Source organism: Manis pentadactyla, chromosome 10 (assembly GCF_030020395.1).
Source record: "Manis pentadactyla isolate mManPen7 chromosome 10, mManPen7.hap1, whole genome shotgun sequence".
Taxonomy (NCBI): Eukaryota; Metazoa; Chordata; class Mammalia; order Pholidota; family Manidae; genus Manis; species Manis pentadactyla.
In genome coordinates this window covers 83,692,826-83,753,773 of record NC_080028.1, presented here as the reverse complement: position 1 = coordinate 83,753,773, position 60,948 = coordinate 83,692,826, and the positions used below count along the sequence as shown (strand labels likewise).

Here is a 60,948-nt window from a genome sequence, read left to right as displayed (position 1 = left end):
TCCTCCCAGCTCAGCATTGTTTATCACAGGAAAGAATGGGATTCAACCTAAATAATGATCATCTATAAAAATAATTAGATATCTATTATCATAAAAAGATATACAGAACATATGAAGTGACAAAAGCAGGTTTGCAAATGAAGTTATAGTATGATCCTAGTTTTGTAAATATATATTTAGTCATATGTATAGGGATAGGAGGAAATCTAGGAGGGTAAAAATCAAAATGGGGTTATCATTTTGTGATACAGTAGTGATACTGGATGTAAATTTTTCTAAACATTTGCATTTTCTAATTTTTCTATGAGAATATATGTTGGTTATACAATAAATAAATGAACATACCTGTTATTTTCTTAAGGCTGTTGACTAACTCAGTGAAGAGTTGATCTGAGAGTCTGAACCCAGGGGTAAGGGGTAGAGGATGTAGAAAGAAAGGGACCGATTTTTTTTCTGACAGGAAGGACTTGGAAACCAATTGGATATACTTGTGGAGAGGGAAGGAGGAAGAAGCTCAGAGTTTTAACGAACACTGGAGGGCTGCTTAGCCTGATGGGAAAGGCAGGAAGGAAGGGTTGTGGTGGAGTGGGGAGTGGTATATTTGTCCCTTCCCTGGGCTTCTTGAAGTACTCTGTTTATTCCCTTATTACATTGCATTTCTAAGCACCAGTGCTGTGTGCCACACTTACTCGTGGCTGTCTCTTTCTCCCCAAAGTGCTGCAACCCTTACGGATTCACTCTGGATCCAATTAATTAATACAGAAGAGCAGTCACTAGATTTGAGCTGGTGGCACTTTCAAACCCCTCAGCTCATTAAATAGCAATAACTAGCATTCTGTGTCAGCTCATCTCATATGCCAGGCACTGTAAGAGCTTTATGTAGATTAGATCATAAAATCCTCATCGTGATCCTATGAGGTAGAATTATAATGGCACCATTTAACAGGAAAAGAAACTAAGTCACGAAGAGGTTAAAGTAAGATGCCCATGGTCACACAGTAAGATCACATAGCTCTTAATCACTATATGTTTCTATAATCATATGAACCTTGCACAACTTCTGTGAATTCAGTGTGGTAGGATCATCCAAACTTATCTGACAGATGAGGAAAGTAAGTCCCAGAGGTGATTTCCCAAGGTTTACATGGAGTGAACAGTACTAGAAAAGAGTTTGAAGTATGGATGAGATACATAGATTGCACCATGGATGAATCTTAAAAAATAGTGTTGAATGTAAAGTTAAACAGAAATGTGTGTTCATATAACCATTTGTGTAAACATGTACCATATACTGCATTAGACAGTTTTCAAAATGTATACGAAACCAAAAAATTACACATCTGACACATTAGAATTATTGCCTTAGGCTGAGGAGAGGGAAGGAGTGAGCTATGATGCTGTATTAGTTTGCTCAGGCTGCCGTAACAATACCAGACTAGAAATCTTATTAAACTACAGACATTTACTTTCTCTGTAGAAGTCTGGAGACTAGAAGTCCACAGTCAAGGTGCCAACAGGGTTAGTTGCTGGTGAGGCGTCTCTCCATGGGTCGCAAACAGCAACCCTCTCACTGTGTCCTCAATATGGCCTTTCCTCTGTGTTTGCACAGGGAGAGATCACCAATGTCTCTTATAAGGACACCAGATCTATTGGATCAGAACCCTTCCCTTATGACCTCATTTAATCTAAACCACCTCCTTACAGACCCTATCTTCAAATACAGTCACATAGGAGATTAGAGCTGCAACACATGAATTTTGGGGAGACAGTTCAGCCCACAACACGGTGAGAACGGAAATAATAAATAAAACCACAAGAAGTGGAGAAAGAAAGTGGTGTTGGAACAGGAGGCAGGATCCACATCAAGCAATGCCTTATAGGCCATACTAAGGACATTAGCTTTAAAGGCTGAGAGGGTCAGTCAGTTCATAATTGCTAAAGCCAGGGTTTGTATATATAACTTATTGACTCCAAAGTCTGTCTGATTTGAAAACATTCTGAGTCCTGAAAACAAAGTGATAATTGGAGTATTTCATTTTACTATGAAGAAAATGGAGTTCAGAGTGGTCAAATAACTTGCCCAAGATCACACAGTAAGTGGTATAGCTGAGATTTAGGGAATTCTTTCTGATTCCAAAGCAAGTCTCCTTTTATATGTTCTTGCAGCCTCTCAGCCTTTGGCTCCAACTAACTTCATTCACTCATTCTTTCATGCTTTCATTCATCTAGTATATTGTTTACTGGCACCTTTTTTTTGTGCCAGGCCCAGTGCAAGATACTGGGGCTATAGGAATGAAAAAGATGTACTCCATGCCATCAGAAGTAGAAGAAACATCCAGGTAAGCAAGTGTGGGCATTGAAGGGACCTCTGAAAGGTGTGAGGAGTCCACAGACATGAAAATGAGTCTGCCTGGGATGGTTGTGGAAGATTTCATAGAGGAGGAAAAAGAGCTTTTGAATCAAACCCTTGAAGGATGAAGAGGAGTCTACCTGGTGCAGAAGCAAAAGCTCAGTGTGGGCACAGCCAAGGATGTGGGCACTTGCCACAAGGATGAGTGAGGGACGGGGTGATGAGGTCAGACAGGGAAGGCTTTGGCTGCCAGGCCAGAACTCAGACTTGATAGGTCACTGGGAAGCCCCTGAAGGTTTTGAACAGGAAAGTGCCGTGGCCAGGATTCTGAAGGAAGGTCTGTCTGGTGGTGGTATCCAAAAACCTGAAATCCTTTTTAACAATCCACTGCATGAGCTGGCAAGGAAAATTATTGACCCCTTCCACCACTGATCCCATTATGGCTTTTGGTCCACTCAGGCTCTGGGAACCCTTTTTTTCTTTAAACCACTCTGTCAAAGCCTTTGTTTTACTTGCTAGAGAGACCAACCTGCTTCTCTGTCTACACCTCACCTCCCACCAGGATGACAGGGCTATAGTAGGGCTTGGAATAAAGGTGTGCATAGAATGGAGGAGCTGAAGCTTCCTCTAGGAGTGATGGGCAAAGGGATCCAGGAGGTGAGGACCCTGGGTATTCTTTATTGGTCCTGGCTTTCCCCACCTCTCTGGGCCAGTTTGAGCATCTCAGCTTCCTACATCACCCGCCCCCTTGTTTGCTGCACTCAACTTCCTGTCCCACCAGCGGAAGTGGGGCGAGACAGCAGGTGCAGCAACAGCTAGCAGGGCCATGGTGAGTCCTTATGCCCAGAAATCCAGGCATCTCAGCCCAACTTCCAACACCTAGGGTAGCCAGGCCCAGGTCAACCCCCAGGAGGCTGACTTCTAGCCCCCAGGATCAGCTTATGCTGGGGCCTCTGCCTGCCACTCCTAACAGCCTCATATTGTCCCCCCTCCACCGCCACAGGACAAGGAGTATGTGGGTTTCGCCACCCTCCCCAACCAGCTGCACCGCAAGTCTGTCAAGAAGGGGTTTGACTTCACACTCATGGTGGCAGGTCTGGGTTTTGGAGAAGGGGCTGGCAGGGGGTCCTCAGGAGACACTGTCTTCTCACCTGATCAGCTGAACTTGGCCTGTCCACAGGAGACTCAGGCCTAGGGAAATCCACCCTCATCAACAGCCTGTTTCTCACCAACTTCTATGAGGATCGGCAACTGCCGGAGGCCAGTGGTAAGACTCTTTCTGTCCTCTCCAGACACTCTGTCCCCTCCCATGTCCCCAGGCTGCACTCTATTCCTTTCCATCTGGGTCTCCCATGACTTTCTGGAGGACTTAGCCAGCTCACTAGGACTTTTCTCTAGGACCCAGTTGCCTCCCCTTAAAAATGGGTGGGGGCAACTGTGATACAAAGGAAGGAAAGTAGTACTGCCTCAGACTCCCACCCCGCTCCCTGACCTCTCCGTCCCCATAGCTCGCTTGACACAAACGCTGACCATCGAGCGCCGGGGTGTGGAGATTGAAGAAGGGGGTATTAAGGTGAAACTGACCGTGGTGGACACTCCTGGCTTTGGGGACTCAGTGGATTGCTCAGACTGGTGAGGAGTTGGGGGAGAGAATGGGGGGCTAAGCTTCCCAATGTGGCTGCTCTATGGAGACTGAAGGGTCAGTTATGGGGCTAGTCTATTCTGGCCCCCTACCCACCCTGACCCAAAAGATAGGGCCTGTTTCTGGTGGCCATGTGGCCCGAAGTGCCCTATGCTTTCTAACATCTTACCTACAGTCCTGCTAGCTTCCTTTGGTGTCTTTAGTTGGAGCCAAGGAAACTACCTCCCCACCTCAGTCCTGGCTAGCCTTGCCCCCATCCCTGCAGCACCTGATTTCTGACTGCCTGCTTTCTCCCCATCCCTCCGTGCAGCTGGCTGCCCGTAGTGCACTTCATTGAGGAGCAATTTGAGCAGTATCTTAGGGATGAGAGTGGCCTCAACCGGAAGAACATCCAGGATTCCCGTGTCCACTGCTGCCTCTACTTCATTTCACCCTTTGGCCGGGGGTCTGGAGGGCACCCTGGGGTTAGGGGGATTTGGGAAGGGGTAGGGGTGTCTCTATGCCCTAAGACAGCCCTGACCAATCCCTGGCTGCAGGCTCCGGCCCCTAGATGTGGCCTTCCTCCGGGCGGTGCATGAGAAGGTCAACATCATCCCTGTCATTGGCAAAGCAGATGCCCTGATGCCGAAGGAAACGCAGGCCCTCAAGCAGAAGGTGTGTGTGGCTACCTCTAACCTTTGGCCTCCTCACATGAAGCCTAAAGTCATGATGAAACCTGAACTCAGCTTTGACTTCTTTGATCTTGGGGTAGCCTTTTGGGCATGATGTGTCAGGCTAGACTGTGGGAGGTTTTTGAAGGTGGGTAGTAAACTGCCTGAAGGAGCCATGTTTCTATAGGCTTAGAATAGTTTCCCTGGGCTGGGTACTTGGCTAAGGCCTGTCTGAGGGCAGAGGCATAGACATGACTCCTGCTATCCCTCTGGCCCCAAGATGTTGAAGACTTCCCTCCAGTGTATTCAGAGCCCTCTTCCACTGTGCTTATGGTTCTCTTTGGTTTCTTACATTTTGGTGTCTGCCTCATGTTAGAATCTTTCCAGCTTCAGTCTTCCCTGTTAGGGTGTCTTTGTTTTTCACCATCTATGTCTTTGTCTCTCATTGTCTGAGATTTTGTTTTTGGTCATCCTGTATGTCTACCTCTCACCATCTCCCTTTCACATCTTCCTGTTTCAGACACACAGTATCTGTGTCTGTATCGCACTGTCTCTGGACATGCGGTACCTGTTGCTCACAGCCTCTGTTTCTCACTGTTTCTGCATCTGTCCCCTCAGATCCGGGACCAGCTGAAAGAGGAGGAGATCAGCATTTATCAGTTCCCCGATTGTGACTCTGATGAAGACGAAGACTTCAAGAGGCAGGATGTGGAAATGAAGGTGCAGAGGAAAAAGGAGGGAGGGGCAGAAAAAGCAGGGGAAACGGATGTAGAGGTGAAAGCTGAGGAAGAGGTTTCTCCCTGCGAGGGGCCAACGGCGATCCCTGACACCTGCCCTCTAGGAAAGCATCCCTTTCGCAGTTGTCGGTTCGTGCGAGGTAGTAAGGGACGGTGGGAACCTACCGGTGAGGGGACGCCGCTACTCCTGGGGTACCGTGGAGGGTAAGTAAGGTCGCGCACGCCTTCTGAGGTTAGCAGGGAGCCCAGGCCGCCTCCGAGTCAACCGCACCCAACATGTGAGGTGGAGGTGAGCTCTGGCCTCTCGGGTCCTAGGAGCCAGAAGAAGGGTCCTTGGGCTGCAGACTGCGAACCCTCCCCTAGAACGGTGGCGGGACTCTTGCCGGTACGGCTAGACCCTAAGCTTCGGGACTCTCCCGGTTCGCCCCCCAGTGGAGAACCCACATCACAGCGATTTCCTGAACCTACGACGGATGCTGGTGCAGACACACTTGCAGGACTTGAAGGAGGTAACGCACGACCTGCTCTACGAGGGCTACCGCGCCCGCTGCCTACAGAGCCTGGCCCGGCCTGGGGCGCGGGATCGACCCAGCCGTAGGTGAGAGCCAAAGCTGACTCCCAGGTGCTTCAAGGCCCCGCCCTCACCATCCAGACCTCCCCTCCACCACCCACATTTTTGACCACTCACTTTGCTTACGGCACTTCCAGGACACGGCCCCGCCTCCTAACCCCCAACCTTTCCCCAGGGCCTTGGTCATGTCTTTGACTCCTGGCCCTTTCCCCCACTTCCTAGTAAGCTCTCCCGCCAGAGCGCCACAGAGATCCCTCTGCCCTTGCTGCCTCTGGCCGAGACGGAGAAGTTGCTCCGCGAGAAAGACGAAGAGGTGAGCAAGCATCTCGCTTCCCCCGCGACCAAGGCCCTAAATCCTTTTAGAAGTCCCTTTCTGGTCTCCCTCGGTAACACCGCCCACAATCTTGTCCCGCACAGCTGCGCCGAATGCAAGAGATGCTGGAGAAAATGCAGGCCCAGATGCAGCAGAACCAGGTTCAGGGCGAACAGTCGGACGCTCTCTGAGGCCCCCGCCTGGCTGCTTTACCTCGGCTCCTCCTTCAGTCTGTCTCTTGTCCAATCCCCGAGTCCCAGGCTGCCCAGTGCCTTATCCCGGAGCCCCAAGGTCCGCCTTTGAGCGGGCTGCTCTGGCCAACAGGTTCCCCCAATCCCAGAGTTTGTGGCTCCGCCTCTAGCTCCGCCCCGACCCCACCTCGGTTACGCCCACCCCGCCCACTTCACCGGCTGTGAGCTTCCAACCCAGTCCTTGACCTCCCCCACCCCGCCCTTCTTCACCACGCTGTGACATCAATAAAGTGTTCCTTTAGGCCACGTGAGTCTTAACTTTACCAGCGGGAATAAGAGACTGGAGTGGCGGGTAGAACTACCCCACCAGGCCGCCGGGGCACTTTATTCATTCATTTGTTGGGCACTGGCTTTGTGCCAGGTAATGTTTTCAGCCCAGCCTCCCACCTGAAACATGCTGAAGGCGTCCGCCAAAAATAAACAAAGACCAGTTCAATTTTATTAGGAGTCGGTGTCGGGGTCGTACTGGCAGAGAACTGAAGGGTCCCCTACTCCTGGTCCTTGGCGTCGCCATGCGTGATGACGTAGCAGATGTTCTTGTAGTCTACGTTGCCGCCCACGTCGGGGGGGAAGGCCGCCCACATGTTTCTGATCTAGAAAAATACGCAGTGGCATCGCCTACCTGTTCCTTACTCTCCGCTCCCCCATCTCTCCCCCTCTACTGGCCCGCTCCCCCACTCACCTCTTCCTGGGAGAAGCGGTCACACTGCGTGGTAAGCAACTCCTCTAGGCTGGAGAGAGGTGACATGGGGAGTTGAAATAGGGCTTCATGATTCATTTCCATTTTTCCACCTCATCCTTGTTGACATTCCCAGACTTGCCTTGAAAACGGGTCACTCTAGATTCCTCATTGCTCTCCCAAACACTGCATGTGCTGTGAAAATTCAATCCTGTCGCCCGTTTCCCCAGTCCTAATCTCTCCCTTATCCCTAGCAGTGCCTAACCTTTGGTAGGAATTTAAGGAGGCTTTCTGTGCGTAAGGAGCTGGAGAGGTCACTTACAATTGCTTCTTGATGGTGCCCTTCCCCTCAGGGTCCAGGACCTTGAAGGCTCCAGTGATCACGTCCTCGGGGTCGGCACCTGGTGGGTCGGAGGGCATATGAAGCTTAAGGGTTCTGGGGGGACTTGAAGGGTCTGTTCATGAAAGGTCTGGGGAGGATCAGCTGGGGGCTTAGACCCAAGACCCTTCATTTACCTTTGAGCTTCTCCCCAAACATGGTCAGGAAGACTGTGAAGTTGATGGGACCGCTGGCTTCCTTCATCATGGCATCGAGCTCCTCATTCTTCACATTGAGGCGCCCTGGAGGTGGTGGTGGGGGACCATGGGCTGGAGTGGAGTCTTGGGGCTAGGGAATGATGTTTCCCATAAATTCAGATGATCTCACCCATTTTTCATCTGGGTAGACTGAGACCCAGCAGGGCTAGAACCCAAGGTTGCTGAACTGAATTTTTACAGGTGGAGTGGGGGCTTACCCATGGCTGCAAAGGTGTCCCGCAGGTCTTCCTTGTCGATAATGCCATCACGGTTCTGATCGATTACCGTGAAGGCCTGTGGAGGGCAGGGACAGGGAGGGTTTACAGGGCCATACTTTAGTATCCCTACCCCAAGCAGATCAGATTCTGGCCCCCTGCCAGTTGTCCTCTTACATTCTGAGCAGGGAGGGGAGGAAGGAACTCTAAACCCTTCCCCTCCCCCCCAAACAGGTGCACATTCCAGGGAGGGGGTGTGGGAAGGAGGGGCAGCAGGGGGTGCTTTTGGTCAGCCTTCAGTCTCCCTTCTGTCTTCACTCACCTCCTTGAACTCCTGGATCTGAGTCTGATCAAACATGGAGAAGACATTGGAGCTTCCACCCTCTGCCGCTGCCCTTCTCCTGGCCTTCTTGGGTGCCTGGGGGGTGAAGGTTGGGCAAAGGGGTCCATGGATCCATCTGTACTCTCTGGAGGCAGTGGATTAGATTCGGGGTTCTTTGAGTCCATTCTTCTAAAGGAACTCTTCTGGATCGAGGCTTCCCTCTCCTTATGACCTCTTTGTTGAGGGGACTTGTTTTGGTTGCATCCTCAAATTCCTTTCTGTAGTCCTTGAGTGTCCATCCCTCCAACCTCCCCAATGATGGGAGGGTCCTCCCTTTCTCAGTGCCCTAAGCCTGCCTCCTCTGAGTCCCAAACTTGCTGTGTGACCCTCATCTACTCATTCACTCTGTCTGAACCTCTACTTACTCATTTATACAATGGCAGTGAGAATCCTTGCCTGACTGGTCCCAGAGGGTTTCAGGAAGATGCAGGAAGGTATGGAGCATGCTTTGAGAGGGACTCCATGAATGGAGTGTCTGGGAAAATTATCATTAGGCCATCATTCTGTACTCATCCCATTAGTGATACCAAGAAAAGGAGGATTCATTGTTTTTCCTCTTGCTGGACTGGGAACCAGCTACTTTCTTTCAGAGGGTGAGGCTGTCCTGAGGTCTGAGGGATCTGGGCATGGGCTCAGGGATTCTCACTCACCATGTCTTTGGTCTCCTAGGGGCACAGCAGTGGCTCTGTCTAGAAAGGAGCAGAGTCAGTCTAGGGCTGTTCCTCTGGGGTTATATAGTCCTGCCCCAGGGAGCCCTTAACATACCAGGGTAACCTTAGCCCTATGAGTGCCCACCCCGGATACCAAAATAACCCTTCTCAGGGCCTCTCCTTTCTTGGAAGGCCAGCAACAGCTGGAGCTCAGGGAGGGAGGGAGTAGGGAGTGGATCTTGGGATGCATGTTTCTCTAGGACCTGGGCAGGAAGGGATGTTCTTTCTCCCAAAGAGGGGGCTGGAATGTGCCAGAGTTCAGAGAGGATCCAAGCTGAGGCACAGTACTGGGAGAGAGATGAACCAGGCCCCTGCACTTCTGAGTAGGGTGTGCCCAGATTTAAACCCAGTTGATTTGTTGAGCACCTATAGTGTGCCAGGTACTGGGCTGAGCTTTGTGGGGGCACTTTGGCAAGCACAGTCTCTGCACTCCTATTGTGGAGTTCAAGCCAAGTGTACATATGTGTTGTGGTAGTGGCAGAGTTGAAATTTGGGTGGGAGGGAGCCATCTGGGGAAGCTGAAGGTCAGGAAGGTCATCTACATTCCCTTCAAGGAGAGGGGGGATTTTCTGAGGAAAGATACAGGGCATGGAATCACTGGGTCTGAAGAGACTAGACAGTCTGGAGCAGAGAGCCTGCGCTATGATCTTAGGCTTTGTGCTTCAATTCCCTGGGCCTTGGTGTCCCCCTCTATAAAATGGTGATTAATTCCTATCCCACAGAACTTTCAAATGTGAACATTATTTGGAAACAGTTGTGAAGTATAATCATTATAATTAATATTTAATTATAATGGCCCTGCCTTGGTGGAACTTAGAGTCTAGCTGTGGAGACAGGATATATGCAGAAAATTACATACTAGCTGATCAGGAGTGCAGAAGTAGAGGCTGTAGCTGCTCTGGCTAAGAGTAAGGGCATGACTTTATGAAGGTCAGTAGGAATGAGTCAGGTGAAAGTGGAGGAGCAGGCATACTAAGCAGAGGGCATGGATGGGCATAGAACTGGAGAAGTGAAAGGTCACAAGTGTTCAGGTTGCTACAGCTGTGATCATGCTTGAGTATAGGATGCCAAGGGCTGGAGACCAGACATTGGAAGGCTTTCAATGCCAGGATGAGGGCTGTGAGACCTTCAAGCCTTGGAAAGGTTTGAGACAGGACATGGTCTAGTGTAAGTCTATAATAATTTCTTTAGATACTGGTGTGAAAGTGGAACCCAGAGCAGGTGAGTCAAAGATACCAAGAGGGAAGCTAATTGGTCACCTCCTCCTGGGTGGCTGGGATGGCCAGTAGCTTTTCACTCCATTCTGGGCAAGAACCAGCTTGGCTGACTGTGTGACTCTGAGGTTCCTTCTCCTAGGGGAAATAGTGGCTGAGGAAGCTGCAAGAGGCCAAAGTTGGCAAGGACACCCATCTCTCCTTCCTGCTCCCTCTAGGACCTGATGTTCTCAGGAAGGTCCCTCCTCTCCACTCCCTCCTCCAGTCTCATGCCAATGCCTCTAAGACATTTTCTTTTCTGGGCACTGGGGTCCAGCCACCTGTTGTCTCATAAGAAAAGAGAAGGAGCCACCCTGAACTTAGCAGCTGCCCTTGGCTTCCTGCACTGGCCCCTCCCTGTTTCAGCTGACAGCTGCCTCACCTTATATGGTTACCATGGGGGTCCAGGCCCAGGGAGGAGCCCACCTATTACTGGGTTCTGGGAGGGGAGGACAACTCTAAAGAGGGGAATGGGGGAAGTGCTCAGGAAGCTTGGGTCAAATGGAAAGTGGAGAAATTGAGAAGGAGGAGATCAGAAACCATGTATCTCAGACACTGAATGTAGTTCACAGGATCAGGTCTGCGCTAGGAGCAAGGAGCCTGAGAGAACTTAGGAACCAAGGACCTGGGAAGTTGGGAGCTAGGCCTGACTGAAATTTCAGGATGGTGGACTCAGTATGGAAATTACAGCCCTCTAAACTGGGGGCTGAGGGGAATGGGCATTATAAAGTGTAAGGTTCGTAAAGTCAGAGCTTTGTGTTTGTAGTCTACTTTAGCCTGGTGTGGCTCATGAGATTGGAGCCTGGTTTCTCAGCAGAAAATGAGGATCATAGAGAGGTGTGGCAATGAAGGGAGAGGAGTTGAAGGGATGGGTCCTGAACCCCCAAAAGAATAAGAACACAGATATGGGAGTTCATGGTATTGGGAATTCATGGTTTGTGGTTTGGGATCCCCACTAAATTAGAGTGGTTACTCAGGGTTAGGTAGAGAAATTGGAGCCTGGATTCTAAGTAAGAGTTCATATAAATGAGGGTTTGAGGAGAGGGGCTTGGGGCTTGGGATTCCCCCAGGAGATGGTGGATCCAGAAATATGAGTCCCTTAGAGCATTTGCGGGGTCTGGTTATAGTCGTCTGGGCTTGGAGTGCTGGGGTTAGTTGCCGGCCAGGATGAGAGAGAGAGTGGCAGTCGAGAATACTTGATCAGGCACTGAGTCGGTGGTGGGGCCCAGGATCTCACAGACCGCCAGAGGAGAGGAGTTCGGGAGCTGGATGGAGAATAGGGGCCCATAAAGGACTCAGGCACGGCAGCGCAGCTCTCTTTATTGCTTCACTCTCTTTAGAACTGCACTAGCCCCCGCCCCCTGTCTACGCAGTCTCCAGCTGTCACACCACCTCCCGCGCTTGTCTCTGGCTGTCACCGGTATCCCTGGGCTGGCACCGCCCGCTGGCTCTACCCGAGCCGTTTGTATGCTGCCAGTCGCTGAGACAGCTATCTTCCTCCCTTGCTGCTAAAGTGAGAGGATGCGCTCATTGGCTGACGAGGCAAATTAATTGCAAATTTGGTCCGCCCCTCCCAGCTGTCATTCCTTTCTGATCTTGGGAGCGCTAAAGAATTCCTCAGATCTTTCTATTGACTGCCGGTACTGCCTGTCACCGCCCAAATAGACGCCACCGTCTGTCAATTTGACCTCCGCCTATTTCCCTTTCCATTGGCTTCCTTTTTACTGTTCTTGTAGCAAGGCCCGCCTCTTTTCTCGTAGCCCCCGCCTCCTTCCGCAGGCATTCACTCTTCAGCCAACTTTATTGGCCAGGAGGTTCAGCTTCACGCTTTTCTATTAGTTACTTCCTTCTCCCCGCCTCCTGCCTTCACTCGCCCTCTCATTGGTCTGATTGCCTCTACTTTACCGTTTCCGCTTTCCAAATTATCCACCCCCTTCCCTCATCCGGCCCCACCCATCCTTCCAACGATTGGCAGAAACCCTCTCACCTATTGTTCGTTTAAGCCCTCTGACGAGACGGGAGAAAAAAAGGAGCGCGATGGAACCACTCGCGCGCAGGCGTGAAATGCCGAAACGTTGGCCGCTTAGCCGGCACCGGGGCGAGTGCGCAGGCGCGAGGTCGGCTGCTTGCCCAAAAAGAGAGGGAGGGGCGGGGGCGAGAGAACGCTAGGAGTTAGAGGGAGCGAGCGAAACCCTCACGCCTGGCGCTCCCGGAACCCTGCCCCGCCTCCGCGCGCCCGGCGGCCATCCGCTCGCCGCTCCCTCCTCTGGCGCGCTCCAGGCCGCGCCCTTCGCCCTCTCGCCTTCCTAGGCGGGCGGTGCGGAGCGGCTTGAAGGCCGGCGCCTTCTGCGGCCGCCCCGGCAGAGGGGATGTGAGGGGCGGCCCGCGGCCATGGAGACGGGCCCGGCGCCCCTAGTGGCCCCGCCGCGCCGCCATGGCGCCCCCGCGGCCCCCTCGCCGCCGCCCCGCAGCTCCCGGGCCGGGCCCTTCGTGATGGTGGCTCAGGGCCCGCCAATGACCACAGCCACTTCGGCCCCGGTCACTCTCGTGCCCCCCGGGGCGGCGCTGCCAGCCTGGATACCGGGGCCGACCCAGACCTCGGCTCCAGCCGCGGACGCAGCCCCGGCGGTCGCGGGCAGCACGGTGGTGGTGCTGACTCTGGAGGCCTCACCCGAAACCCCAAGAGCACAGGTCTCCCGAGGCCCAGAGCCCCTGGTGCCTGCAGCAGTGGCAGGAGACAAAATGTCGATGGCTCTGGCTCCTGGGGCACACTCTCTGAAGACGGAGGAAGCTAGAACCTCACCCGCCCCTGGAACAGGTATCCCCACCAGGACCCCTTCCGGAACGGCTCCTGGGGCCCTGACCGCCAAACCCCCGCTTGCACCCATGCCGGGAACCACAGTGGCCTCAGGAGTGACTGGACGGGTTGCAGCAGTGACAGCCGGACAGGTGACAAGTGGGCATGGAGGTGCAGCATCAACAGCACGGGCTACAGAGAACCCCTCGGGGCCTGGCACAGGCCCTCCCGGGACGTGTGAGACCCCGGTAGCTGTCGTGACGGTGACCCCAGCTCTAGAGCCTGCTGAAAACTCTCAGGACCTAGGCTCCACGTCCAGCCTGGGACCTGGCATCTCTGGGCCTCGCGGGCAGGCTCCGGACACTCTGAGCTACTTGGACTCCGTAAGCCTCATGTCTGGAACCTTGGAGTCCTTGGCAGATGATGTGAGCTCCATGGGCTCAGACTCGGAGATAAATGGGCTGGCCCTGCGCAAGACGGACAAGTATGGATTTCTTGGGGGCAGCCAGTATTCAGGCAGCCTGTGAGTATGCGGTGGGCACCCAGTAAGAATGCTTTAGGGAAGCAGAGGATGGGGAAGGAAAAATGATACAACTTTCCCAGGTTTATAATCCAACAAAAAAATGATACTCTGGTAGCCCAGCCACCTCTTCAGTTTTAGGGGGTGATTGGTGGAAGTAGGATACTTGGTGAGGTTTCTGTGGCACTCTTTAGAGTTTCTGACCAGGTGTCAAGAGTTCTGGGATTGAGTTTCAGCCTTGCCTTTGATGTGTTGTGTGCACTTGAGCTAGTGTCTTCCCTATATCTGTGAGGTTTCCTTCTCTATAAAGTGAGAGATTGAGTGAGATGATACTTAAGGTTGTTCCAGGTCCTTGATGTGAAACTACAGCTACAGGCCAGATATTCTGGCTGGTTAGCTGGGCAGGGGTTCTGGTAGAGACCTTTGGTCCCATAGGGGTAGAGTCTGGAAGGGACACAGGCGTCTCCCCTACTCCACACCCCTAGGTCTGATGGGGTGGTGAGTTGGGGAAGTCTGAGTGATGGAGGGGAGACCCTGAAGGCAGGGCCCTTCTGCAAAACAGAAGGGCAGTCTTGTGTTTTCACTGAAGGAAAGGGGTTGGGGGAGGCCTCTTCCCCATTTCCTCATTTCCCCAGCCGGGCTTATTCTTTCCTAGTTCCCTCCAGGGGCCTGAGTCACTCCTGATGTGGGGGTGTGATCACCTCTGACTTCTTCCTTCCCTCTCTCTGGATCTGTCCATTGTCCCTCTGTTCCTTTAAGTTGCTGGTCAGTTCAATCTACAGCATCTGAGCACCCAGGTGCCAGGCCCTCTCTTGGGTACTATGGATAAAATAGTTGTTTCAAAGTACTTGTCATCTAGAGGAAGAACAAATACTTAAATACCTGGTTTCAATATGTGTTAGATTTAGCCTAGATATCATCACAGGATTTTGTGAGCACTTAGGGAAGGGTTATTTTGCCTAGTTTGGGAGTTCAGCTGAAGTTGATCTGAATTGTGAAAATGAGTAGGATTTAGTTGGGGCTGTGCAGGAAACCTGCCTGGTGGTAGGGGAAGCCCTGTGGGAGGGTATCCTAGGTAGGGTTCATAATCCAACAAAAAGTGAGAACACCTTTGACTGGGCACCAACATTCATGGTCCCTATGAGGGGAAGGCAACTGAAGTTTGACCTTGCTGCTTTCCCATGCATGAAGGATGCATTGCTGTATCCAATTTATAGGTGAGGAAACAGGTTTAGAGCAGCTGAATGAATTGCCTCACTCAAATAATCTAGATCTATGTAACCAACAGCTCTCTCCTCAATACCATGCTGCCCTAAGGAAGTTGAATTGAATTTGATTTTAATGAGCCCCTCTTGTGTTCAGGCTCTGTGCTGGGTGCTATTTCTCTGCTTTGTTATTTTGTCCCTCTAAAATCCATTCTCCATGCTGGAGGAATGTATTACTTAGGCAAGACTGACTGAGGCACTTGTTTCCTTAAAAGCTTTTAGTAACTCCCCATTGGCCACATAGGCTCCTTATTATCTGTCTCTGCCTGTCTGGTCTTCCCCACCATTACTCACTATGCGCTTCGTGCTGTGGTCCTGTTGAACTGATTGTAGTCTCTCTCCCTACTTACTAAACTTGTCCCACCTGCCAGGAAAGTCTTTCTCCCCCTTCTTTTCCTGCTAAGTTCTACTCAGTCCTTCATGGCTTACTTCAGATGTCCCCTCCTCCAGGAAGCCTTCCCTGCTATCCATTTTCCCCACTCCAATTAAGGTGCCTCTTCTATGCATTTTTGTCATTGTAGTCCCTACCACATTGTAGTTAATCTCCCCTGCTAGCTTGAGCCGTTCTTGAGGACAGGAAAGGTATTTTACTTTTACTTGTCCTTAGTAGAGTTTGGAACTAACTTACAGAAGTTAATGAGAGATAGTCTCTCTGTTTAAGGAGCTTCTAGGACAAAAGAAACTAGTATTTAATGAGCCCTTCCATTTAATAACCCTTTGTATACAATTTCTCAATAATCTCATAACTCTGTGATGTGATGTAGGTGGTAATATTCCATTTTACAAATGAGGAAGAGACTCAGGCTATCATTTGCCAAGACTACCCAACTTCTAAGGGACAAAGAGGGATTAGAGTTCAGGTCTGTCTAGAAACTCAGGCTCACTCTTCCATTTCTCTCATCTCCTGGTACTGGCTCCTACAAGTAACTGTTTCAAGACTGATAGGGCATCTTGAGAATGAAACTTGGACAGAGCAGAGGGTGCAAGGAAAGTTTGATTTGCCTGGAATTCTGGGGTGATTTCAGGAAGGAGGAGGTAGAGGGAATTGCATATGGCCCAAGGGATCTCAAGAGTCTGATGGAAGGATATCTAGACATTTGCTTCTAAGGAGACAAAGTAGTATATTAGTTCTGTATTTTATTTTATGGATAATAATTGCTATTACTACTATACCTCATACAACTTCTCAGATACTGTTTTTCTCTCTATCTTATAAGGAAATTGAGGCATAGAGGAATTAAGTGACTTGCCCAAGGTCACCAATGAATATGTGGTAAATCTAGAACTTAGATCTAGATCCAATGCAAGGTGTGGCTTTAAATATGCCATACTCTCTCTGCAGACTTGTATATGTCATAAGTAGGATTTGAATACAGCTCTGTATAGAGATCTAACATGAGAACATAATCTCTGTACAGAGATTCCTTCCAAAAGGAAAATGTCCTTGCAGTGTGGCAAACTAGGGCCTTGGATGGCTAAGTAGCCAGATATCCTGATATTTGGGAGCTCATGGAATGCTTTTATGTTTGTTTCTCATTTGAGCCTGGGGGCGGTGGCTTGCTTCAGTTTTTATACTGCTAACTGATCCCTTCCATGTCTCCCCATCTGGCAGTGAGAGCTCCATTCCGGTAGATGTTGCTCGGCAGCGGGAGCTCAAATGGCTGGAGATGTTCAGTCACTGGGATAAATGGCTATCACGGCGTTTCCAGAAGGTTTGAGAAGGCTGAGTGGTGGGCAGGGGAGGACCCACATGCTCTGGGGAATCCCAGAAACATGATAGTATCTGTTCTGTGGACCACACTGCGGCCGGGGGTACTTGGGCTGGGAGGAGTATCTTTAAAGATAGAAAGCCAGGCTAGGTCCAGTGGAGTAATATCTGTGGGATGTGAGAGGGATGTCTCAAGGAGCCCGAGGACTGCTGGGCAAAGCGTGGAGGCCGTGCCAGCTCCTGAAGCTATCCATCTACCTGCTACTCTGCCTTAGGTGAAGCTGCGCTGCCGGAAGGGGATACCCTCCTCCCTCAGAGCCAAGGCCTGGCAGTACCTGTCCAATAGCAAGGAACTCCTGGAGCAGAACCCGGGCAAGTTTGAGGTACATCCAGGGTGTGGGGTCACATGGTAACTATCTGTGCAAAGGGTGTTATCAGTCCCCCTAGGTTCTGAAATAATTCCTGCTGTCCCACTGCAGGAGCTGGAACGGGCCCCTGGGGACCCGAAGTGGCTGGATGTGATTGAGAAGGACCTGCACCGCCAGTTTCCTTTCCACGAGATGTTTGCTGCTCGAGGCGGGCATGGGTAAGGTGGCCCGATCATGTGAGTCAGCAAACATTTGTTGAAGGCTTCAGTGGATACAGGGCAGGGTTGAAGGCAGTTCTTCCTCCAGGACTTCTAGAAGAGTGGTCTTACTGGACTGAGTGTCAAGCTATACTGAAGGCAGTATACTGGGATGGAGACTCTGGCTGGGGTGGTGGAGGTGGTGTTGGGGGGAGAAGAGGAGGCACACTTAGGGCTCACTGAGTAGGTTGCATTTGAGCTGGTTTTGAAGGATAGATGGGAGCAGAGTGTGTGAGTGGGGGCCAGGTTTCCTGGCTGGGGATTATGTAAGATGTGTTTGGGCAGTGGGGTTGGGTAGAGCTGAGACTGGAAAAGCACATTAAGGCCAGATGACCAAGGGCCCTTAAATGCTGTTCCGAGGCACTTGGATTTTGTTCCATGTGCTAGGCTTCCTCAAGATGTATACATACCATTCCCTAGTAATATGCAAGATAATCTTAGGTGGTTCTCATATGGATAATTTAGTCAGTAAGTTCATTCTTTTAGCAGATATTTATTGGGTACCTGATATTTGCCAGGCACTGTTCTAGTCACAGATGACAGCAGTCAGCAAAATATAAAAACTGCTCTCATAGGGTTAATTATACTTTGGTGGGGATAGACAATAACTAAGATAAAGAAGGAAGCATGTTGTTTGTGAAATCATGGTATTAAAGAAGAGTTTAAAGCAAGAAAGGGGAATGGAGAATGTAAATGGAGATGGAGTTATAAGTGACCTGAGCTGACTTGTGTTTTAAGAGGACCATTCTGGCTGCTGTGCTCAGAATAGACTATAGGAGACAAGGGCAGAAGCAGAGACCAGCTAGAGACTATATTCATAATCCAGGGTTGAGATGGTGATTGATAGACCAGTATGGTAGCAGTGGAACTATGGGGAGAGGTAGTTGGATTCTGGATACATTTCGAAGGTAGAGCTAAAAGGATCTGCCGGTGGATTAGACATGGCATGTTGGAGAGAGAGAAAAGGAGAGAGGAGTGAAAGCTGATGTTAAAAGTTTTTGCTCTGAGAAACCAGAAGAATGGAGTTGCTATATGGATGGGGAAAACTAGGGGGGATAAGTAGATTCAGAGGGTATATCAGGAGCTTGGTTTTAGAATGTGAACTTTGAAATGCCTGTTGCATATCTAGATGGTGATGTCAAGCAAACTGGATGTATGATATATTTACAAGTCTGGATTTGGGGGAAAGATTTAAACTAAACTGGAGATAAATTGGAAATTGAGAATTGTCAGAGTCTAGATGGGACTAAATCCCACCCATGGGACTGGATGAGGTCATTAAGGTAACAAGTATAGCTACGAAAGGAGATTCAAAGATTGAGACCTGCAGCTCTAGCATTTCAAGAATGGGAAGATGAGAAAGAACCAGCAAGGAGATTGGAAGGGGAAGTTGGAGAGGTAGAAGAACCAGGAGAGCATGATTCCTGGAAGCAAAGTGAAGAGGGGTCTCAGGATCGGCTATACAAAATGCTACCAATGGGTCAGCTAAGTCAAGCCTGCAAATTGACATCTGGACTTAGCAGTGTGGAGGTAGGTCATTGGCAACCTTGATAGAAGCAGTTTTGTGTGGAGCAGTTGAAGCCTGACTGGAGAATGGGAGGAAAGAAATTGAAAACGGTGAGCCTGTACTCTGGAGGAGTTTTGCTGAATAGGTAAGGAAAGAAATGGTGTGGTATCTGGAGGAGAAGATAGGGTCTAGAGACTTTTTTTAAACTAGAGGAAAGCTAGATGTTGGTGTACCAACGTGAATAACCAGTAAAGAGAGAAATTAACAATGCAGTAGAGATGAGAAGGTTGCTGGAGTGATGGCCTGTGTAGGAAAGAGGGGATGGGATCCAGTGCCCAAGTGGAAAGGCTGTGCTTGGCCAGGATCACAGACAGTTCACCCACAGCAATAGGGGAGAAGGCAGGGACACAGAAGCAGATGGGTTGGTGAATGTAGATGCGAACTGGTGGAAGTTACACTTTTAATTTACTATGCATAAGGTACAATAACTAGCATATCAAACCTGGCATTTCATGGATGCTGTTGCATAGTGGAGAACAAATATTACATAAATAATAGGGGTGGTATGCCGATAAAGCACAAATGAAGATCACACTTCCATGACTGAAGTTTGGGTAATGCTGTTCTAAGCAGTGGTCAGAAGTATGTGTGTGACTGGAGGCAGCTATCTGGGAGATCATTATTTTTTGGGTAAGAGATGAAGGTCTGAGCTGTGATGTGGCTGTGGAGGTGGAGAGAAGGAACAGACATGAATGAAATTCAGGATGTAGTGTTTGTGAGACTTGGCGGTTAGCCATGGAGAGTGATGGAAGGCTCTTTGTTTCCTGATGTGGGGCTGAGTGCATGGAATTCCCACAGTGACAGGGCACTCTCAAGGAAGAGGAGCAGGTCTAGGGTAGAGATTTTATCCTTTTGGATACAGAGACAAGAGAAAGGCTTCTCAAGCCTTCATCAAGAACCTGGGTCCATTCTGCATGCTGGCAGGGAACTGATGAAATCCAGCTGAGATGGATAATGCAAGCCGTGCCCTGGGAGAGCTCCTGGTCTAGGGTGATAAAACCATTCAGACAGTGCTAGAAGAGGGCTGATGCTGTGGTTAGTGAAGACTTCCAGAAGACGGTGACCTTGAAGGTTTATGGGATGGTGGCAGATGGAAGGAGAGCACAGCCTGTGCTGGGTATGGGCAGGGAGCAAGTGGTGTGTGCTGGCAAAGGCGGAAGACTGGGGCCTGGAATGCTTTGATTAGGGTCTGAGTCTTTTGTTTGTGGTAAAGCTTGGAAGTTAACCTGGAACTGGCTCTAGGAGGGATCTGGGTTGGGTCTGTTGCGGCAGTGGGTTTAGTTGGGGGCGGAGCACTCCCAACTCCTATGACTGCCCTCATGTCTTTCCCAATACCCACAGGCAACAGGACCTGTATAGAATATTGAAGGCCTACACTATCTACCGGCCCGACGAGGGCTACTGCCAGGCCCAGGCCCCAGTGGCTGCTGTGCTTCTTATGCACATGCCTGCTGAGGTCAGCATGCACTGGTCCTGGGTGGCGAGGGGCTGGGAGGATCTGGCCAGCAGTGGTGATGGGGAATCTCTCTGCTCATTTCTCAGGCCCTAACCCTCTCTCCTTGCTCTTACCCTTCTCAGCAAGCCTTTTGGTGCCTGGTGCAGATCTGTGACAAGTACCTCCCCGGTTACTACAGTGCAGGGCTGGTGAGCGTCTCGAGGCTGGGTGCAGCGGGGGCTGTGACCATACCACAAGGGTGCAGTGAGGTCTTTATCCCACACTGTGCCCTCTATCCCTTTGCTATGGGCCTTGCCCACTGAGGTGAAGATCCCCTATCAGGGCCAGTTCTATCCCCAGGGGGCCACATCAGGCCTCTTCTTATGGCTTAACCCACTTCCAGGAGGCCATTCAGCTGGATGGAGAAATCTTTTTCGCGCTGTTGCGCCGGGCATCTCCACTGGCACATCGGCACCTGCGGCGGCAACGCATTGACCCTGTGCTCTACATGACGGAATGGTTCATGTGCATCTTTGCCCGCACCCTTCCATGGGCTTCAGTGCTGCGTGTCTGGGATATGTTCTTCTGTGAAGGTACTTTTGTAGCCATTCAGGCCATGAGGGGTCTGGGGTTTCCATGATGGCTGCCTGCCAGAGGGTGGCCCACTGCCAGAAGGTACTGTTGGGCCTAGGCTTCACTGTAAACAGTCTGGGGGCTGGGGAAAGTGAGGCCTGTTTTGGCTCCACAACCAACCTCAGACCCTGTTCTCCCCAGGAACCTGAAACCCATGGCAGCTCATTTCCCTTCTTGGGCCTTCAGTTTCCCCATTTGTCAGGTTGGCAGTAGGCAGAGATGGGGGCTGTGAGTCCTTCCTAAATGGGACAGGCTGAGATCCCAGGCCTGGTCACCCATACTCTCTTCTCTGGCCCTGCAGGTGTCAAGATCATCTTCCGGGTGGCCCTGGTGCTGTTGCGGCACACTCTGGGCTCAGTGGAGAAGCTGCGCTCCTGCCAAGGCATGTATGAAACCATGGAGCAGCTGCGCAATCTTCCCCAGCAGTGCATGCAGGAGGACTTTCTGGTGCATGAGGTAGGTCCTGGCCTGAGCACACCCCATACCTGGTTCAGCTCATCCCCACCCTTACTTCATTCTGGTAGCCATTTCTTCTTTGCTAGGTGACCAACCTCCCAGTGACGGAAGCACTGATTGAGCGAGAGAATGCAGCCCAGCTCAAGAAGTGGCGGGAAACCCGGGGGGAGCTACAGTATCGGCCCTCACGACGACTACATGGCTCCCGGGCCATCCATGAGGAGCACCGCCGGCAACAGCCACCCCTAGGTCCCTCCTCCAGCCTCCTCAGCCTCCCTGGCCTCAAGAGCCGAGGCTCCCGGGCAGGTGGAGGAGCCCCCTCTCCACCTCTTCCTGCCCGCAGGGCCAGTGTTGGGCCTGCCCCAGGGCCAGTGGTCACTGCTGAGGGACTGCATCCATCCCTTCCTTCACCTACTGGCAATAGCATGCCACTTGGTTCCAGCAAGGAGACTCGAAAGCAGGAGAAGGAGCGGCAGAAACAGGAGAAGGAACGTGAGAAGGAGCGGCAGAAACAGGAGAAAGAGCGGGAGAAGCAGGAGAAGGAACGGCAGAAGTGGGAAAAAGAGCAGGAGAAGGAACGGCAGAAGCAGGAGAGGAAGGCCCAAGGCAGAAAGCTTTCACTGCGACGGAAGGCAGAGGGTCCCCCAGCTCCACAGGATGGTGGGGACAGGTCTGTGGCTTCTGAGACCCGGCAGGATGCTTACTTCTGACCTCTGTCCCGGGGCTGGACTGCATGGCCCCCCTCTTTTTCCCTCAGCCAGGAGTGCTGCCTCCAACCTCCTGGCAGGAAAGTGGCTTGATTCTCCATCTCCTTGCTAGCTGCCAGGACAGTCAGAGTGAACAGGGCAGCTGCATTTCCCTGGGCAGCCATGACCAAGTCTGGAGCCCCTCACCTCCAATTAGGCCCAGCTGGGGTCTCTGTCACTCCTACCCCAATTCCCTCTGGGGTCCCTTCCCAGGTGCTGTCCTGATTGGCTTTTTGTCACCTCAGGGGTGACTCTTGGCAATGGGAGTCAGCAGTTTCCAGATTCTTATATCTTAGTTGATCCCCTTACCCAAGAAGTGGAGCTGGGTTCCTATTTCCCTTCTTCAATCCTGCCTGTCTCCACTTCCTGGCTGGGCCCAAGGCTCTCCTCACTCGATTTCTGGACATTTCTGTTATAATTATGTACAGAAGACGTGGTCAGCCCAGGGTGGGGGTGTTTGCTTTGTCTTCTGTTGTTTGGTTTTCCTTCTACAGTGTTCTTACACTCAAGTTTATTTAAGGGGACATGCACTGGAACAGGAATGTCCCCCACTTCCCCACCTACCACCCTCCTTGATTTCCTTCCTCTTCACCCACCTTCCTATGTACTTCCAGACATCCCCCTGCTTTGTCTCACCAGGGCCCCCATCTTTCACCTGTTCTCTTCTATCTCTCCAGCCCCTTTTGGGGTGAGGGGTCTTCCCTTGAGCTCCATGGGGTGGAACCCAATGTTTACATTCTCTTCTGTCTCTGCCCTACTCTGTGGCGCTTTGAGGAGCAGGAAAAGAATCTGCTGTTGTACTTGGGCCTGTCTCCTGCCTTGTTATTTGATGAAGGGCGTCAGAATGAGGACTAGGGAGGGAGAAGGCAACAGAGCAATTCAAAATCTGGGTGTCTATTGAAGCAGCTGGCTGGTCTTGGCAGGTAGGTACCTCTTGGCCTTTGGTCCATCTCTCAGTCATTCATCAGCAAGCAATGGTTGAGTTCCTGCTCAAACTCTGCTTGGGATCTGCTGCGGCCATTATCACTGGCATCCTGGAGCCCTCTCCATACCACTTGCAGTACCAGGATCTCCTTCCCAAAGTGTTCATGCAACTCCTGGAAGCTGGAGGGGGAGCTGAGGGTGCTTAGGAAGCCACAGTCCTCTAGAGGTGAGCTGGGCTCTTGCCCAGCTGCCTGGCACAGCTCCTGGTACTGGGCCTCCAGGTAGGGTAGCAGTGAAGCCAGCTGTCTCCAACTCACCCCAGCCAGTGCCTACAGCCAGGCTCCCAGCTCTTCCTGGTTTTCTGCTGTCAGCTTGTAAGACCTGCCCACCTGTTGTGCCCTCCAACCCTGGGGTCAGGATGGTAAAGGCATAGGGTTCTGTGGCTCCAAGGCGTGACTCCATGGCAGTTCTCCAACAGCATGAGGCTTAGGGGGTTGTGATCTGCCTGGTGCTCCAGGTAGAAGAAGAGGTTTACCCAGAGGCTGAACCAGCGGTGCTGATAGATGATGTTTAGAGTCCCTTTCTTTGGCAAGATGCCTTCATGGTCTGGAGCCTGTGTTTCGTACCCTCGGAAAAAACAGCACAGACTTTTAGTGCAGTATTCATGATAGTCCTATCTGGAAGGAGACCCTGGGGGCATGAAAGAGAAGGGTTGGCCCATCTTATCCTGGGAAACTCCCATACTGTCCAGTAGGCTCTTCCTGGGCACAGCCTTAGTCTAGTGGGATTGAGACTCTTAAGTGTCCTCAAGAGTGAGAGGTCTTGTCCCCACAGTACTGGGACCTGCTCCTCCCTCTTCCCAACCACAGCTGTGCCCCTTGGGCTGATTATAGAGCCTGGGCAAAAGTCCCTGGCTGGGGCCGTTTTAAAGAGAGGGGCTTTATCCTGTGGTTGTGGTCTGAGAGAAAGGCACTGCTGCCCTTCTCCAGGCCTACCTGAGCTCAGGGCACAAGAGGCTTCTAACCAGACTACTGGGTATGGATGCCACTGCCACCTCTCCTGTGATGGCTTCTCCCACCTCAAACCACGAACTCAGGATAGGCGTGGGGTAAATGACCTCCAAAGGGAGCTGGGTTTATAAAGTGCCCCAGAAACAAAGGGCCTTCAGGTTGGCTCCCCAGGGAAAAGAGGAAGGTCGCACCGGGACTAGGAAAGGGCAGACACCTGGATGCTGAGAGTAGGAAGGCAGGATTTATAATGAGATGATAAGGGCGCAGAGCCCTTGGCCAGCCCTGGGGGAAAGGTGACAACCCTGGGAAGGGAAACTAAGGCAGAAACCCACTGGACCTGCTCGAACTTTGCTCCTTTATCGTGACCCCGGACGCCCCTTTAAGTAGAATGCACTCCACTTTTTCCCCGGAGCCTCTAGCTGCTGTAGGAGGGAATCGAAACCACTGCCTGCCATCCCTCTGGTTCGATCAGCGTCTAGGCGTTCACAGGTCCTCCCTTCTAGCCACCGTTGCCCCACAAATTTCACGTCACTTCGGTGACGGGGTGTGTCTTCCTCCGCTCACGGCCCACTTCCGCTCGCTCTTCCAGTTAGTGCTCTAACCTGAGGGAAGCCGCTTCCGGCCTTCCGTGGCGCCTTCAGAAGTTCTCTTCCGGGTGATGGCGGCCGGGTGCCCCGGATATAGCCGTGGCGAAAGCGTCGTTGCTCTTCTTCCCTGATTATCCGGGTCCATTAGGTGAGAGCAAGGGTGGGACTGCTCGAATTTCCGTGGCTCTGCCGCCTCTCTAGTTTGTACACACTAGCCCTGGATAGTTGGGGGTCATCCCGCGGAGTTGGGAGGCCGCGCGGGGAGGAGCGTAGCAGCCAGGGCGCCAAGTCCTGGGCCTTCCGGGCTCCGAGGGAGCTGGGAATGGAGGAGTGGTGTTCGCCCGCGGAGCCCCATCACGCCCAGGACTGCGGGGAGTGGGGTGGTCATGCGGGGGAGCCTGGCTCCTTTCGTCAAGGGTGGGGGTACCCATGGGGAGCTCCTCCGCGCGTCCTCCTCAGCGTCCCCGCTCCAGCAACTCTTTCGGATGAAGTCCCTGGTGCCTTCTGGCTGACAACATTCTTTCGGCACCACGTTCTTGTGCTCCCTTCTCTCCCCAACTGGATCTAGTTACGTACAAGCTGAACTATTTGTTGTACTGGGGGCCCTCTCGCGGTGAGGATCCTCATTGCCCAGTTCCCTCAATCTACTCCTTTGCCTCGGCTCAGCTAGGGGAAGGCCACCTGTGTCCAATCATGCCAAAGAGAAAAGTGACCTTTCAAGGCGTGGGAGATGAGGAGGATGAAATCGTTGTTCCCAAGAAGGTGAGGGGGCCAGATTCCTGCGTTCTGGGGAGGAGTGAAGAGAAAAAAAAGGAACTAGAAGCCAGGAGAGGAGAGAAGCTGTGGGGACAAAGAAAGGGTGTAGAAAGGACTAACATTTCTATATGTTGTCTGAGAAATGGTTTGGAGGATTTGCAGTTTGAGTCCAGATCCTACAGTATTTGGAGGAATAGTCAGTAACTGCATTTCATGGCTTGCTGCCTCCTGCTCACAGCTGTTGGACCCTGTGGCTGGGGCAGGGGGTCCTGGGAGCCGCTTCAAAGGCAAACACTCTTTGGACAGCGATGAGGAGGAGGAGGAGGGGTCCAGCAAATATGATATCTTGGCCTCAGAGGATGTAGAAGGTGAGCTAAACCCCAAAATTGACTGTTGGAGGAATAAATAGGGGCTTCTGGGGATGTGGGATAGGGAGGTGCCTGTCTCTCTTTTGCATGCCTAGCATGAGACCCCTGTGTCTTTGGTACAGGTCAGGAAGCAGCCACACTCCCAAGTGAGGGAGGTGTGAGGATCACACCCTTCAATCTGCAGGAAGAGATGGAGGAAGGCCACTTTGATGCTGATGGCAACTACTATTTGAACCGGGATGCTCAGATCCAAGATAGCTGGTTGGACAACATTGACTGGGTGAGGTCCAGGGCCTGGCATGCCTGGAGGCCTGAAGGCAACAAGTGCTGGGCTTGAGTCCTGCTGGCAGTTTGTAGAACCTGCCCGCCCACCCCATTTTCATCTTACAGGTGAAGATCAGGGAACGGGCACCAGATCAGCGCCTCCTGTCAGACTCAGAAGAGGAGGACAACCTGGGTCGGACACCAATGAGTGCCCAAGCCCTCCTGGAAGGCCTTCTGGAGCTGTTGTTGCCAAGAGAGACTGTGGCTGGGGCCCTGAGGCGTCTGGGGGCCCGGGGTGGAGGCAGAGGGGGCATCAGGGGGCCTGGGCGGCCCAATTCACCCCAGCGTTTAGAGCGGCTTACCGGGTTGGCCGACCAGATGGTGGCCTGGGGGGATCTTGGTGTGTATCAGGAGACAAGGGAACGCTTGGCTATGCGCCTGAAGGGGTTGGGGTGTCGGACTCAGGGACCCCCTGACCCCACACCTTCACCCTCTCTGGACATGTTCGCTGAGGAAGTGGCAGAGGGGGAGCTGGAGACCCCAACTCCTGTCCAGAGAGGAGGTAAGGTTGAATGGCAGAGAAGGGGTGTGTGGGCAGGGCACTTGAACTAAGCCCAAATGACTTTGCCTGTTTTTAGAAGCAGAGTTGTCAGGAGATGGTCTGGTGGATGTGATGTGGGAATATAAGTGGGAGAACACAAGTGATGCTGAGCTGTACGGGCCCTTCACCAGCACCCAGATGCAGGTAAGCCCTTTTCTACTTCATCTGTCTTTTCTCTCCCTGCCCCCACCCCATCAGTCTTCCCTCTTTTGCAGACCTGGGTGAATGAAGGCTACTTCCCGGATGGTGTTTATTGCCGAAAACTGGACCCGCCTGGTGGACAGTTCTACAACTCCAAGCGTATTGACTTTGATCTCTACACCTGAGCCTGCTGAGAGCCCATTTTGGGGGCCCGTTTTTCCTGAACTCTGTGGAGGAACCTCCAGCTGCCTTAGGCAGTGAGGATATTGGGGGCCACTTTTCAGTCAATTTCCCTTTCCCAATAAAAGCCTTCAGTTGTGTATTAGGGCCTTGGCAGTGCTCGTGACCAGAAGCCAGGAACCTTCTCCACAGCCTGTTTGGACTCATCTCAGTCCTTGAGTGTTTCCTTTTGAAGTTCCTCCTTGGGAGTTTCTGGTCCTTTGAACCACCTCACCTTTTTTACCACTCCTAGGGGAGAGCTGGGGCTGGCTCTGCCTGTGGTCTTTCTACCTGGACTCTGCTCACTATCTACAAATCTCTTTACTCATGTACTGTTTTGGTTTCCTCTGGAGTTTCCTGTTTTGCGGTTCTTATATGGCTTTTAGGACCTCAGAGTCTCTGTCCTTGGAGCCAGTATAGGATAGAGCCCCAGAAGAGATTTTAGGGCTGGAAGGAGTGGGACAACTGTTGGGAGTGAGCAGGAAGCCTGGTACTAACTGGCTTCCCACTATCTTAAGTGCAAACTCATTGTTGGCACTTGAAGGACTCTAGAAGGCCAGCCATGCATTGAACAAGCACAAAGAGGGGCACTTGCCTCTCTGGAGGTCACACAGCAAATCAGAAGCTGGCCCAGCCCAATGGGTTTCCTTTCCAGACCTTTTCTTGGCACCAGGCCTTTTCTGCCTGGCCTTTGAGGCCCTGAGACTTATATTTCCTAGGCTCCCACAGTGTGCCTGGCACTTGGCTACTGCCTTGAGGGAACTGAGATAATGGCTGGTCTCCTTTCAGGAATTCAGAATTTGGAGGGGGTTGGGCAGGAGACTGGTATAATTGTATTGTCTAGACCTAACACCTCACACCTCCCAGCAGTGCTGCCATGTGCCACCTCAAACCCAGTTAGGCTGATTGATCTTTTCCATCTCAGCTGTCCTTCGGAATCTCATGGGGAGCTATAAAATTACTCAGCTTCTGAATGAATTGGTCTAGGTAGTGGCCTGGCAGTTGGGTCTTAAAAGCTCCCAGCTGTTAGCAGTGTGCAGCCAGGTGGTTCTCTGCTGACCTGACTCCCACAACAGGTTATACCTCAGGAGAAAGCTGGGTCCTGGATCCTGCTGTGGTAGTCAAGCTGAGCGTGCATGTGGCCAGGTTTCTGGTGGAGTCTGTTAGTTGTGGGAGAGCTGAGCACCAGAGCCCAGGGACACATGGGAACTCCAGAGTGGAAGGACCCAGGCTAGGAACTAGGAAAGACTTGATGTGGGGTGGTGATACTTGAAGGTCTAGTGAAGTCTCTGACTTGTAATAATTAGGCCCACTATAGTGCCAGCCCAAACCTGGCTTTCAATGACTCCAAGATGCCTTCAGTTGTAAAGCATCCTCCTTTATGTGTCATGAAGAAAGAAAACTGCCAATTAGTGATAAAATGTCATTAACTGAAGGGTACCTCCTGATTTCAGCAGTGTTCAGAAGTGAAAAGGTATCTTAGGACCAGTGACATGCAGTATTCAACTTCATATCCCCAGTGACTGACTCATGGTAGGTGTAAATGGTGAATAGATGGGAGCCAAGGGGGTGGGTTCCCTGGATGTGGCACAGGCACCTCAGGTTCCCTCTATCCAGGGCTGACCTCACTTTCTCCTCAGGGCCTCCAGTGTACCTCCCTGGTGACATCCTGTGAGGCAGAATCCCTGAAGATGTCCACATCCTCACCCTCAGAACCTGTGAATGAGCCCAATGTAATCACGTGTCCTATAAAGACAGGAAGTCACAAGGGTCAACGTGAGGCAGGTGAAAATGATGGTGCTGCTGGCTCTGAAGACAGAGGAAATGTCCTTGTGCCAAGGAACAATGGTCTGGAAGCTGGAAGAGGCAAGAAGACAACTATTCCCAGAGCTTCCACAAAGAAGCAGCCCCGCTGAGGATTTTAGTCTAGTATAAACCATTTTGGACTTCCAACATCAAAAAGTCTAGTAAAATTGCTTTGTAAAACAAACAGTATGTGGTCATTACAGCCCCGGTAGGAAATGAACACATACCCCAACCAGCTGAATGCCTCTCCCCTTAATGAATGTCCCTTTAGTTCTCTCTGTGGCCATGTCCCTCCCTCTTTCAAGCCTTTATCAGCAATTAACTCCTTTGCTTTTAAAAAAGAAAACAATTATGTATATGTAATTTTTATTTTAAGCTTTATATTTTACAATGGCTTTGTGGATTTACAGAAAACCTAACAATAGCACAGCAAGTTCACCCAGTTCTTTCAGTGGTACATCTTTCAGTGGTACATATGTTACAGCTAATGAAGCATACCAATACTGTTTTTTTAAAATTTTGGTATCATTAATATACAATTACATGAGCAACGTTATGGTTACTAGATTCCCCCATTATCAAGTCCCCACCACATACCCCATTACAGTCACTGTCCATTAGCGTAGTAAGATGCTATAGAGGCACTACTTGTCTTCTCTGTGCTATACTGCCTTCCCGTGCCACCCACCTTTCACATTATGTGTGCTAATCGTAATGCTCCTTTCCCCCCCTTATCCCTCCCTTCCCACCCATCTTCCCTAGTCCCTTTCCCTTTGGTAAGTGTTAGTCCATTCTTGGGTTCTGTGAGTCTTCTGCTGTTTTGTTCCTTCAGTTTTTGTTTTGTTTTTACACTCCACAGATGAGTGAAATCATTTGATACCTGTCTTTCTCCACCTGGCTTATTTCACTGAGCATAATACCCTCTAGCTCCATCCATGTTGTTGAAAATGGTAGGATTTGTTTTCTTCTTATGGCTGAATAATATTCCATTGTGTATATGTACCACCTCTTCTTTATCCATTCATCTACTGATGGACACTTAGGTTGCTTCCATTTCTTGGCTATTGTAAATAGTGCTGCGATAAACACAGGGGTCCTTATGTCCTTTTGAAACTAGGCTGCTGCATTCTTAGGGTAAATTCCTAGGAGTGGAATTCCTGGGTCAAATGGTATTTCTATTTTGAGTTTTTTGCGGAACCTCCATACTGCTTTCCACAATGGTTGAACTAATTTACATTCCCATCAGCAGTGTAGGAGAATTCTGCTTTCTTCACATCCTCGTCAGCACTTGTTGTTATTAGTATTTTCTATGTTGGCCATCCTAACTGGTGTGAGGTGATATTGTGGTTTTAATTAGCATTTCCCTGATAATTAGTGATGTGGAGTATCTTTTCAGGTGTCTGTTGGCCATCTGAATTTCTTCTTTGGAGAATTCTTTGACTATTCAGGGTTTTTTGTGGTTCCATATGAGTTTTTCTTTTCTTTTCTTTTTGGTATCATAAATCTACAATTACATGAGGAACATTATGGTTACTAGACGCCCCCCATCACCAAGTATCTGTTCAACTCCTCTGCCCATTTTTTAATTGGATTATTTGCTTTTTGTTTGTTGAGGCATGTGAGCTCTTTATATATTTTGGATGTCATCCCCTTATTGGACATGTCATTTACAAATATATTCTCCCATACTGTAGGATGCCTTTTTTTCTACTGATGGTGTCCTTTGCTGTACACAAACTTTTTAGTTTGATATAGTACCACTTGTTCATTTTGCTTTTGTTTCCCTTGCCTGGGGAGATAACGGTTGTGAAGAAGTTGCTCATGTTTATATTCAAGAGAGTTTTGCCTATGTTTTCTTCTAAGAGTTTTATGGTTTCATGACTTACATTCAGGTCTTTGATCTATTTTGAGTTTACTTTTGTGTATGGAGTTAGACAGTAATCTAGTTTCATTCTCTTACATGTAGCTGTCCCATTTTGCTAACAACAACTGTTGAAGGAGGCTGTCATTTCCCCATTGTATATCCATAGCTCCCATATTGTATACTAATTGACCATATATACTTGGGTTAGTATCTGGACTCTATTCTATTCCACTGGTCTAGGAGTTTGTTCTTGTGCCAGTACCAAATTGTCTTGATTACTGTGGCTTTGTAGTAGAGCTTGAAGTTGGGAAGTGAGTAACCTCCTGCTTTTTTCTTCCTTCTCAGGATTGCTTTGGCTATTCTTGGATTTTTGTGGTTCCATATGAGTTTTTTTTTCTTTTTTGGTATCATTAATCTACAATTACATGAGGAACATTATGTTTACTAGACTCCCCCATCACCAAGTTCCCCGCACATACCCCATTGCAGTCACTGTCCATCAGCATAGTAAGATGCTGTAGAATCACTACTTGTCTTCTCTGTGTTGTACAGCCCTCCCTGTGACCACCCCCATTCTACATGCTAATAATAATGCCCCCTTTCTTCCCCCCCCATCCCTCCCTTCCTACCCATTATCCCCAGTCCCTTTCCCTTTGGTAACTGTTAGTCCATTCTTGGGTTCTGTGAGTCTGCTGCTGTTTCGCTCCTTCAGTTTTTTCTTTGTTCTTATACTCCACAGATGAGTGAAATCATTTGATACTTGTCTTTCTCTGCCTGGCTTATTTCACTGAGCATAATACCTTCTAGCTCCATCCATACTGTTGCAAATGGTAGGATTTGTTTACTTCTTTTTTTTATTATTAATAAATTAATTAATTTTGTTGTCATTAATCTACAATTACATGAAGAATATTATGTTTAGTAGGGTCTCCCTTCACCAGATCCCCCCCACAATCCCCATTATAGTACTGTCCATCAGCATAGTAAGATGCTGTAGAATCACTACTTGTCCTCTCTGTGTTGCACAGCCCTCCCCATGCCCTCCCCACATTATACATGCTAATTGTAATGTCCCCTTTCTTTTTCCCCATCCTTATCCCTCCCTTCCCTCCCTTTCTCCCCAGTCCCTTTCCCTTTGGTAACTGTTAGTCCATTCTTAGGTTCTATGATTCTGCTGCTGTTTTGTTCCTTTAGTCTTTCTTTGTTCCTATAGTCTTTGGGTTTGAGGTGAGTCTCTTGTAAGCAGCATAGAGATGGGTCTTGCTTTTTTATCCATTCTATTATTCTGTGTCTTTTGATTGGTGCATTCAGTCCATTTACATTTAGGGTGATTATTGAAAGATATCTACTTATTGCCATTGCAGGCTTTAGATTCATGGTTGCCAAAGGTTCAAGGTTAGCTTCTTTAGTATCTTACTGTCTAACTTAACTCACTTATTGAGCTATTTTAGACACTGTCGGGTCATTCTTTATTTTTCTCCCTTCTTATTCCTCCTCCTCCGTTCTTTATATGTTGGTTGTTTTATTCTGTGCTCTTTTGTGCTTCCTTTAACTGCTTTTGTGGGTAGTTGATTTTATTTTTTGCCTTTAGTTAGTATTTGGTTGGTCTGCTTTCTTTGCTGTGATTTTATTTTCTCTGGTGACATCTATTTAGTTTTAGAAGTGCTCCCATCTAGAGCAGTCCCTCTAAAGTACCCTGTAGAAGTGGTTTGTGGGAGGCAAATTCCCTCAACTTTTGCTTGTCTGGGAATTGTTTAATCCCTCCTTCATATTTAAATGATAGTTGTGCTGGATACAGTATTCTTGGTTCAAGGCCCTTCTCTTTCATTGCATTAAGTATATCATGCCATTCTCTTCTGACCTGTAAGGTTTCTGTTGAGAAGTCTGATGATAGCCTGATGGGTTTTCCTTTGTAGGTGACCTTTTTCTTCTCTCTAGATGCCTTTAAAACTCTGTCCTTGTTCTTGATCTTTGCCATTTTAATTATTATGTCTCTTGGTGTTGTCCTCCTTGGATCCTTTCTGTTGGGAGTACTGTACACTTCCATGGTCTGATCGATTATTTCCTCCCCCAGTTTGGGGAAGTTTTCAGCAATTATTTCTTCAAATATTCTTTCTATTCATTTTTCTCTCTCTTCTTCTTCTGGTACCCCTATAATGAGGATATTGTTCCTTTTGGATTGGTCACACAGTTCTCTTAATACTGTTTCATTCCTGAAGATCCTTTTATCTCTCTCTGCGTCAGCTTCTATGTGTTCCTGTTCTCTGGTTTCTATTCCATCAATGGCCTCTTGCATCTTATCCATTCTGTTTATAAATCCTTCCAGAGGTTGTTTCATTTCTGTAATCTCCCTCCGGACGTCTGTAGTCTCCCTCCGGACTTCATCCCTTAGCTCTTGCATATTTCTCTGCATCTCCATCAGTGTGGTTATGAGCTTTATTTTTAATTCTTTTTCAGGAAGACTGGTTAGGTCTATCTCCTTCTCAGGGTTTGCCTCTATGATCTTGGTCTGTATCAATTTCTTCTGCCTTTTCATGGCGATAGATATGTTTGTGGGGAGCTGGCACATGTGTTGGGTAAGAGAAAGTCCCTTCTTGCCTGTTTAAGGCCTTCCTCTCCTGGGAGAACAGGGCCTCTAGCAGCTTGTGCTGGGCAGCTGCATGCAGATGGGGCTTCTGGTCTTGCCCAGCCACTATGGAGTTTATTTAGCTCTGCAGTTGCTGTGGGTGTGGCCGGCCTCGGGTTGCTGCTCCAATATGGTGGAGCCGAGTCAGAAGGGGAACAGGCGGGAGGCTATTTATTGCAGTGAGGGGCCTCCAAGCTGCACTGCGGGGGTTCGGGCACCCAGAGCTCCCTGAGGTTTGCAGCTGCAGGGCTAAGTGTCCCAGGGCGCTTCCGTCCAGCTGTGGGGTCCCTGTCCATTTAAGACTTTCAAAAAGCATTCGCTTTTCTTTGTCCCCAGGGTGCCGGCCACGGGGACCAACTCACAGATCTTACTGTCCTGCTTCCCTAGTTTCCAGCACCCCACGCATGCACTGTGTGTCTGTGCTCTGGTGCGGATGGCTAGGGCTGGGTGTTTAGCAGTCCTGAGTTCCCTCTCCCTCCCCACTCTGACTCCTCTCCTCCCGCAGGGAGCTGGGGTGAGGGGCGCTCGGGTCCCGCTGGGCTGCGGCTTGTATCTTATCCCCTTCGTGAGGCACTGGGTTCTCACAGGTGTGGATGTAGTCTGGCTGTTGTCCTGTGTCTTCTGGTCTCCTTTTAGGAACAGTTGTATTTGCTGTATTTTCAAAAATATATTTGGTTTTGGGAGGAGACTGCCGCTGCTCTACTCATGCTGCCATCTTGGTTCTCCTCCAACAGAGATTCTTTGGATTTGTTTACTTCTTATGGCTGAATCATATTTCATTGTGTATATGTACCACATTTTCTTTATCCATTCATCTACTGAAGGACACTTAGGTTGCTTCGATTTCATGGCTATTGTGAATAGTGCTGCGATAAACATAGGGGTGCATCTGTCTTTCTCAAACTGGGCTCCTGCATTCTTAGGGTAAATTCCTAGGAGTGGAATTCCTGGGTCAAATCGTATTTCTATTTTTAGTTTTTTGAGGAACCTCCATATTGCTTTCCACAATGGTTGAACTAATTTACATCCCCACCAGCAGTGTAGGAGGGTTCCCCTTTCTCCACATCCTCACCAACATTTGTCGTTTGGATGGTGGTGATCCTTAACTGGTGTGAGGTGATATCTCATTGTGGTTTTCATTTTCATTTCTCTGATGACTAGTGACGTGGAGCATATTTTCATATGTCTGCTGGCCATCTGAATTTCTTCTTTGGAGACGTGTCTGTTCAGATCCTCTGCCCATTTTTTAATTGGATTATTTGCTTTTTGTTTGTTGAGGTGCATGAGCTCTTTACATATTTTGGATGTCAACCCTTTATCGGATCTGTCATTTATGAATATATTCTCCCATACTGTAGGATGCCTTTTTGTTCTATTAGTGGTGTCCTTTGCTGTACAGAAGCTTTTCAGTTTGATGTAGTCCCACTTGTTCATTTTTGCTTTTGTTTCCCTTTCCTGGGGAGATAAGTTCATGAAGAAGTCACTCATGCTTATGTCCAAGAGATTTTTGCCTATGTTTTTTTCTAAGAGTTTTATGGTTTCATGACTTACATTCATGTCTTTGACCCATTTCAAATTTACTTTTGTGTATGGGGTTAGACAGTGATCCAGTTTCATTCTCTTACATGTAGCTGTCCAGTTTTGCCAGCACCAGCTGTTGAAGAGGCTGTCGTTTCCCTATTGTATATCCATGGCTTCTTTATCATATATTAATTGACCATATATGTTTAGGTTAATATCTGGACTGTCTATTCTGTTCCACTGGTCTGTGTGTCTGTTCTTGTGCCAGTACCAAATTGTCTTGATTACTGTGGCTTTATAGTAGAGCTTGAAGTTGGGTAGTGACATTCCCCCTGCTTTATTCTTCCTTCTCAGGATTTCTTTGGCTCTTTGGGGCCTTTTTTGGTTCCATATGAATTTTAAAAGTATTTGTTCCAGTTCATTGAAGAATGCTGTTGGTATTTTGATAGGCATTGCCTTGAATCTGTAGATTGCTTTATACAGGATGGCCATTTTGACAATATTAATTCTGCCTAGCCAAGAGCATGGAATGAGTTTCCATTTGTTAGTGTCTTATTTAATTTCTCTTAAGAGTGTCTTGTATTTTTCAGGGTGTAAGTTTTTCACTTCCTTGGTTAGGTTTATTCCTAGGTATTTTATTCTCTTTGATGCAATTGTGAATGGAATTGTTTTCCTGATTTCTCTTTCTGCTAGTTCATTGTTAGTGTATAGGAAAGCAACAGATTTCTTTGTATTAATTTTGTATCCTGCAACTTTACTAAATTCAGATATTAGTTCTAATAGTTTTGGAGTGAAATCTTTAGGGTTTTTTTCATGTACAACATCATGTCATTTGCAAATAGTGACAGTTTGACTTCTTTACCTATCTGGATGCCTTGTATTTCTTTGTTTTGTCTGATTGCCATGGCCAGGACCTTCAGTACTATGTTGAATAACAGTAGGGAGAGTGGGCATGCCTGTCTTGTTCCTGATCTTAGAGGAAAACCTTTCAGCTTCTTGCTGTTAAGTATGATGTTGGCTGTGGGTTTATCATATATAGCCTTTATTATGTTGAGGTACTTGCCCTCTATACCCATTTTGTTGAGAGTTTTTATCATGAATGGATGTTGAATTTTGTCAAATGCTTTCTCAGTGTCTGTGGAGATAATTACATGGTTTTTGTCCTTGTTTTTGTTGATGTGGATGATGTTGATGGATTTTTGAATGTTGTACCACTCTTGCATCCCTGAGATGAATCCCACTTGATAATGGTGTATGATCTTCTTGATGCACTTTTGAATTCGGTCTGCTAATATTTTGTTGAGTATTTTTGCATCTATGTTAATCAGGGAAATTGGTCTGTAATTTTCTTTTTTTGTGGGGTCTTTGCCTGGTTTTGGTATTAGCGTGATGCTGGCTTCATAGAATGAGTTTGGAAGTATTTCCTCCTTTTCTATTTGGAAAACTTTAAGGAGAATGGGTATTATGTCTTCCCTGTATGTTTGATAAAATTCAGCAGTGAATCCATCTGGCCCAAGAGTTTTGTTCTTCGTACTTTTTTTATTACCAATTCAATTTCGTTGCTGGTAATTGACCTGTTTAGGTTTTCTGTTTCTTCCTTGGTTAGTCTTGGAAGGTTGTATTTTTCTAGGAAGTTGTCCATTTGTTCCAGGTTTTCCAGCTTGTTAGCATATAGATTCTCATAGTATTCTCTAATAATTTTTTGTGTTTTTGTGGGGTCTGTCATGATTTTTCCTTTCTCATTTCTGATTCTATTGATGTATGTAGATTCTCTTAATAAGTCTGGCTAGGGGCTTATCTATTTTGCTTATTTTTTCAAAGAACCAGCTCTTGGTTTCATTGATTTTTTCTATTGTTTTATTCTTCTCAATTTTATTTATTTCTTCTCTGATCTTTATTATGCCCCTCCTTCTTCTGAGTTGGGGCCTCATTTGTTCTTCTTTTCCCAATTTCAATAATTGGGACTTTAGACTATTCATTTGGGATTGTTCTTCCTTCTTTAAGTAGGCCTGGATTTCTATATACTTTCCTCTTAGAATTGCCTTCACTGTGTCCCACAGAAGTGTGGATTTATGCTGTTGTCATTTTTCTCCATATACTGCTTGATCTGTGTTTTAATTGATCCATTGATTATTTAGGAGCATGTTTTTAAGCCTCCATGTGTTTGTGAGCTTTTTTTTTCTTTGTACAATTTATTTCTAGTTTTATGCCTTTGTGGTCTGAGAAGTTGGTTAGTAGAATTTCAATCTTTTTGAATTTACTGAGACTCTTTTTGTGGCCTAGTATATGGTCTATTCTGGAAAATGTTCCATGTGTACTTGAGAAGAATGTGTATCCTGCTGCTTTTGGGTGTAGAGTTCTGAAGATGCTTGTTAGGTCCATCTATTTTAGTGTGTTGTTCAGTGCCTCTGTGTCCTTACTTATTTTCTGTCTGGTGGATCTGTCCTTTGGAGTGAATGGTGTGTTGAAGTCTCCTAGAACAAATGCATTGCATTCTATTTCCTCCTTTAATTCTGTTCGTATTTGTTTCACATATGTTGGTGCTCCTGTATTGGGTGCATATATATTTATAATGGTTATGTCCACTTGTTGGACTGAGCCCTTTATCATTATGTAATGTCCTTCTTTATCTCTTGTTACTTTCTTTGTTTTGAAGTCTATTTTGTCTGATACAAGTACTGCAACTCCTGTTTTGTTCTCCCTATTGTTTGCATGAAATACCTTTTCCATCCCTTGACTTTTAGTCTGTGTATGTCTTTTGGTTTGAAGTGAGTTTCTTGTAAGCAGCATATAAATGGGTCTTGCTTTTTTATCCATTCTGTTACTCTGTGTCTTTTGATTGGTGCATTCAGTCCACTTACATTTAGGATGATTATTGAAAGATATGTACTTATTGCCATTGCAGGCTTTAGATTCGTGGTTACCGAAGGTTCAAGGGTAGCTTCTTTACTATCTAACCATCTAACTTAGCTCTCTTAATTAAGCTATTATAAGTACAGTCTGATGATTCTTTATTTCTCTCCCTTCTAATTCCTCCTCCTCCATTCTTTATATGTTGGTTGTTTTATTCTGTGCCCTTTTGAGTTTCCTTTGACTGCTTCTGTGAGTAGTTGATTTTATTTTTTGCCTTTAGTTAGTATTTGGTTGGTCTGCTTTCTTCGTTGTGATTTTATTTTCTCTGTTGGCATCTATTTAGCCTTAGGATTGCTTCCATCTAGAGCAGTCCCTTAAAAATATCCTGTAGAGGTGGTTTGTGGGAGGCAAATTCCCTCAACTTTTGTTTGTCTGGGAATTGTTTAATCCCTCCATATTTGAATGATAATCATACTGGATACAATATTCTTGGTTCAAGTCCTTTCTGTTTCATTGCATTACATATATCATGCCATTCTCTTCTGGTATGTAAGGTTTCTGTTGAGAAGTCTGATGATAGCCTGATGGGTTTTCCTTTGTAGGTGATATTTTTTCTCTCTTTGGCTGCCTTTAATACTCTGTCCTTGTCTTTGATTTTTCCCATTTTAATTATTATATGTCTTGGTGTTGTTGTCCTTGGGTCACTTGTTTTGGGAGTTCTGTGGGCTTTCATAGTCTGGGAAACTATTTCCTCCCCCAGTTTGGGGAAGTTTTAAGCAATTATTTCTTCAAAGACACTTTATATCCCTTTCTCTCTCTCTTCTTCTGGTACTCCTATAATGTGAATATTGTTCCATTTGGATTGGTTACACAGTTCTCTTAATATTCTTTCTTTCCTGGAGATCCTTTTATCTCTCTCTATGTCAGCTTCTCTGGGTTCCCGTTCTCTGATTTCTATTTCATTAATGGCCCCTTGCACCTCTTCCAGTCTGCTCTTAAGTCCTTCCAGTGATTATTTTATTTCTGTACTCTCCCTCCCAACTTGATCCTTTAGCTCTTGCATATTTCTCAGCAAGTCCATCAGCATGGTTATAACCTTTATTTTGAATTCTTTTTCAGGAAGATTGGTTAAATCTATCTCCCCAGGTCCTCTCTCATGGGTTGTCTGGGTAATTCTGTACTGGACCAAATTCTTCTGCCTTTTTATGGCAAGAGAGGTAGCAGTAGGCAGGTAGCACATGGTTCAGATGGGAGAACAAAGTCCTTTCCTACTTGTTGGTCACCTTGCACTTCTCTGCTGCCTGTGTCAGTTACCTGCACACCTGGAGCAGCCTCTGGATTAATCCCCTAAGCTGCCGTGGGTGAAGTCACCATCAGAGTAGCCCAGCGCCCTGCTGGGAGTGGCAGATGTGCCGGGTGTGCTCTCCTGCAAGAACAGTGCCCCCTCACACCTTGCCCTGTTTTCCTCTCCCTGCATCAGGCAGCTGCATGCCAGCGGCAGTCTCTGGGTCTGGCCCGGGTGGCCACACACTGGGAGGAGATTCTGGGCAGTTGTTGTGGACATGGCCACTCTCTGGTTGCTCAGCCGCTGTGTCAGTTCCACGCTGGCTGGGGGAATGACTGGAAGGCTGCCTATCACCATGAGGGGCTTCAGGGATGCGTTGCCACCCAGGGGGCTGGGGCACCCGAAGTTCCTCAGAATTCCCAGCCTGCTTGGTTGAGTGTGCCAGGATGCTTCCATCCACCTGTGAGGCCCCTGTCCCTTAAAGACTTTCTAAAAGCACTCACTTTTCTTTTGTCCCAGGGGAGCCAGCTTCCGGGACCCGCTCCCAGATTTTACTTTTCCATTTTTGAAATATCCAGCACACTATACAATGTGTATCTGCGCTCCCGGTGTGGATTACTAGAGCTGGTTATTTAGCAGTCCTGGGCTTCCACTCCCTCCCTGCTCCAACTCCTGTCCTCCTGCCAGGGAGCTGGGGTAAGGGGAGCTCTTGGGTCCCACCAGGCCTTGGCTTGTATCTTATCCCCTTCATGAGATGCTGAGTTCTCGCAGATGTAGATGTATCCATTATACTGTATCCACTGGTCTCTCTTTTAGGAATAGTTGTATTTGTTGTATTTTCAAAAATTATATATGGTTTTGGGAGGAGATTTCAGCTGCCCTACTCATGCCGCCATCTTGGCTCCTCCCCTCTCCATATGAGTTTTAGAACTGTTTGTCCAGTTCATTGAGGAATGCTGTCATTATTTTGATAGATAGGGATTGCATTGAATCTGTAGATTGCTTTAAGCAGGATGGCCATTTTGACAATATTAATTCTTCCTACCCAAGAGCATGGGATAAATTTCCATTTATTAGTGTCCTCTTTCTCTGAAGAGTGTCTTGTAGTTTTCAGGGTCCATTATTGTTTTTAAACAGCTTTATTGGGATGTAATCCACCCACTTAAAGAATACAATTTAATGGTTTTCAGTATTTTCATAGGGATGTACAGTTATCACTACAATCCAAATATAGAATTTGTTTTCTACCCTAAAAGAAACCCCATCCATTAGCAGGCCCCCTCATTATTCCATCCTCCATCACCCCCCAGCCCCTGGCAACCACTATTCCACTTCCTGTCTCTGTAGATTGACCTTTTCTGGATGTTTATACATATGGAATCATGTTCTGCCATCCTCTGTGCCTTATGTGTCTGCTTCTACTTAGCATGTATTCAGGATACATCCATGTATCTTTTTTGTAGTTGAATAATATTCCATTGTATGGATGTATGGTATATTACTGTTAAGTAAACTTTACACCTTATTTGACTTTTATTGATTTTTCCCTAATGTCCCTTTTCTGTTTTAGAATCCCTTCTAGGATGCTGCATTACATTTAGTTGTCATGTCTCCTTAGCTTCCTCTGGTCTGATAGTCCTCAGGGTAATGCTGTTTTGTTCCTTCTCTTTTGCTTTGTTTTTGTATTCCACAAGTGAGTGAAATCATATGGTATTTGTCTTTCTACATCTGGCTTATGTCACTGAGCATATTACCCTCTAGATTCATCCATGTTGTTGCAAATGGCAGGGTTTCTTTACTTTATATGGCTGAGCAATACTCCATTGTGTATATGTATCACATCTTCTTTATCCGTTCATCTATTGATGGACACTTAGGTTGCTTGCACATTTTAGATATTGCGAACAGTGCAGAGATAAACATAGGGATACAGACATCGGTTCAAATCATGGATTTTGTTTTCTTCGGGTAAATTCCTAGGAGTGGAATTACTAGGTCAAATGGTATTTTTATTTTTAGCTTTTTGAGGGACCTCCATACTGCTTTCCATAGTGGTTGCACCAATTTGCAGTCCCACCAACAGTGTAGGAGGGTTCATATTTCTCCACATTCTCTCCAGCATTTGTTGTTTCTTGTCTTATGGGTATGGCCATTCTAACTTGTGTGAGGTGATATCTCATTGTGGTTTTAATTGGCACTTCCCTGATGATTAGTGATGTGGAGCATCTTTTCATGTGCCTATTGGCCATTTATATTTCTTCTTTGGAGAAATGTCTGTTCAGGTCTTCTGCCCATATTTTCATGGGGTGATTTGGTTTTTGGGTGTTGAAGCATATGAGTTCTCTCTATATATTGAGTTCTCTCTATGTAGGTTAAACCCCTAGCAGCTGAGTTGTTTATGAATATATTCTCCCATACTGTAGGATGCCTTTTTGTTCTGATGGTTTCCTTTGCTGTACAGAAGCATTTAGTTTGATGTAGTACCACTTGCTCGTTTTTTATTTTGTTTCCCTTGCCCAAGAAGATGTGTCCAGAAAAAAATTGCTCATACTCCTATTCAAAAGACTTTTGCCTGTGTTTTCTTCTAAGAGTTTTATGGTTTCATAACTTACATTCAGGTCTTTGATCCATTTCAAGCTTACTTTTGTGTATGGAGTTAGACAATAATCCAGTTTCATTGTCTTACAGGTAGTTGTCCAGTTTTGCCAACCCCATTTGTTAAAGAAGCTGTCTTTCCCCTATTATTTATTCATGGCTCCTTTATCATATATTAATTGACCATATATGTGTGGGTTTATATCTGGGCTCTCTATTCTGTTCTGTTGATCTATAGGTTTGTTCTTGTACCAGTACCAAATTGTTTTGATTCCTGTAGCTTTGTAGTAGAGCTTGAAGTCATAAATAAAACCCCCATCTTTGTTCTTCTTTCTCAGGATTGCTTTGACTAGTCAGGGTCTTTTGTGGTTCCATTTGAATTTTAGAACTATTTATTTTAAATCATTGAAGAATGCTGTTGGTATTTTGATAGGGATTGCACTGAATCTATAAATTGTTTTGGGCAGTATGGCCATTTTGACAATATTAATTCTTCCTATCCATGTGCAGGGGATAGATTTCCATTTTTTGGTGTTGTCTTTAATTTATCTTAGTGTTTTGTAGTTTTCAGACTATAGGTCTGTAGGGGCCGGCCTACGGCCGAGGCTGAGTCCCACTATGGCTGAACACCGCCCTTCCACTCTAGTTGACCAATGCCCTAAGGTGGCGCACGCTTCCTGGGCGCCACCCTGCATGGTTTGGTGGCATTAGCATAAGGAAGTTGCTCCTATAGGCTTGCATGATCTTGATCACCATAGGCCAGCTTCCTTTATATAAGGCATAAGCAGGAAAGAGAAGCACTCACTCACTCTCTCACTCTCTCTCTCTCTCACTCTCTCACTCTCTTTCCCACTCTCTCAATCTCTGTCTCCCTCTCTCCCCTCATTCTCTTTCTCATTCGCTCCCCCCGGCTGTTGCTTCTTCTCACTCACCTTCTCCCGGCCTTCCGAGCAACAATAAAGAACTGAAGTGAACCAGGTCTGTGTACGTATCGCTGTCGTCACCGCAACAAGGGGCGAACGCGGTATCTGGTGCCGAAACCCGGGAGTTTTTCTCCAACCACCCAGAGGAGAAACTAGTGGACGCAGACGCCATAGAGCTTCTTACCCTGAAGCAGTACCTGTGGACCCCGTTCGGAAGGATTGCTCGGGAAGGCGCTTCAGATGAGAAGGGTGAGTGGACCAACGAGCAAAGCAAATGTAGGAGTAGGAAAGGAGATAGCAAGCGGCTGTGGTGGGGATTTCTGTTTTGTCTGTCCGTCATAGTGTTCTTTGTTGTACTGTTTTGTTTTGTCAAAAATGTTATGAAAAGTTAGGGCGCCAGTGAAAGTTCGCGGGATAGCGACGAAGCCAGGAAAGTTCGCGGTATAGCGACGAATGCAGGTTAGCGATAAGAGTACCCTTTACCCATAAACTTAGAAGTAGCCTTTTATCCTTTAATCGCTAACATGGGATCTGAAGAGTCTAGAATTAGAGTAGAAGAGCCTTTGAGAGCACTCCTGAGGGCCAACAGAACCTCATTAAAAACAAAAACCGCAAGGGCTTTCCTCCACACGGTGGAGAAGCATGCTCCGTGGTTCCTAGATGCAGGAAGAATCACTACCCCCGTGTGGGAAAAGTTAGGCGAGGATCTGCGCAGCGCAGATCGCAGGGAGCCGCTCCCGGCTGGGACGCTCCCCATATGGGGGCTGGTTAAGAGCTGCCTAAAGGAGAATAAACCTAGTTGTAGAGAAGCCATAAGGGAGGGAGAGGAGATTCTTGAGGAAGTGAGAGGAAAGAGCCTCTGCGAGAGCATCTGAAAGTGGATCTACACAGGGGGGGTCCTCTGATGAGGAAGAGGACCAAGAATTATCAGGAGAAGAGTTAGAGGCTAGGGCTGCTCAGAGAGGACATCGGCCCACATTGTGCTCCTCACTGAGCCGACTGAGAATAAGCAGAGAGGAAGGAGAGACTAGCTCAGCCCCTCTTCCCAATAAGAGCAGTAAGGTAGAAGAGATTGTGCCAACCGCCCCACATTATCCATTTTGCTCTCCGACCTATAGAGCAGAGCCACCCCTTTACCAGAGTTACTCATATTGTGGTGGCCAGGGGTGCCAAGAACAATTGGGCAAGAATAGATGGAGGGAATGGCTAACCATGGAGGGGAATGCAGCCTTCCCAGTAATAGAAGATCCAAACACCCAGCAAAGATACCATCAAGCCCTAGATTTTAAGCTTGTTAAAAGCCTAAAGGAAGCTGCCACCACCTATGGAGTGCAAGCAGCGTTCACTGTGGCCATAGTAGAGTCATTAGCCACTCAGAATCTAACACCAGATGATTGGGCTAATGTAGCCAGAGCATGCCTTACTGGAGGTCAGTACCTGCTATTCAAAACTGCGTGGGCAGAGCTTTCTCAAGACACTGCCCGGCGCAACGCTGCCGCAGGGAACAATCAGTGGAACCTGGAGATGCTAATGGGCACAGGACCTTACCTAGGACAGCATAATCAGATAAATTACCCTCCTGCTGTGTATATGCAAATAGCTACAGCAGCTGTCAAGGCCTGGAAAACACTCCAGGGCATTGGTGATTTACAGGGTCAATTATCTAAAGTACTCCAAGGACCAAATGAGCCTTATGCAGACTTCTTGGCAAGGTTGATGCAAACTGCAGGCCGTATATTTGGAGATGTTGACACAGCAATGCCCCTAGTAAAACAGTTGGCCTATGAGCAAGCAAATAAATGGTGTAAAGAGGCTATCAGGCCTTGGAAAAATAAAGATTTAAATGTGTACCTCAAAGTTTGCAGGGACATCAATGACACATTAGTGCAAGAGCAAATTGCCGCAGGGCATCTTCAAAGTTCTACTTCCCCATTTAATACACCCATATTTGTCATAAGAAAGAAGTCAGGAAAATGGAGATTGCTGCATGATTTAAGAGCTGTAAATAATCAGATGATTCTCATGGGATCAGTGCAATTAGGTTTACCATTGCCTATGGCCCTGCCAAAAGGTTGGAAATCAATTGTAATAGATATCAAAGATTGTTTCTTTTCCATCCCTCTTCATTCTGAGGACTGTAAAAAGTTTGCCTTCACTGTACCAGCCATCAACCATGATTGCCCAGATGAGCGGTATGAGTGGAAAGTGTTGCCACAAGGCATGGCAAATAGCCCTACTATGTGCCAGTTGTATGTGCATGAGGCCCTGGCAGAAGTAAGAAAAAAGTTCCCTGATGTAATTATCTATCATTATATGGATGATATTCTCTTATGTCATGAAAAGAATAGTAAAGTAGAAGAAGCCCTCTGCTTCTTGCAAGCACACTTTAAGATATGGGGTCTGGAACTAGCACCAGAGAAAATACAGGCAACTTGCACCAAACAGTATTTAGGAATTAAATTGGAAGATACTATTGCTAGGCCATTAAAAATGACCATAACAACAGATCAATTAAAAACCCTTAATGATTTTCAAAAACTACTTGGAGATATAAATTGGGTAAGGCCATTCCTAAAGCTTACAGATGAAGAGCTCAGTCCATTATATGAGACACTGAAGGGCGATTCTGATTTATCATCTCCGTGCTCTCTCAGTAAGCAAGCCAAGGATGCCTTGAGCCTAGTCCAATCCCGCTTGCAGTTTGCCCAGGTAGATAGAATAGACTATGGCAAATTGCTATTCCTTATAGTGATACCCAGTAATAATAGCCCAACAGGGGTACTTTGGCAGGAAGGGCCAATTCTCTGGGTATATCTGGCCCACTCTCCAGGAAAAACATTAAGATGGTATCCTCAGAGTATAGCTGATTTGATCATCAAGGGAATCAGGACAGCTATAAAAACATTTGGGATTCCCCCAAACATAATAATAACGCCTTATACTGCTGAGCAGATTGAATGTCTTACTGCATGCTGTGATGCATGGGCTGTTGCTTACAGCATCACCAATGCTTCCTTTGACAACCACTACCCAAAACATCCTTGGCTACAGTTCTGCCTCTCTAATCCCGTCATCTTTCCTAAAAACACAAGATGTAATCCCATACCCAAAGCCAAGGTGGTGTTCACTGATGGGTCAAAGAATGGCATTGGGACTGTGGTCACTGGTGACCAATCTTGGACATTCAGTTTTCCAACCACTTCAGCCCAACAAACAGAGCTGTTGGCTGTAGCACAAGCCTTTACGCTTTTCTCACAGGAACCTTTTAACCTTTTAGCAGATAGTCAGTATGTAGTGACTGCTGTGTCCATCTTAGAGAATGTAAGTTATATTAGCCAGTCTTCCCCCGTTGCCAACATTTTTAGAAAGCTACAACAACTAATATGGACTCGATCAGAACCTTTCTTTATTGGACATGTAAGAGCCCACACTTCCCTCCCAGGACCCATTGCTGAGGGAAACAGACGTGCCGATGCCCTGACCCGTGAGTTTAACATCTTAGCTCTATTTGACCCTGTAGAACAAGCTGCTCAATTTCACAAACAATTCCATGTCAATGCACATACCCTTCGCCTAAAATATAATATTACTAGAGACCAAGCAAGAGCCATAGTAGTCAGTTGCAAATGGTGTGTCACACTCCTACCCTCCATCTCAGAAGGAGTTAATCCAAAGGGGCTACTCCCCAATCACATTTGGCAAATGGATGTTACCCATATTCCAGAATTCGGTAAGATGAAATATGTCCATGTGTCTGTAGACACCTGCTCAAGCATCATTTTTGCCTCTTGCCATACAGGAGAAAAATCTAGAGATGTCATATCTCACTGCCTCCAGGCATTTTCGGCCTGGGGAAAGCCCAAACATTTAAAAACTGACAATGGGCCAGCATATACATCCCAATCGCTCCTCAGCTTTTTAAAAACAATGGATATCACCCACACCACGGGCATTCCCTATAACCCTCAAGGGCAAGGCGTGGTAGAGCGCGCCAACCTGACCCTTAAAAATGTTCTCTATAAACAAAAAGGGGGAATAGGGGCAGACTTCAGATCCCCCAGAGACAAACTTAACATCATATTGTTCATTTTAAATTTTTTGACATTGGACAAAGATGGCCACAGTGCAGCAGAGCGGCATAATCGCCGTTCCAGGCCTAAAGACATGCCCGCAGTTATGTGGAAGGATGTATTGGAAGGATCATGGAAAGGCCCGGATCCAGTGTTAATCTGGAGCCGAGGCTCTGTTTGTGTTTTCCCACAGGACCGAAACAATCCCATCTGGGTGCCTGAACGCCTGACACGGAGAGTGGCAAGACCAGAACCGGAAGTGCGAGATGCCGATGCCACTGATGCTCATCCTGCTCAGCAGGCGATAGCGGAACACAGAGAACTATGGGGTCTGGTGAAGGCTTGGCCTATTCCACTCCCGGTGACTGAAACTGCACATACCTTTCCTGCCTTTTTCTCTACCTATAGTACACTTAATCTCCCATATCTGCCTTTTGACAGCTCTATGTGTTACTGGCATTCCTTTCATAACCTCTCTAAAGCTGCCAATCTGTCGAGGAAATTAGGCAAGATGTTATCCACCAATTGGTCCAGTGAGTTTTATGTGCTCACCACTCAGCTATGGCTAGAAATATTGAATGTTAGTCCCCAAAAGTTAGAGGCGCTGTCTGTAGCTCAGTTTGCTGAAGCCGTGCTAAATGCCACCAAAGCCTGGTCAGGCATGGGTGTTCTGTTCCATGCAATGGCAACATCGGAAAGTGCGGGCGATGGCTCTGGTGCAGCCCATGGCAGCTATAGAAGAAGGCATCTCCCCTAGGGTGTAGCACAATATGTTGGACCAGTAGTCAAAGACGGGTAAGATCAGGAGGTACGCATACCAACCTAAGACAGGGCGCAGACCTTAGCTGTCTGTTGCCTTATGACGGGTAAGGATGCTGCACCTCCCTGACAACCTAAGACAGGCATGGTCCCCGAGCCTCATTGTGCTAAAAAACAAAAAAGGGGGAGATGTAGGGGCCGGCCTACGGCCGAGGCTGAGTCCCACTATGGCTGAACACCGCCCTTCCACTCTAGTTGACCAATGCCCTAAGGTGGCGCACGCTTCCTGGGCGCCACCCTGCATGGTTTGGTGGCATTAGCATAAGGAAGTTGCTCCTATAGGCTTGCATGATCTTGATCACCATAGGCCAGCTTCCTTTATATAAGGCATAAGCAGGAAAGAGAAGCACTCACTCACTCTCTCACTCTCTCTCTCTCTCTCACTCTCTCACTCTCTTTCCCACTCTCTCAATCTCTGTCTCCCTCTCTCCCCTCATTCTCTTTCTCATTCGCTCCCCCCGGCTGTTGCTTCTTCTCACTCACCTTCTCCCGGCCTTCCGAGCAACAATAAAGAACTGAAGTGAACCAGGTCTGTGTACGTATCGCTGTCGTCACCGCAACAAGGGGCGAACGCGGTATAGGTCTTTCACCTCTTTGGTTAGGTTTATTCCTAGGTATTTCATATTTTTCAATGTAATTGTAAATGGAGTTGTTTTCCTGATTTCTCTGTTAGTTATTTGTTAGTATATAGGAATGCAGCAGATTTCTGTGTATTAATTTTGTATCCTCCAACTTTGCTGAATTCAGCTATAAGTTCTGCTAGTTTTTTGGTGGATTCTTCTCTATTTCCTATGTATAATATCATGTCTGCAAATAGTGAGAGTTTAACATCTTCATTAACAATCTGATTGCCTTTTATCTCTGTGTTGTCTGATTGCCATGGCTAGAACCTCCAGTACTATGTTGAATTAAAGAGGTGAGAGTGGGCATATTTATCTTGTTCCTGATCTTAGAGGAAAATATTTCAGCTTTTCAGTATTAAGTATGATGCTGGCTGTGAGTTTGTCTATATGGCCATTATTATATTGATGTATGTACCCTCTGTGCCCATTTTGTTTAGACTTTTTATCATGAATGGATGTTGAATTTTGTCAAATGCTTTTTCAGCATCTATTGAGATGAGCATGTGGTTTTTATCATTCTTTTTCGTTAATGTGGTGTATGATATTGATTGATTTACAAATGTACCAACCTTGCATCCCTGGAATAAATCACACTTGGTCATGATGAATGATCTTTTTGATATATTTGTGGATTCAGTTTGCCGATATTTTGTGAAGGATTTTTGCATCTATGTTCGTCAGGGGTATTGGTCTGTAATTTTCTTTTTTTGTGGTGTCTTTGTCCAGTTTTGGTATTAAAGTGATGCTGGCCTTATAGAACGAGTTTGGAAGTATTCACTCTTCTACTTTTTGGAATGCTTTAAGAAGGATAGATATTACCTCTTCTTTAAATGTTTTGTAGAATTCAGCTGTTAAGCTGTCTGGACCTGGAGTTTTGTATTTTGGGAGTTTTCTAAATTAAAAATTCGATTTCATTGCTAGTAATTGGTCTGTTTGGATTTTCTGTTTTGTCCTGGGTCAGTCTTGGAAGGTTGAATTTTTCTAGGAAGATGTCCATTCTAAGTTGTCCAATTTATTGGCATATAATTTTTCATAGTATTCTCTAATATGTCTTTATATTTATGTGGTATCCATTGTGATTATTCATTCTTTGTTTCTGATCTGTTTATGTGCATACACTCCTTTTTAATTGATAATTCTGGCTAGGAGTTTATTTTGTTTATTTTCTTAAAGAACCACCTCCTGCTTTCAGTGATTTTTAAAAATTGTTTTATTCTTCTCTATTTTATTTCTGCTCTGATCTTTATTATGTTCCTCCTTCTATTGACTTTGGGTTTCATTTATTCTTTGTCTAGTTTCTTTAAATGTGGTTTTTGACTGCTTATTTGAGAGTGTTCTTGTGTCTTGAGGTTAGCCTGTATTGCTATGTACTTTCCTCTTAGAACTGCCTTTGCTGCGTCCCACAGATATTTGGCTGTTGTGTTTTTGTTTTCATTTGTCTCCATGTATTGTTGATTTCTGTTTTAAGCTGTTCATTGATCCATTGATTATTTGGAAGCATGTTGTTTAGCCTCCATGTGTTTGTGTTTTTGTTTTCTTTGTGTAATTTATTTCTAGTTTCATACCATTGTTGTCTGAGAAGCTGCTTGATCCAATTTCAGTCCTTTTGAATTTATTGAACCTTTTCTTGTGGTACCTAGTATGTGATCTATTCTGAAGAATATTCCATGTACACGTGATAAAAATGTATCCTGCTGCTTTTGGGTGGTGTTCTGTAGATATTTGTTAAGTCCATTTGTTCTAATGTATTGCTCAGTGCCTCTGTTTCCTTGTTTATTTTCTGTCTGGTTGATTTGTCGATTGATGTGAATAGTGTGTTAAAGTCTCCTAAAATGATTGTGTTACAATGTTTTCTCCTTTAATTCTGTATTTGTTTTACATATTTAGGTGCTCCTATGTTGAGTGCTTAGATATTCATTATATCCTCTTGTTGGAGTGATCTTTTTACATTATCAAATGTCCTTCTTGGTCTCTTGCTACTTTCTTTATTTTGAAATCAATTTTGTCTGATATAATTACTGCTACTCCTGCTTTTATCTCCCTATTATTTGCATATAATATCTTTTCTCATCCCTTCTTTTAGTGTGTGTATGTCTTTGGGTCTGAAATGAGTCTATTGTAGGCAGCATTTGGATGCATCTTGTTTCCTTATCCGTTCTGCCACTCTATGTTTTTGATTGGTGCAATCAGTCTATTTACATTTAAGGTAATTCTTGATATGATCTTCTTGCCATTTTATTAATTGTTTTTTGACTGTTTTTTTCCTTTGGTTTCATTAATGTGCAATTACATGAGCAACATTATGGTTACCAGACTCCCCTTATAATCAAGTCCCCACCACATACCCCAATTACAGTCACTATCCACCAGCATGGTAAGATGCTATAGAATCCCTACTTGTCTTCTCTGTGTTATACTGCCTTCCCCGTGTCCTCCCCCACTGACATTATGTGTGCTAATTGTAACGTCTCCTTTCCACCCTTATCCCTCCCTTCCCACCCATCTTCCCTAGTCCCTTTCCCTTTGGTAACTGTTAGTCCATTCTTGGGTTCTGTGAGTCCGCTGCTGTTTTGTTCCTTTGGTAATTGCTTTGTTCTTATACTCCACAGATGAGTGGAATCATTTGATACTTGTCTTTCCCCACCTGGCTTATTTCACTGAGCATAATACCCTCTAGCTCCATCTATGATGTTGCAAATGGTAGGATTTGTTTTCTTCTTATGGTTGAATAATATTCCATTGTGTATATGTACCACATCTTCTTTATCCATTCATCTACTGAAGGACACTTAGGTTGCTTCCATTTCCTGGCTATTGTAAATAGTGCTGTGATAAACACAGGCATGCATATGTCTTTTTCAAACTGGGATGCTGCATTTTTAGGGTAAATTCCTAGGAGTGGAATTCCTGGGTCAAATGGTATCTCTATTTTGAGTTTTTTGAGGAACCTCCATATTGCTTTATACAATGGTTGAACTAATTTACATTCCCACCAGCAGTGTAGGAGGGTTCCCCTTTCTCCACATCCTCGCCAACATTTGTTGTTGTCTGTCTTTTGGATGTTATCCTAACTGGTGTGAGGTGATATCTCATTGTGGTTTTAATTTGCATTTCTCTGATGATTAGCGATGTGGAGCATCTTTTTATGTGTCTGTTAGACATCTGAATTTCTTCTTTGTAGAAGTGTCTGTTTAGCTTCTCTGCCCATTTTTTAATTGGCTTATTTGCTTTTTGTTTGTTGGGGTATGTGAGCTCTTTATATAACTTGGATGTGAACCCCTTTTCAGATATGTCATTAATGAATATATTCTCCCATACTGTAGGATATCTTTTTGTTTTACTGATGGTGTCCTTTTCTATACAGAAGCTTTTTAGTTTGATGTAGTCCCACTTGTTCATTTTTGCTTTTGTTTCCCTTGCCTGGGCAGATATGTTCATGAAGAAGTTGCTCATGTTTATGTCCAAGAGATTTTTGCTGATGTTTTCTTCTAAGAGTTTTATGGTTTCCTGACTTACATTCAGGTCTTTGATCCCTTTTGAGTTTACTTTTGTGTATGGGGTTAGACAATAATTCAGTTTCATTCTCTTGCATGTAGCTGCCCAGTTTTGCCAACACCAACTGTTGAAGAGGCTGTCATTTCCCCATTGTATGTCCACGGCTCCTTTATTGTATATTAATTAGCCAAATATGTGTGGGTTTATATCTGGGATCTCTAGTCTGTTCCACTGGTCTGTGCATCTGTTCTTGTGCCAGTACCAAATTGTCTTGATTACTGTGGCTTTGTAGTAGAGCTTGAAGTTGGGGAGCACAATCCCCCTAGCTTTATTCTTCCCTGTCAGGATTGCTTTGGCTATTTGGAGTCTTTTCTTGTTCCATAGGAATTTTAGAAAGATTTTCTATACTTCATTGAAGAATGCTGTTGGTATTTTGGTAGGAATTGCATTGAATCTCTAGATTGCTTTAGGCAGGATGGCCATTTTGACAATATCAATTCTTCCTATCCATGAGCACGGGATGTGTTTCCATTTATTGGTATCCTCTTTAATTTCTCTCTTGAGTGTCATGTATTTTTATGAGTACAGGTCTTTTACTTCCTTGGTTAGATTTATTCCTAAGTATTTTATTCTTTTTGATGCAATTGTGAATGGAATTATTTTCCTGATTTCTCTTTCTACTAGTTCATCATTAGTGTATAGGAAATCAACAGATTTCTTTGTATTAATTTTGTATCCTGCAACTTTGCTGAGTTCTGATATTAGATATGGTTGTTTTGGAGTGGATTCTTTAGGGTTTTTTATGTAGAATATCATGTCATCTACAAACAGGGATAGTTTAACTTCTTCCTTGCCAATCTGGATGCCTTTTATTTCTTTGTGTTGTCTGATTGCTGTGGCTAGGACCGCCAGAACTGTGTTGAATGAAAGTGGGGGAAATTGGGCATCTTTGTCTTGTTCCTGATCTTAACGGAAAAGCTTCCAGCTTCTCAGTGTTAAGTATAATATTGGCTGTGGGTTTGTCATATATGGCTTTTATTATGTTGAGGTACTTGCCCTCTATACCCATTTTATTGAGAGTTTTTATCATGAATGAATGTTGAATTTTGTTGAATGCTTTTTCAGCACGCATGGAGATGATTACATGGTTTTGTCCTTCTTTTTGTTGATTTGGTGGATGATACTGATGGATTTTCGAATGTTGTACCATCCTTGCATCCCTGGTATGAATGCCATTTGATCATGATGCATGATCTTTTTGATGTATTTTTGAATTCAGTTTGCTAATATTTTGTTGAATATTTTTACGTCTATGTTTATCAGGGATATTGGTCTGTAATTTTCTTTTTTTGTGGGGTCTTTGCCTGGTTTTGGTATTAGAGTGATGTTGGCCTCGTAGAATGAGTTTGTGAGTATTTCCTCCTCTTCTACTTTTTGGAAAACGTTAAGGAGGGTGGATATTAGGTTTTCACTAAATGTTTGATAGAATTCAGCAGTGAAATCATCTGGTCCAGGAATTTTGTTCTTAGGTAGTTTTATGATTACCAACTCAATTTCCTTGCTGGTAATTGGTCAATTCAGGTTTTCTGTTTCTTTGTGGGTCAGCCTTGGAAGGTTGTATTTTTCTAGAATGTTGTTCATTTCCTCTAGGTTATCCAATTTTTTAGCATATGATTTTTCATAATATTCTCTCATAATTCTTTATATCTCTGTGGTGTCCATATTGATTTTTCCTTTCTTATTTCTGATTCTGTTTATGTGTTTAGACTCTCTTTTTTTCTTGGTAAGTCTGGGTGGGGGTTTATCTATTTTGTTTATTTTCTCAAAGAACCTGCTTCTGCTTGCATTGATTTTTTCTTTTTTTTTATTCTTCTGGATTTATAAAATTTCTGCTCCAATCTTTTTTATGTTCCTGCTTCTACTGACTTTGGGCATCATTTGTTCTTCTTTTTCTAGTTTCGTTAATTGTGAGTTTAGATTGTTCATTTCAGACTGTTATTTTCTCCTGAGGTAGGCCTGTATTGCAATACACTTCCCTCTTAGTATGGCCTCCACTGTATCCCACAGATTTTGCAGTGGTGAATTATTGTTGTCGTTTGTCTGCATATATTTGGTCATTGATCCATTGATTATTTAGGAGCATGTTGTTAAGCCTTCGTGTGTTTGTGGGCTTTCTCACTTTCTTTGTGTAATTTATTTCTAGTTTCATACCTTTGTTTTCTGAGAAGCTGGTTGATACAATTTCAATCTTTTTAAATTTACTGAGTCTCTTTTTGTGGCCTAGTATATGATCTATTCTTGTATATGTTCCATGTGCAATTGAGAAGTATGTGTATGCCATTGCTTTTGGATGTAGTATTCTGTAGATGTCCGTTAGGTACATCTGTTCTAATGTGTTGTGCAGTGCCTCTGTCTCCTTACTTAATTTTTGTCTGATTTATCTGTCCTTTGGAGTGAGTCATTTGTTGAAGTCTCCTAGAATGAATGCATTGCATTCTATTTCCCCCTTTAATTCTGTTAGTATTTGTTTCACATATGTAGGTGCTCCTCTGTTAAGTGCATAGATATTTATAATAGTTATACTCTCCTTTTGGACTGACCACTTTATCATCATGTAATATCCTTCTTTGTCTCGTTACTTTCTTTGTTTTGAAGTCTATTTTGCCTGATACAGGTACTGCAACTCCTGCTTTTTTCTCCCTATTAGTTGCATGAAATATCTTTTTCCGTCCCTTTACTTCCTATTTGTGTATGTCATTGGGTTTGAAGTGAGTCTCTTGTAGGCAACATATAGTTGGGTCTTGTCTTTTTATCCATTCAGTGATTCTGTACCTTTGGATTGGTGCATTCAGACCTTTTGCATTTAGGATGGTTATCTATAGGTATGTACTTATTGCCATTGCAGGCTTTAGATTCATGGTTACCAATGGCTCAAGGGTAATTCCCTTATTATCTAACAGTCTAATTTAACTTACTTAGTATGCTTTTACAAATGCAACCTAAGGATTCTTTTTCTTTTCATCCTTTTTCTTCCTCCTCCATTCTTCATATATTAGGTAACATATTCTGTACTCTTTGTCTATCCCTTGATTGATTTTGGGGGTAGTTGATTTGATTTTGCATCTGCTTTATAATTAATGTTCTACTTTGCTGTGGTTTTACTTCCCCTGGTGACAGCTATTTAGCCTTAGGAATGCTTCCATATATAGCAGTTCCTCCAAAATACACTGTAGAGGAAGTTTGTGGTAGGTAAATTCTCGCAGCTTTTGCTTATCTGGGAATTGTTTAATCCCTCATTCAAATTTAAATGATAACCTTGCCTGGTATAGTATTCTTGGTTCTAGGCCCTTCTGTTTCATTGCATTAAATATATTATGCTGCTCCCTTCTGGCCTGTAAGGTTTCTGTTGAGAAATCTTATGATAGCCTGATGGGTTTTCCTTTGTATGTGATCTTTTTTCTCTCTCTGGCTTCTTTTAAAAGTCTGTCCTTATCCTTGATCTTTGCCATTTTAATTATTATCTGTTTTGTGTTGTCTTCCTTGGGTCCCCTGTGTTGGGAGATCTGTGCACGTCCATGGCTTGAGAGACTGTCTCCTTCCCCGGATTGGGGAAGTTTTCAAATTACCTCCCCAATGACACTTTCTATCCCTTTTTCTCTCTCTTCTTCTTCTGGTCCCCTATAATGCAAATGCTGCTCCATTTGGATTGGTCCCACAGTTCTCTCAATATTCTTTCACTCTTAGAGATCCTTTTTTCTCTCTGTGCCTCAGCTTCTTTGTATTCCTCTTCTCTAGTTTCTATTTTATTTATCGTCTCCTCTGCCTACTCTAATCTGCTTTTAAATCCCTCCATTGTATGTTTCATTTCAGATATGGAATTTCTTAATGATTGAATCTCCATCCTAAATTCATCACTGAGTTTTTGAATATTTTTCTGTACTTCCATGAGTATGTTTATGATTTTTATTTTGAACTCTCCATTATGTCCCTTTTTTGTTATCATTAATCTACAATTACATGAGGAACATTATGTTTACTAGACTCCCCCCATCACCAAGTTCCCCCCACATACCTCATTACAGTCACTGTCCATCAGCATAGTAAGATGTTATAGAATCACTACTTGTCTTCTCTGTGTTGTACAGCTCCCCCTATGCCCCCCCACATTATACATGCTAATCATAAGGCTCCCTTTTTTACACCCCCTTATCCCTCCCTTCCCACCCATCCTCCCCAGTCCCTTTCCCTTTGGTAATTTAGTCTATTCTTGGGTTTTGTGAGTCTTCTGCTGTTTTGCTCCTTCAGTTTTTTCTTTGTTCTTATACTCCACAGATGAATGAAATCATTTGATACTTGTCTTTCTCTGCCTGGCTTATTTCACTGAGCATAATACCCTCTAGCTCTATCCATGTTGTTGCAAATGGTAGGATTTGTTTTCTTCTTATGGCTGAATAACATTCCATTGTGTATATGTACTACCTCTTCTTTATCCATTCATCTACTGATGGACACTTAGGTTGCTTCCATTTCTTGGCTATTGTAAATAGTGCTGTGCTAAACATGGGGATGCATATGTCTTTTTCAAACTGGGCTGCTGCATTCTTAGGGTAAATTCCTAGAAGTGGAATTCCTGGATCAAATGGTATTTCTATTTTTAGCTTTTTGAGGAACCTCCATATTGCTTTCCACAATGGTTGAACTAATTTACATTCCCACCAGCAGTGTAGGAGGGTTCCCCTTTCTCGACATCCTCCCCAACATTTGTCATTTCGATGGTGGTGATCCTTAACTGGTGTGAGGTGATATCTCATTGTGGTTTTAATTTGCATTTCTCTGATGACTAGTGATGTGGAGCATCTTTTCATGTGTCTCATTATGTCCTTTTTATAACAACTTTATTAAGAGATAATTCACTTGCCATACAATTCACACATTTAAGGTACACAGTAACTCAATGAAGTTTTCAGACATTTAGAATGGTGCAATCAGCACCGCAATCAATTTTAGAACATTTCTATCAACCCAAAAAGAAACCATGTACCCCACTTCTCCCCTACCTCCCTAGGCACTGGCCATGACCAGTCTACTTCTGTTTTTATGAATTTACTTTTTCTGGACAATTCAAATGAATGGAATCATAAAAGATGTGTGTGGTCCCTTATGTCTGGCTTTTTTCACTTGTCATAATGTTTTCAAGCATGTATCCATTCTTCTTTCCTTTTTAAAGCTGAATAATATTCCATTTTATGGATATACAGTTGACCCTTGAACATGTGAAGTTTAGGGGCACCAACACCCTATGCAGTTGAAAATCCAAATATAACTTTTGACTCCCCCAAACTTAATAGCCTACTGTTGACCAGAAGCCTTACCAATAATATAAACAGTTGATTAACACATATTTTGTATGTTATATTTATTATATATTGGATTCTTACAATAAGTTAGCCAGAGAAAAGAAAATATTTTTTCAAATTGTCACAAATATCAAAAAAGTTTCCAATATAATTACTGAAAAAATCCATGTGTAAGTGGACCCGAGAAGTTCAAACCTGTGTTGTTGAAGGGTTGTTTATCTATTCATCAGTTGATGGACATGTAGGTTGTTTCTTGTTTTTGGTAATTATCAATAATGATGCTTCATGAAAAAGGTAAAGTTTCTATGCTTCCGCTTCTCCTGGGTGTATATCTAGAAGTGGAATTATTGGGCTACATGGTTATGAAAAGTTATTGGGTCATATGGTTAAAAAATCTTTAGCATTTTAAGGAACTGACAGACTTTTCCAAAGCTATCATACCATTACACATTCCCATCCACAGTGTATGTGGGTTAAATATCATGTCTTAAATGCCTATTAGAATAGCTAAGGATCAATGATAGTTTAAACTGGACTCCCAAATATGTAAACCAGATAAAAGTGCTTTGGTTCTGACTGATGTGGGGGCATGTAACAGTCAGTCCCAGTAGGAAACAGAATCCAACTTAGATGGTTGTAGAGCAGTGTTATCCAATAGAACATCCTGTACTAATTGAAATTTCTATAACTGTGCTGTTCAAAATGGTAGCAACTAACAATACTGGCTACTGAACACTTGAAATGTGTCTAGTACAATGGAAAAGTTGCATTTTAAATTGTATTTGATTTTAATCAATTTAAATTCAAATAGTGATGTGGAAATCTTATTGGACAGCACAATTCTAGAGGCTTTAATATAGGGACTCCTTGTAGAGATATGGATATAGTTAAAGGAATCTACAAAGAATGTTGAAGCACTCAGGCTAGCAACAATGGAAAGCTGCTACTACCTTGAGGAACTAAGGGGAAAGGGAAGACATGTTAGTGAAATTTGGGAGAAAGCTGGAGACAGAGAGGAGAAAGGAGGTAAAACTCTGGTCACCAATTCCAAAGTGTGTGTGTGTGTGTGTGTGTGTGTGTGTGTGTGTGTGTGTGTATGTAGTGGAGGAGGTTGGTAGCTTTGTGCCAGAAATTGACAAAGACCAAATCTCTTAATATATTTCTTATATATATTTATATAATATATTCTTATATAATTATATAATTGTATAATATATTCTCAGATATATTTATGTATTTCTTAAAGATATTTCCATAATATGAAATATATTTATATGATATATTCTTTATAATTATAATATATTCTTAATATATTTAATATATTTCTCAATATAAATCACAATATCACAGGGGGCCACTTGATAGATGCTACAGACATAGGTAAGGAGATGAAGCTAAGATAGGGACCATGCATTTAGACAGAGTAGGGTGAGGGCCTCTGGAAGAAGCAAAGCAGGATAATTATGGTCAGAACAATGTGACAATGTGCAGAGATACTCCTACCAAAACTCTGCGTTAAACATTAAACATAGTCAGAGTCACACAAATTCTTTAGGAGAGAAATACCAAATTAGGAATATAGGCAGTTTTCAGTGGGATTGGTTAAAACAATAGGGCTGCATTCAGGCTGGGACCAATAATAACTAAACACCGCAGTTAAACCTAAAGATATAAACCCCTAGACAATGCCCAACCAAAGACTCTCTTGTCCCCTCCTGACATATGCCAGGAACTCTGTCCTCTCACTTTCTCTCTAAACAAAAGCCTCTCCTTGGCTCTCCTACCTTGAATGTTTGTGAAGTTTATTCTTCAACTCTGTGAACAAGAACCCCAGCATCAGGGCCACTGCCAGAGATGTGACCCAGAGTAAGAAGGGACTGGGGAGGAAATGACCTGACTATTCTTTCTCCCTCTCATCTCCAGCCCACTCTGCATTTAGCTGAACCCAAGTGGAAGCCAAGGACAAGGGGGCATCTGGGGCAGAGAGCAGGGAAGAAATTGGATCTGGAGAGTGGGGACAGGTGATGACCAGCCTGGGATGAGAAGCCCCAAAGTGCCACCTCTGAACCTCAGGTCTCTGAGGAACTGTATAAAACCACTCCCCAGATGGAATATGTCAAAGTAACCTGGGACAGGGGCAGGTTGGGGTCCCAGGAGGTCACATGGTTTCTTGGGGATCTTTACTGAGATTCTTACGGACTGAGGCAGGAGAAGAAAAAGAAATTAAACTTTGCCAGGGTTTGCTGTGAGCTGGGTGGCTTCACTAATATTTTCTTTTTTAACATTATAACAGTCCTGGAGAGGGGAGTACCATTACCTCCAATTTAGAGCTGGGACAAGAGCAAGCTGTTGGTGACTCCAGACTGGAAGAAGTCCTGATGGGTTGTAATGCTGAGTACCCCATTAATTGTTCAGGGGCTGGGGTGAATCCAAAATTGTGTCTTTACTGGCCATTACCTAGGCAGCCAGGTCTTCCAACTTTCAAAATCAATTATGACTCCTACCACTTCTGGTTTTGCAAAGCACACAGATTTACCCTGTCTCAGTGTATGGGAATCCCATCAGATCTCCAGGCCCAACCTTGGACTCCTGAATCTTCAGCTGTCTTCAAAGCTCAGCTAAGAAACAATCTAGGGCTTCAGAGTCTGAATAAACACTAATTAAATCCTCCATACATTTTTTATTACAACCATGGATCAAATTAGATCAACAGAAGCCTACATATACTATTTAATGGAGTATAAAAAGATTTGAACTAGGACCTGATTTTGAATTCTGAGTCTATCAGCTGCTGTGTGACCTTAGCCAAGTCACTTAACTTCTCTGCCCTACCAAGGCCATCTCTGTAATTGGAGTAGCATCCATCTCACATGTCATTGCTGGCCCTCTTCTCTTAATTGACACTCAGTCTTGAGGTGAACTCATCCAGACTCATGGCTTTAAACACCATCAAATGCTAATGTCCCCCAGATTGACATCTTTAGTAAATTTTAGTGTGGACCTCTTCTGTGCACTTCAGAATTGCTTACTTGAAACCTCTACATGGGGTTTTGGTAGGCATCTCCCCAGATGAACTCTTTTATTTTCTTCCTCAGCCCTGCTCCACCCCCAGACTTCACATATCAGAAACCGACAATTCGATTCTTACACTTGGGCAGGCCAAAACCTTTGTGTTGGCCCTCATTCACTCACACCCCCATATACAATATGTCAAATAAAACCCCAAACCCTGATGTTTCTACTTCAAAAGATATTCAGCAACTGACCGCTTCTCTCTACATCTCCCATCGTCCTGGTTCAGGCCACCACATCTCTCCTGGCTAGGTGCAGGAGCCTCCTCACCAGTCTCCTTGCCCCCATTCTCCCCCAATAGTCTCTCTTCCCCAGAGGGGGCCTTTTCAAAGGCAAAGCCCTCCAACAGTTTTCCATTGGCTCTGAGCAAAAGTCCTTCAGATCACCTCACAGGATTTGGCCGTTTCCACTCTGACTTCCCCACTTTCTCCCTCTCTGTCTCTTTGCTCTCTTCTAGCCACACTGACTCCTTGGGGGTACCCTGAACACACCAACAATGATTCAGCTTTATGGCTTTTGACTTTGCTTTGTCCTCCTCTGGAATTCCCTTCCCCAGGGATCGCATGGTTGACTCCCTCCCTTCTCTCTGGTCTCTGCTCAGATGTCACCTTCTCAGAGAGGCCTTCCTATAGAAATGAGCATTTCCTGTCCCTGCCTTTCCTGCTTTATGTGTTTCTCCATAATACCCATCATTATAGATTTATCTAGAGTTGTCTCATCTTGGTAAAAGGTCACCCTCAGGAGGACAGGTGACTGGCACTTTATTTGGTTCATTACTATATCCTATGCCTGACAATGATTAGTGTTCAACAAATATTTGTGGAATCAGTGAAAAATTAAGTAACTTAATGATGTAGTTCCTTTATTCTCATTTGAAGGTCAGGAAAACTGAGACTCAGAAACTTGCCCAAGTGCACACAGTTAATGATTGGTGGAGTTGCCTTCAGGTTACTCTGATCCAAGGACTAGTCCCTTACTCATGACTGATGCATTGCCCATCTGCCATTACATCCATGACATCAACTGGGATGAGGTAATTTCTGACATGAAAATTAATTTTAGCACTGAGTGCCAGAAAAACACCAGAC

At 45.7% G+C, this 60,948-nt stretch overlaps 4 protein-coding genes across 8 annotated transcripts; 3 read left to right on the top strand and 1 right to left on the bottom strand.

Annotated features, from left to right (window-relative positions):
- The first annotated feature begins 2,301 nt into the window (after positions 1–2,301).
- On the top strand, positions 2,302–6,755 carry SEPTIN1 (septin 1). Of its 3 annotated transcripts, XM_036917672.2 has the most exons (12): positions 2,307–2,963; positions 3,099–3,179; positions 3,354–3,444; positions 3,531–3,617; positions 3,859–3,982; positions 4,303–4,437; positions 4,529–4,646; positions 5,261–5,362; positions 5,484–5,583; positions 5,812–5,977; positions 6,173–6,263; positions 6,368–6,755. In XM_036917672.2, the coding sequence occupies exons 1-12, from the start codon at positions 2,742–2,744 to the stop codon at positions 6,452–6,454; spliced, it is 1,404 nt and encodes a 467-aa protein (XP_036773567.2). In that variant the 5' UTR covers positions 2,307–2,741; the 3' UTR covers positions 6,455–6,755. The 3 variants fall into 3 exon arrangements, 2 of the variants coding, with proteins under 2 accessions (XP_036773567.2, XP_057343127.1); XR_008992169.1 differs by having other exon boundaries at positions 2,302–3,179; positions 5,812–6,001; positions 6,368–6,392; XM_057487144.1 differs by lacking the exons at positions 2,307–2,963; positions 3,099–3,179 and having other exon boundaries at positions 3,186–3,444.
- Positions 6,756–6,762: 7 nt separating this feature from the next.
- Positions 6,763–9,150, bottom strand: MYL11 (myosin light chain 11). The gene is made up of 7 exons (XM_036917677.2): positions 9,017–9,150; positions 8,307–8,402; positions 7,988–8,063; positions 7,710–7,814; positions 7,516–7,594; positions 7,197–7,245; positions 6,763–7,107 (listed from the first exon to the last, which is right to left on the bottom strand). Exons 1-7 carry the CDS (start codon positions 9,017–9,019, stop codon positions 7,003–7,005), a joined length of 513 nt encoding a protein of 170 aa, XP_036773572.1. The 5' UTR covers positions 9,020–9,150; the 3' UTR covers positions 6,763–7,002.
- A 3,410-nt stretch (positions 9,151–12,560) lies between these two features.
- On the top strand, positions 12,561–22,886 carry TBC1D10B (TBC1 domain family member 10B). The gene is made up of 9 exons (XM_036917679.2): positions 12,561–13,649; positions 16,524–16,623; positions 16,895–17,002; positions 17,099–17,205; positions 20,153–20,267; positions 20,390–20,455; positions 20,650–20,839; positions 21,181–21,335; positions 21,422–22,886. The coding sequence occupies exons 1-9, from the start codon at positions 12,721–12,723 to the stop codon at positions 22,043–22,045; spliced, it is 2,394 nt and encodes a 797-aa protein (XP_036773574.2). The 5' UTR covers positions 12,561–12,720; the 3' UTR covers positions 22,046–22,886.
- A 1,387-nt stretch (positions 22,887–24,273) lies between these two features.
- Positions 24,274–28,941, top strand: CD2BP2 (CD2 cytoplasmic tail binding protein 2). Of its 3 annotated transcripts, XR_008992168.1 has the most exons (8): positions 24,296–24,750; positions 25,269–25,364; positions 25,597–25,726; positions 25,849–26,006; positions 26,117–26,552; positions 26,629–26,735; positions 26,807–26,989; positions 28,592–28,729. XR_008992168.1 is itself a non-coding variant. In XM_036917680.2 (7 exons), exons 2-7 carry the CDS (start codon positions 25,296–25,298, stop codon positions 28,865–28,867), a joined length of 1,176 nt encoding a protein of 391 aa, XP_036773575.2. In that variant the 5' UTR covers positions 24,274–24,750; positions 25,269–25,295; the 3' UTR covers positions 28,868–28,941. The 3 variants fall into 3 exon arrangements, 2 of the variants coding, with proteins under 2 accessions (XP_036773575.2, XP_036773577.2); XM_036917680.2 differs by lacking the exon at positions 26,807–26,989 and having other exon boundaries at positions 24,274–24,750; positions 28,592–28,941; XM_036917682.2 differs by lacking the exon at positions 28,592–28,729 and having other exon boundaries at positions 24,297–24,750; positions 26,807–27,054.
- The last annotated feature ends 32,007 nt before the right edge of the window (positions 28,942–60,948 follow it).

Coding starts and splice junctions, on each gene's coding strand:
- SEPTIN1 (XM_036917672.2), top strand. CDS start 2,742: ATGAGCTGGCAAGGAAAATTATTGACCCCTTCCACCACTGATCCCATT. Junction 2,964..3,098: donor AGGTGTGCATAGAATGGAGG/AGCTGAAGCTTC, acceptor TCACCCGCCCCC/TTGTTTGCTGCACTCAACTT. Junction 3,180..3,353: donor CAACAGCTAGCAGGGCCATG/GTGAGTCCTTAT, acceptor CCACCGCCACAG/GACAAGGAGTATGTGGGTTT.
- MYL11 (XM_036917677.2), bottom strand. Junction 7,595..7,709: donor GTTTGGGGAGAAGCTCAAAG/GTAAATGAAGGG, acceptor CCGACCCACCAG/GTGCCGACCCCGAGGACGTG. Junction 7,108..7,196: donor ACCGCTTCTCCCAGGAAGAG/GTGAGTGGGGGA, acceptor GTATTTTTCTAG/ATCAGAAACATGTGGGCGGC.
- TBC1D10B (XM_036917679.2), top strand. CDS start 12,721: ATGGAGACGGGCCCGGCGCCCCTAGTGGCCCCGCCGCGCCGCCATGGC. Junction 16,624..16,894: donor TATCACGGCGTTTCCAGAAG/GTTTGAGAAGGC, acceptor ACTCTGCCTTAG/GTGAAGCTGCGCTGCCGGAA. Junction 20,268..20,389: donor TTATGCACATGCCTGCTGAG/GTCAGCATGCAC, acceptor TACCCTTCTCAG/CAAGCCTTTTGGTGCCTGGT.
- CD2BP2 (XM_036917680.2), top strand. CDS start 25,296: ATGCCAAAGAGAAAAGTGACCTTTCAAGGCGTGGGAGATGAGGAGGAT. Junction 26,553..26,628: donor AACTCCTGTCCAGAGAGGAG/GTAAGGTTGAAT, acceptor GCCTGTTTTTAG/AAGCAGAGTTGTCAGGAGAT. Junction 26,736..28,591: donor TCACCAGCACCCAGATGCAG/GTAAGCCCTTTT, acceptor CTTTCTCCTCAG/GGCCTCCAGTGTACCTCCCT.